The following is a 69,336-nucleotide window of genomic DNA, read 5'->3' as shown; positions in this document are numbered from 1 at the left end:
ACCAGGTGGAGCAGGGCTCCTTATCTCTTCCATGACCCATCCCTCACAACTCCTCCAACACAAGGAGTTATACTTTATGGGACATGACCCACCCAAGGAGAAAAGCCAAGGATTTCCTACCTAAATAAAATCTGAAATTTGAAACATCAGAGCAACCTTCCCCACTAAATTCCCAGAAGAAGACCAGGCGTATCATCGTCACCACTAGCTGTTAAAGAAGTAACTACACCCTTCTCCAAAATCATTGCTTCAAAAAAACCACATCTGTCACTCCAAGAAAACTACAGGTACCATTATTCAGACTGTAACCAACACCCTTGAGCAACAGGGTTACAGGTTGCATTCTGACCTTGCCAGTGTTTTGGTCTTTATATTACTATACTTTTATTTTCATTTTCCCAGTGAAAAACTGCGGGATCTCTTTGTGTTCTCGGACGGTTCTTAGGGACAAACTCCAGAACCCAGTATAAGCTGATGGTTACAGTAACAATTTATTACACACACAGAGAGGGTGTGGGTATTGTGAAATCCTACCGAGGGCTGCCTGCTGCAGCCCAAAATAGGACAGGAATTGGGAATGGGATATTGGGATAGAAAAAGGATAATATAATGAAGAGAGGGAGGAAGAAAGAAATGAAAATCAGAGGGTAAGCGTGAGGAGGAGAGAAAGGAGGGTGAGGGGTTACGAGAGAGAGAGGGGGAGTGAGGAGCGAGGAAAGAGAAGGGAGTGAGAGCAAGAGAGGAAGAGTAAGAGAAGTAAGAAAGGTAAGAGAAGAGAGAGGAGAGAAAAGAGAGCGATTTCCCATTTACAACACTTTAAATTTCTTCCTACTATGAATATTTAAATTCCCACTAACCAATCTAGTACAAAATACAAATTTTGTAGCATTTACATACAGCCTATAGGAGTTTTCGTATTACCATAGTGTGTTGTACTTTAACCTTTAACAAGGACTTTGACCCGTTTGTAGCAGGAGTCATTGTTTCATCAAGGAGGGGATTACCTAGCAGGCCACTCCATTGTCTTCTAGTTACTGAGTAACTAAAGCTTGGTGTCTCGAAAGTGGCTATCATTTCAACATCATTTTCAGAATTTATGCTTTCATATTTGTGGGGTTTCACCATTTCATTCTCCCCAACATCTCCCCCGTTTTGTTCAACAACTAATACATTAGAAATTGCTTTGGTTATCATCTGTCGTGTACAATGTAGTATGCAGGGTACAAACACTATAACTACAATTATTACTATTAGAATAAACAAACCTATTTTACAGAGTTCCTTTAGCCAAGAGGTAAGTTTCCAATCATCAAACAAACTGTCTAACCAGGTAGGGGTATTTGTAGTGATTTGGTCAGCCAAATTTTTTAGATTTTGCAACTGTTTATGAATAGAAACAGAATGGTCCGATAAATTCATGCAACACAATCCCTGAAAATCCTCACAGCCATGTCCATGAGCTAGTAAAAGGAAATCTAGAGCAGCTCTGTTTTGTAAAGTGGCCTGTTTAACTGCTTCTTCATCTGTCAGTAAATCACTGATTGCAATTGAAGTGGCATTAACTTCTTTGCTGAGCCAACATCCCAATTTGTTTAATTGTTTCAGGGCAACTGAAGAACTTAGCTGAAGTAAATAGATGCTTGTGATAATTGATAGTCCAGATTTCCATGGATGAAAGTCACTATCACAGTTGCTTTCATAGTGATATCCTGTGGAGGATCTAATTTTTCTATTTTTCTTTTTGACCACCTCTTTAACACTGGGTGCAATTATTGTGAGCTGTCCTAGGGCACAAGGGCCACCCTCTATATATGCGGGTAAGCCCTGCCAGGCTCTGTGTCCACAAATGAGCCAAATCCCTTTGGGAAATCGTATTGGAAGTTTGCTTAATTGACTTGCATGCGGCTCAGAGTATTTGAGAAGTTTAGTTGGATTACACCAAAAAGTCACATTGCTATAAGCTGTGTGATATGGGGTAACATTTAAATGAGGACTGTCTCCTTCCATGAGATCAAAGATGTAACAGCTGTCCATAGTTACTGAACCTAAGATTTCCAGTTCTTGGAGATCAGATTTGTCAACTTTAGAATTCTCAACGTGAGTTTGATATTTTTGGCTGGGATCTGAAAGAGCATGAGGATCATGGTATGGCCAGTACCTCTCAAGAGTAACATTATCAAAACCTTTTGGGAAAGGTACTCCAACTAAACAGGTTGAAAAGGGTTTTTCAGGACTTGTGTTAGATAGGCAAATGGTATCAGAGCCTGCAGATTTGGCTAAATTAACCCAAATATTTGTCTTTGGTTGACTTTACAGGTAAAGCTTGACTACAAAAACTAAAAAAAGAGAAAAATATCATGCATTCACACAATCGATACAGCTCCTTTATTTTCCTGAGCTGTTTCTGACAGGTCGCTTTCTCCTGATGATTCTGCACAGTTCAGATTTGGGTGCTTGCTTCCTGGCTGCTTCTCGCAGGATCACTGGCTGCTGTGGGGGTTTCAGGAGGCTTCGATGCACAGTGGGGCTTCACATTCTTTGCTGGCACCCACTTGAGTCCTGCATCTGTGGAAACACACACAAAACCCTTTCCCCATGTTATGAGGTTGTATGGTCCCTCTATTCGTCCTGTTTCTAAGTTTTTAACCAAAACTGGGGGTGCTCCTTCAGTTTTGCTTTTCTGTTATTTAAAAAGTGTCTATAAATAGGAGGATCTGGCTCGTCTGCTGAGCTGTTCAAAAAATTATAGACATACAATGCTTTATTTAGCCTCCTTTGAGGTGAGGCCTGAGGATCTCCCCCTTTCTGTTGATCTAAAATGCATTTTAGAGTTTGATGTGCTCTTTCTATTATTCCCTGACCTGTGGGGGAGTGGGGTATGCCAAATGTATGGCGAATACTCCAATTATTTAGAAATGCAGCTAATTCTTGTGAGGTATAGGAAGGTCCATTATCTGTCTTAACTTCTTGGGGAATACCTAGGTAAGAGAAGGCTTGTGAGAAATGGTGGCAAACATGCTTAGCTGTTTCCCCTGTATGTACAGAAGCAAAAACTGCGTTAGAAAATGTATCAACAGACACATGGATGTTTTTAAGCTTCCCAAAAGAGGGATACTTGGTAATATCTGTTTGCCACTTCTACAGAATTTCCAGCCCTCTTGGGTTGGTGGCTCCAGTAGCAGGGAGCGGCAGAACTAGCTGGCAGTCAGGGCAAGCTCGTACAATATTTTGTGCTTGCTCTAAGGTAATGTGAAAATCTCATTTAATTGCCTGTGCATTTTGGTGAAAAAATGCATGGCTTAATTTGGCTTGTTCAATAGTGTTGGGCAGAGTTGCAGCAAGAACAGAGGTAGAATTTTCAATGTTTGCTGTATCTTCCTCATCAGAGACAGCTGATGCCAATGCATCTGCTCGAGCATTTCCCTCTGCCATAAATCCTGGGAGGCCTGAATGGGCCCTTATGTGGGAAATAAAATAAGGATTAGTTCTGTGAGATAGGGTTTGGTAAAGACAGGTAAGCCAAAGACATAACTTGTTAACATCCTTTAAAACTGATCCCTCAATTCTCTTGACAATATTAGCAACATATGCTGAGTCAGTTATCAAGTTGAGAGGTTCTGGAAAGAGCTGAAAAGCCCTTACAACTGCTGCTAATTCTACAATCTGAGGAGAACCTTCAACCTTTTGAACATCTTGTTCCCAAGCTTTTGTTTCCATATTTTGCCATGTAACTACTGAATTGTGCGTTTGCCCTGATCTATCAGTAAATACAGAAATTGCTTCTAAAGGTTCTTCACTGATCAGAGGTTTTTCTTTGTAGCATAATTTAGCTTTGATCATTTTGTGTGCTGGATAATGAATGGAGCAAATGCCTGGAAAATCAAGCAAGGCATACAGCAAGTCTTCTGATTTTTGCATTGCCCATTCAAAATAAGTTTTCTTCATGGGCAAATAGATAATTGCAAATTCACAACCTGCTATTGAAACAAGCCTTGCTCTACCTTTGATGATGATCTGAGACATCATTTGTAAAGGTGTGAGGATTGTCTTTGGTGACCTGTAAGAAATGAAAACCCATTCAATCATTAACAAGGGATCTTTTTGAGAGGGGTCCCATTGAAAGATGAGATCACACAGTCTCAGCTCTTGTCCTAAAATTGCAAGGAAAAAAGGGTTTATCTGGCATACAGCGATGCGCCTGCCTGGTTCGCAGGGCTTCTGTTTGAGCTGCCAGTGCAGCGGTTTGTGATATCTGTGCATTAAGAACTCTTTCAAGCTGTTCTGCGAGGATTTTTCCCAATTCATTTGCTTGGATAGAAGCCACGTGCTGCAGACTTCCGATTTTATTGCAGGCATTTATCATTTCGGGCACTGTTGGTTTGTCCTTCGCAATGGCTTTGATGGCCCTTTTACATTCTGCATTGGCATTATTTTCACTTATATCTCTTATCATTATCGGGTGAGCGATGTTATCAGCACACTACCTTTCAGAAGCCTGGATTACCCTGTCCACAAATGTGGTGAAAGGTTCTGCTGGGTCTTGGGTAATCAGGTTGTAGGACTTTTCAATGACTCCTGCAGGCTGAACCTGCAGAAATGCCTTGCGTGCCATTTTCTTAATATCATCTAAGGCTGCTCTGGGAAGATTCACCTGATCTTCATTTTTGTCATCGGGATGGTCACCAGATAACTTAGATATGGTCAGAGCACGCAGCTCTACATCCGTACTATCTCTGTAAGTTGCTAATATTTCTGTGAGCATCCTTTTCCACTTCAATTCCCATAGGAGATACTGTGAGTCAGTAAGCGTGACCATCGCGAGGTTTTTACAATCATTCGGTGTAAGTGTATGTCCATCCAATGTACTTTTTAGCACCTGTTTGAAATAGGGTGATGCGATGCCATTATCCCTTAATGCTGTCCTTAATTCCTTAATCTCATGAGACGGAATGGGAGACCACCTCCTGGGACCACCGGGTTGGGGATTAAAGATGACAGGTAGTGCCATCACATTAAGGCATTCATCTTTACAAATGTCCCGTCTAATTTTTTGCCAGTCCGTCAATGCAGAAGCATCATAATATTTTTGTGGTTTTAAATTTGGGGGGGTTTGAGGATGCAGCGTCGCAGTTTGAAGCTGAGATGTCTTTTGCACGATAGGCAAAGTATTTGCAGGTGTAAAATAGTTCCTTGTTTGTTCCATTATTAACGGGGGCGCTGTGGCGTCACCTCCCCCTCTGTCCTGTAGAAATGCGTCTGAACTGGGTGGATTCGGCGGTAGGTGCGGTGGTACTGCTGGAGGCTCTCGGTGTACCGGGATGCTGACTGCGGAGCCGTCATTGAAACGCTGGGATATGCGCCACATTTAGGTCCGGCGTAGGGAAAGCTGCAGAGGGATACGTTTGAGGACAGGCACTGGGACCCAGGAGCGGCGTGGAGAGCGCAGGCAGCGCTGGCGAGCTCCGTGCATGTGCTGCGGTGTGTCCGGAGCGGCGGAGCTCATCATGGCGGGCGGCTGCATGGCGGGCTGCGGGCGGCCGGCTCCGGCGAGTTGTAGGGAGGGTGGAGCAGTGCTGGCATAGGCGGGCAGTGGAGCTGTGTTCGGGGGACCAGCAGCGGGAGTCGAGAGCGGGGCGGACTGCTCTGGACCGAGAGGGGCCGGGAAGGGCAGAGATGCGCTGGCGGGCACGGACTGCGGCGCTGTCTGCGAGAGAGCCGTGTCCGCAGCGGGAGACAGAGACGGGGCTGCAGCGGGGGCCGGATCAGAGACTCATCGGGTGGCGTGGGAGCTGCACACGCAGTCATGGCCAGGGCCATATGCGGTACAGGCGCCCCGGCGGATCCGGCGGCGGTGACCGGGGGCTGCGCCGCCGCTAGCGACACGGAATAGCCGCCGAGCAGCGGCGGCTCGGCTCCGGCCACGCTCCGGACGGGACGGTGCGAGCGGCGGCTCCACGGCCAGCGCGGCTGCGGGGCCATGGCCAAGCGGAAACGCTTTGCCGCAGGCGAGCTCCGGCGGCTGGTTCACTGTCCGACAGGCTCCCCCCGGTGTGGGAAAGGGGACCGTCCCCGGGGGCGCCTGCACGGAGTGAAACGGCGTGGTCTGGCTGGCCGGGGCTGGGGATTGCAGCAGGGGTGTGTTTATCAAAGCCGTGGACACAGCAGAGTGCTGGGCATGTAACGCGCCGGGCACAATGGGCTCCACGTGCGTAATGGCGGCGGCGCCTGGCGGTGGGGGGGGGCAGGGGAAGCCATGGGCAGGGGGGAGGAGGGCAGGGGCGGCGCGGCGGCAGCAGCAAGCAGCGCGGTCGCGGCGGGGGCAGGGGCGGGCAGGCACGCAGGGGCGGGGTCGATACGCGGCCACACGGGGGCTGGGAGCCGGGACAGGAACGGCTGCGGGCACCGAGGGGGCGAGGCTGGGACGCGGCAGGCAGAAATGTAAGGACAGCGTCCAAGGCGGCGGGATCGGGGGGATGAGGGGGGGAAGCCAGCGGCAGGGCAAGCGGAAGGGGCACCGTCCATAGAGAAACGTCCCACAGCGAAGAGGGTGAAGTAACTGGCCCTTTAACACGTTGGGCGCCAAACTGTGGGACCGGGGGGTTTCTGGATGGTCGCGGGACAGACTCAGGAGCTTATTATTTGCTGTTCTTCAGGGTTGTATTTTATTATAGGGCGTGGGTATAAGAGATAGTTTAGAGAAAAGTTAGAGATTAGAGGTAACGAGCAATGAGGAGGAGAGGAGGAGCGGGGAGAGAAGAGAGGAAGAAGAAGAGGCAGAAGCAGAGAGAAGAGAGGAGAAGTAGGAGGATTTTCCATTTGCAGTACAATAAATATTATTCCATAATGAATATTCTAAATTCAAATAACCAATCTAATACAATATACTAATTTCCTAATATTTTCATGCAACCTAGAGGAACAACTAAATTACCATGTTTTATTGCTTTACCCTTATCTTGAGATCTTTCCTGCAAGGCTTGAGAGAGGATATCTGGTGCTTCTTTGGCATGTGTGGTATTTGGTTATATCGAAACAAAGGAAGAGGTCTCAAACCTTAACTATTTTCAGCATCTATGTCAAATACTGCAAACATCTCTATATCATCTATTGTTTCAGAACTGCTTGCTAGGCATTCCTAAGTCTTTGCTCTTCCTTCACCAACAGACTCCCAGTGTCCCCAGTGTCCCCAGTGTCACAGCAGGCTCTCATAGGTGTCACTGGTGTCCTTTAGTTGCCCGTGGGGTCCTGGCAGCTCTGTGTGGGTCACCCACCCCGGCGGTGCCACCAGTGACAGCCCCCAATGACAGCCAGGAGCAGGTACAGGAGGGTCCTGCCGACATTCACAGCCACTGCTGGGGACACAGAGGGACACAACAGGGTCACCCTGAACCCCGGGAGTCCTGAACACTCCAGTGATTCCGTGTGACCTCACCTGTGAGTCCAGTGGTTCCCTGTGGTGTCACCTCCAGGGCCAGCTCTGGGCTGAGTGCCCGGAACACGCGGTGCCCGTCCTGTCCCAGCTGGTTGGTGCCCGAATGTCCCACACTGACGGTCCCAAGCTCCAGGAGGGTACCCTGGGCCACCTCGTGCCCATTGTGCAGCCAGGTGAAGGTGACAGGGGCTGAGCCCACCTGCACCGAGCAGCGCAGGGTCACGGGGTCACCTGGGCACACCTGGAGTGCCGGGGGACTGGAGGTGATGGTGGCATTGGCCACGGGCACTGCAGGGACACAGACAGGGCTGAGGTCATTGGGAGGTGCTGGCATCCACTAGGGAGAAGGGGCTGGAGTGGGGGATAAGGTTGGGATGGGTGGGAAGGGGATGCTGTGGGTGGAGTCACTCGTAGCCCGAGGGTCCCTCTCACCCCAGATGGTGACATTCAGGGGGACACTGTCAGCCACGGTGTCAACAGGCATAAAAGGTCCTATTTTGGTGCCACAGCTCCAAGCGAGGGGTGGTGCCCAGTCTTGTCCCTTAGCCCTCCTGGTGCCAGGAGAAGGACAGAAGGGGACTTGTCCCCACGGCCACCGTTCAACTCAGCACCAGGTGGTCCCCTAGTGCTACCTGTCCTCGGGGGGGGGGCTGCAGTGACAGGGACACATGCCTGAGAGCGAGACCCCTGTGGAGTGACACAGGCGGGACTGGGGACATGGGAGGAGTGGGGGACACCAGGGAGCAGTGAGGGAATCAGGGAGGGGGAGGATCAGAGAGGACTGGGGGGATCCCAGTGAGGAAGAAGACGGTGGGGATGCTTGGAATGAGTGGAAGTGACCCCAGGAACAGATGGCATATTCAGAGAGGGTACACCAGGAAAGGGTTGAAGGGAAGATTTTGGGTGCCCTGACAGGGATGGTGACCTATTGACAATGCAGGGACCTCAGATTAGCACAGTTGCACTCAGGAAGGGACTGAGGGGACCTGGTAAGGGATGCAGACACGAGGAGAGGCGATGCAGGGACCCAGGGAGAGAGCTGGGAAGGCAGGGCGGCACACAGAGGATTGAGCAGGGATGGGAGAGCTGGGGGTGCTGTGGGGGCTCCCCGTGCCCATCCCTGCACTCACTGCGCACCGTGACGCCGAGCCGGGCGCTGCTCTTCCGCACGGCCCCCCCTCGGAGCGCACCTCGCAGCTGTAATTCCCCGAGTGGGAGACCCCCACGGCGGGCACCAGGAGCTGCGGGGACCCCTGCGGGCCCCCCACCAACTGCCCGTCCCGGTAGAAGCGGTACAGGAGGGGGGCTGGGGGCCGCAGGGGGCTGGGGGTGCTGAGGCAGCTGAGATTGAGGGGGGACCCCTCGGGGAGCCCAGGGGGACCCTCCAGCACTGGCACAGCGAAGAACTCTGGGAAGGAATGTGGGTTAGGACTGTGACACTGAGTCCACTGAGAAGTGGATTTGGGGGTGTCAGGATATTGGGGTTCCAGCCATGGGGGTGCTCACCGTGCACTGTCACTGTCACCGGTGCTGTGACATTCCTGAGGCCACCCAGCCCCTGCAGCGGTAGCGGCCACTGTTGTACAGCTGCAGGGGGGTCAGGGAGAGCTTTGTGGCCCCTGAGGGACCCCACGAATTCCTTCTCGTCCTTATAAAATCGCACCCTGGTGACAGGGCTGTCCTGCCAGCCATGGCATCGCAGTGTCACCGTGTCCTCCTCCAGCAGTGCCCGTGCTGGCACCTGCAGCACCAGCAGCTCTGTGGGACAGGTGGGTCCTGTCACACTGAGGAGCCCGAGACAGGTCCAAAGTGGGTGCCCATGGCACTGGGGACATCTGGCAGGAGTGTCCACTGTGCAGGAGGGTCCCAGGGACACCAGGAGCAGCCCTGTGACACAGCTGTCCTCACAGGGATCCCACCACACTGGGATGCACAGGGATCTCCCTGTGTGCAGGGGACAGGCTCTGACCACACGAGGGCTGTGAGGCCACCCAGACCTATCAGCCAACCACCCTGAGCATTTCACATTCCCCCTCACCATTTGACACCATCACGGGGGGGCTGTGTCCACTGCCGGGTCTGACACATGTGTAGCTGCCACTCTCAGTGACAGTGAAGTTGTTGGGTCCCTCCTGCCCCCGGAGCCGCCCGTCCTTGTACCAGGAGGTGTCACCGGTGGTCCCTGAGCCCTGGCAGGTCAGTGTCACCCAGTCCCACAGCACCACCGGCGTCCAGGGGGGGCTCCACTAGGAGCTGAGTGCTTTGGGCACCTGCGGGTGACAGGGGACACCAGCCTGCCAGGGCCACCATGGGGCTGGAGACAGCAGGGCAGGGACGTGGCATCCCCTGAGGACTCACCAGCGAGGCCGAGGGTCTGGGCTGGGAGAAGGGACAGGGCTGGGTGGGGGTGGCACCGTGGGGACAGTGGCACCCAGGATCAGGGTGGGGCTGTCCTCAAAATGTCCCTTTGAGGACACCCTTCTTGTAGTAAAGTGCTTGGTCCCCAACAGGTCTGCAGAGGCTACCAGGGTAGAGCTCTGTTTCACACATCTGGGTGGCACGGGTGCCTCTGGAATGGGGTCAGTGTGGCCATCTCAGGCTGGCACAGGTCACACTCACCAGCCCTGTGGGCACCCCCCATGGTGCAAACCCTCTGTCCCTTTCCCCAGAGCTGCCCCAGGTCCATGCAACCAAACCCCACATCCCTGTCCCCGAATCCCTGTCCCCCATCCCTGTCTCCACATCTCTCTCCACATTCCAGTTCCATTGTTCCTGTTCCTAGGGTCACCCCAAAACCCTGGTCCGAACTGGGAGGGGATAGGTGAAGGGAAGGGCAAGAACTGTGAGGGGAAATGGGCGGGACTAAAGGGCCTCTTAGTCCAAAGATGGCCTGGTTAGGACTAAAATCACCCAAAAGCCCCTCAAATACAGCCTAAATCCACCAGGTTTGGCGTAAAATCAGCCAAAGAGACATCAACTCCATACAAATGGAGTCCAAAATCATCCAAATTGGCATAACATTGTCCAAAAGGGGTGTAAAATCAAGCCAAAAACTGCCCAGTTAGGTAGGAAATCACCCAAATGGGCCTAAAAATCTTTGGGACCAAGACTGAGACCAACACCAGAACTGGAACCAGCACAAGGAATGACACAGAAATCAGGATGGAGACAGAGACTGTGGGGAAGGAATCCCCAAATGCAAGTTATTCCCTACAAGGTGTCTATCCAGCAGTTGCTGCTGTTGATGTGTGCCTGCCCAGTTGACTATAATTGATGTTTGTTTGGCTCTTTATTGTTAATGTTTTATGCCTTTGCAAATTGTTAATGCTCCCAGCTGTTTGTCCTTTCCCCTGTCCCAGGATCTACTCTTGGATCCATGCCCACCTCCACTGCCCCCTCCAAAATGGCGTGACAGCAAGTGCTCATGGGATAGCTTTCAGTGCTAAAAACCCCTAAAAACAATGAGGCACTATAACATCTGAATCTAAAAAATGGCACTCCCAGGTTGAGAAAACCGTGAAGAAGCTGAAATCACCCACCTGAGCTTTTTCCCCTTGTCGCCATAGCGTGAACAGCACTCGGCCAGCATGACACCAAATGTCTGCCCAGGGACTCTCCCAAGGATGGGAGCCCCGGCTCTGCTGCACAACAAAGCTAAACTCATCCTTCTCCTCCTCTGCATTGTCCATGGAAGCAGCAGTGCTGTGCGTGATGCCTCAGGCCCCACCCTTAGCTGATTTTGAATCAAGGCCTTGAAAAAGGAGCTGGTCTCCTGGCCCACTCATTACAGAGACCAAGACTGGGAACAGAACTGACACCACAACTGAGACCAGCACTGCACCAGCATTAGAACTGAGACTGGGACACAGATTGAGACTGAAACCAGCCCCAGAATTTGCACTGGGACCAAGATTGAGACCAGCACTGACACTGGGACGGGCACCAGGAGAGATCCAGGGCTGCTCTGGGACTGGGACCGGCACCAGAACTCTGGAACTGAGACTGAGAGTGGCACCGGAACCAGCACAAAGACTGGCACCGGTACAAAAACCCAAACTGGCACTGCTCCCACACCAGAATCAAGACTGGGTGCACTCTGGGAAAAACACCAGCACCAGTACCAGTGCTGCAACTGGGACCGCTCTAAACCGAGACCAAGACCGTCATTGAGTCCAAGACTGAAAACAGAACCAGCACTGAGACCGAGACTGGCACCGCTGTTGGACCCAGACTGAGACCAGCACTGTGGAAGCTGAGACAGAGTGCTGTGGATTTAATTGGCATTTGCAGTTTGATAACCAGGATGCCTTGGCAAGAACAAACAGAGCTTTAATGATTACAAGAAGACTGGATCAAGACTGGTGACAGGAAAGAAGATTGAACTAAATAAGGAGAAATGTAATGTTTGTCTGGGTGATGTTTAACCCAATAAATGTATTAAACAATTACTGCCTTCCTAAAAATGGTGCATAAGCAAATGTAGCTCACAATAAATTTGGATTCTGATCATGAGTCAGTAGTCCCTGTCACTGAATCATTGAAAAAATCCCCTGGGACCAGCACCAAGAAAAGGGATCGATACCAAGACTGGGACCAGAACCAACAGCGGAACTGAGAGTGGCACCTCTTCAAGACGGGCACTGAGACTCGGACTGAAACTGAAACTGTCCCCAGAACTGGCACTGGGACCAAGACTGAGACCATGACAGACACTGGAACTGGCACTGGGAACACTCCAGGACTGCTCTGGGACTGGGACCAGCACCGGTACAGGGAGACCTCTGGAATTAAGACTGAGAGCGGAACCGGCAGCAGAACTGAGACTGGCACGCTCCAGGACTGGGCCTGAGGCTGAGATTAGCACTGGGAGCACACTGGGATCAACACTGGCACTGGCACCACCACTGGGACTGAAACCATTCCAAAACCAAGACTGAGACTGAAACTAGAAACAGCACTGGCACCGAGACTGGCACCAGCATATGACTAAGACTGAGACCAAGGCCAGGGAGGCTATGGGATCGAAATTCAAACCAGGACAGGAATCAGAACCAGGACCGCTCCAAGACTGCTCCAAACGGAGACTGAGACAGGGATCAGGACAGAGACCGACACCGGGAGCGCTTCGGTACCTCTGCATTCACTGTGGTGAGTTTTGGCTGTGCCCCCACACGGGACTGGGCAGGACTGGGAGGGACCCCTGGGTGGGGCGGGACCGCCTTGGTTTCCATAGTTCTGGAGCAGCATCCCGGTCCATATGGTCCCAGTTTGTACAATCCCAGTCCTTGTGACCCCAGTTTGTTCAATCCCAGTCCATGTGATCCCAGTTTATACAATTCCAGTCTGCATGGCCCTGATCCATCTGGTCCCAGTTTGTGCAGTCCCAGCCTGGGAGATCCCAGTCCACGTGATCCCAGCCCCCATGATCCCAGTCCGCATGGTCCTGCATGGCTCACACTGCCAGGGTCTGCAATTCCAGTTCCCAGCCCAGGAAAAGATGTTCCTGCCTTTAAAGGCAAAGCTCTTCAGAAGGGGCCAAAAGCCAAGTGCAGCAAGACATTACAGGGACATTTCACTGCCAGCCTTCAGAATGTCACCCATGGCTGTAGCAGCTCCTGCACTGGGAATTAAATCAGGGCAGGGTCTTTGGTGGGAGCTGCCCTGGGTCAAGGGAGACCCTGAGAGAGAAACAGAGCAGGCAGAGAGAGGCAGGAGAGAAAGGAGGACATAAACACAATCAGCTGAGAATGTGCCACTGAAAAAAGAACTGGAAGTGACTGAAAGAATTTGACAGAAATCATGAATTGTTGAAGTTTTATTTGCTATCAAATACATCCTCCCCAGCCAGCCCCACACAATCCCAATCCCACCAGTCCAAATTTGGATCCCACTTCACCCAGTCTCCTTCCAACCACTTCTCACCCTGGTGGCTCTGGAATCCAGTAAGGTTCATGTGGCATTGAGTTGTTTTTAGGAGACAACAAAGCACTTTGAAGTTGGATTCATCCTTTTGAGTCAAAATTGAGGTGTTTTTACATGGATTTGGTAGGTTTTGATGTGACAGATCAATTCCTCTTGGCTTTTGGAGCACAAAGAGGTGGAGAAGAGAGAAAAACAAAGGCCAAAACAAAAGGATAACCAGGCAAGTGTCTTCCCAACACAGATCCCAGGGAATGTGGGTCACCAGGGCTGTGCGCAATGTGGGTCCTGCTGTGGGGGATGGAGTTGGAGCAGCACACGAAACTCTTCCTGCACTTGGCGCACTCGCAGGGCTTCCCTTACCGGTGCCTCTGTTGGTGTCTGGTCAAGCCTGAGGTTTGGGAGAAGCTCTTCCCACACTCATCACACATGTAGGGCCTCTCCCCAGTGTGGATGCGCCGGTGGCGGATGAGGTTGGAGTTTTGCCTGAAGCCCTTCCCACACTCAGGACACTCGTAGGGCCTCTCCTCCGTGTGTGTCTGGTAGTGCTCGAGGAGCCTGGAACTGGTGGCAAACCCCTTCCCACACTTAGAACACTCGTAGGGCCTCTCCCCTGTGTGAATAATTTGGTGATGGATTAGGCTGGAACGATGCCTGAAGCCCTTCCCACAGTCCACACACTTGTATGGCCTCTCCCCAGTGTGGGTTCTCTGGTGGCGGATCAGGTTGGAGCTCCGTCTGAAGCTCATCCCACACTCCTCACACTCATGAGGCTTTTCCCCGGTATGGATGCGCTGGTGGTTGGTGAGGGTGTAGTTTTCCCTGAAACCCTTCCCGCAGTCAGGGCAGCGGAAGGGCCTCTCATCTGTGTGCGTGCATTGGTGCTTGAGGAGATGGCTGCTGGTCTGAAACCTCTTCCCACACTCCCCACACACATAAGGCCTCTCCCCAGTGTGGATCCTCTGGTGGCGGATCAGGCTGGACCTCCATCTCAAGCATATCCCACACTCCGAGCACTTGTGGGGCTTCTCCTCATCACGAAGCTGCTCACGGACTACCAGGTCAGAGCTCTGGCTCCATCTCCGGCCGCCTGCCCGGCCTAGGCTGGGTCTTTCCTCCTCACATCCCCGTGGTCCGCGTTTGCAGCCCCTCCTGGTGCAGGATCTCCACAGCTTTTCCTCCCCATTGGATTCCTGCACCGTGGAGCCGCTGCATACGGCCTCTTCCACGAGGTCCTGCTGTGGTGATTTGTTCTCCCTGGTCTCCGTGCTCAGCTCCTTGTCTGGGTGAGGAAGGACAAGGAGAGGATGGGATTTGTCTCCGTGCCAGAGGGAAGGGGAAGGAGATTCCCCCCAACGCGTCCCCGGCAGGACGGCGTCGACAGCAGGGTGTCCTGCAGCTGGGGCCGTGCTGGGCTGAGAAATGGAGCAGGATAGAGGGGGAAAAGGGCACTGACTTCCACCTCACCTGCCTGCGGCTCCTGGGCCATCTTCCTCTTCCTTGCAGCCTCCTCCTCCTCCATCAGGCCAAGGCAATGGGAAATCCTGGTTTGGGGAAAAACAAGGGATGAGCGCGTTTTGTTGGGGGTACCTCCTGCCCAAGTGTCCATCTCTAGATGTCCCCAAGCATCTGGGGTCCATCAAAACCTCCCAAAAACCAACATTCAGCCCTGAAAATGCCTCCCAGGAGTTCCTGGGAATGGTCCCTCCCCTTTGGTGTTCAAGGACTCCCCCCGTCCCAGCTTCTGGGGATGACGCTTGTATTGGGGATCCCCCATCTATTTGGTGCCTGCCCTCCCCAGGCTGCTGGGAGCCCCAGCAATCCAAAAAGCTCCCCCCTCTTCCCTCTTCCCCTTTAGGGATGCTGGGGGATTTTGGGGTCCCAGGGTTTCTTCTCCCCTTATTCTCTGTTTTGGGGTGCAGGGGGTCCAAGGATTTCTCTCTGCCGCTCTCCAGGCTGTTGAGGGTCCCTCCAATGGCGGCGCTCCCCCCTCTCCGGGCTCCCCACTTTGGGGTCCTGGGGGACACAGGGCTCTGCTCCTCCAGGCTGCCTCTGCCAGCAGCCGCCACCGGGACCCCCCAGTGTCCCCCCAAGGGGCATTTTCTGCTCAGCTTTGCAGTTCTTAATTCTCCAAACATCCCTTCAAAAAATCACAACTCTGGGACTCCCTGGGATATCTGGGCTGAGCTCCCCCTCCCCAGTCCCCTGGGGGTCGATGGTCCCATGGATGGGGGACCTGTGAATTCAGGGAGGACTCAACCTCGTTCCTCTTTCTATTCTTGATCCTCCTTTGTTTTTTCTCTTCCATCCCTCCTTCTCTTCCCTGACTCCCCATCCCTCCCCTACTTCCATCCCTTCTCGCTCTCCTCCTTCATCCCTCCTCCTCCTCCCACAGCAGCAGCAACACCCTCGGTGCCCTGTTCCCGATCCCTCGCAGCCCGCGGGAGGAGCGGGGATGGAGCCGGGACAGGTCGGGATGGGCAGCGCGGGGCTCTCGGCTGCTGCCACCCGCTGCAGCCGGGGGAACCTGGCCGGGGAAAGGGAGAGGGAAACTGGGAAAACTGGGGGACTGCAGATCCAAACTGGGGCTTGCTGGGAGCCCCGGGGGGCGACTTCCAGCCCTTGGGGATCCTCTCAGGAGATCTGGGAACACAGAGAGGGGTGCGGGGTCCCAGAAGTGGCATCACTGGGAGGGACTGGGCTGTGCTGGGGTAACTGTAACCTTACTGGGGACACTGGGAGTGACTGGGAATGCATGAGAGCATGTTCAGGGCCACTGGGATCTACTGGAAGTGCGTGTGACCTTACTGGAGTGACTGGAACCTGCCCGGGAAAAACCAGGACCATGACGGGGAGAACTGCGGCCATGCTGAGGGACACTGGGATTTAGTGGGAGCTACTACTCTGTACTGGGGGAACTGTATGACTGGGACCATGCTGGCAGGGATTGGGATCATCTATGGAGTGACTGGGACTATGCTAGGGGCAATCGGGAGGAACTGGGAGCAACTGGAACCATGCTCAGAAATACTGGATCATACTGGGTCATACTGGCAGCAACTGGGACTGCACTGAGGGTGACTGGGAGAGGCTGTGAGCAACTGGGATCAGTCTGGAAGCAGCTGAGGACAACTACGAAGGACTGGGAACATGCTCATGGAAACTGGGATACACTGGGAGCAACTGAAACCACGGCAAGGGGAAATGGGAGCAACTGGAACCACACTGGGTGATAATGGGAGCAGCTGTGCCCATGTCACAGTCATACTGGGATCCTACTGGGAACTAGCTGGAATCATACTGGGAGTGACTGGAATAGTACTGGAAATACCTGAGAATGACTGGGATCATAATGCAATCAGACTAGGAATGATGGAGAAGGGCTGGTCACAACTGGAACCATACTGGGATTGACTGGGAGTCACCCTGGGCATGACTGGAATAATACTGGGAGGATCTGGGAGTGACTGGGGTCATATTGGACATGACTGGAACCATACTGAGGGTGACCACAGGTCCTACTGGGATCATCCTGGGAGTCATTGGAATTACAGTGAGTGGGAATGGAACCTGGCTGGGGGTTAATTGGAGCTACTGGGCCCATGATGGGAGGAAAATGTGGACACATTGGGATCAACTGGGATCAACTGGAACCATGCTGAGGGGACTGAGGCCAGAACAGGGAACATACTGGGAGTAACTAGGAATATAGGGACACTGACAGAAACTGGCTGGAGACAGCTGGAAGTAACTGGGAAAGTCTGAGATCATTCTGAGCTAACAGGAACCTTACTGGGGCAACAGGGATATAATGAGAGTGTCTGTAACCATACTGGGGGGACTGGAACCAGGCTGGGGACAACTGGGAGATAGTGGGACAATGCTGAGAGTGACTGGGGCTCTTCTAGGGATCATCCTGATAGGAACTGGGAACAACTGGAATGATGCTGGCAGCAACTGGGATAATCCTGGAATCACAGAGAGAGCATCTGGGTCCATGCTGGGTGAGACTGGGATCACACTAAGGGTGACTGGAATCATACTTGGATGGACTGGGAGTGGCTGTGAACAACTGGAATCATGCTGAAAGCAACTGGGAAGAAGTGACAGTGACTGGCAGCATGCTGGAGGTGACTGGGATATACTGGGAGAGACAGGGAGTCACAGAGATTATACTGGAGGCTACTGGGGTCATGCTGGCATTGACAGGGGCAAACTGGGATCACACTGGAGGCCACTGCTATCATACTGGGAGTGACTGGGACTATATTGGGGGCAACTGGGAGAGAACACACTGGATGAAAATGGGAGGAACTGGGAGCAACTGGGGAAGTTACATCATACTAGGGAATGACTAGGAGTGACTAGGCACAGCTTTGGAGTTCTGCATTCTCCAAACATTCCCCTCCCCATCCGAAAAAAAAAAAACCCAAAACAATGCTGAGAGGCGCTGGGACTATTGCAGGGACAACTGGGATAAAACTGAGGGAAGTAAACCATGCTGAGGTAAGTGGGAGTGCCTGGGAATGACTATGAGATTGTTCAGGGCAACAGGGATATACTGGGAGTGTCTGAGACCATAGGGGTGGTCACTGGGACGTAACTGGGAGAGACTGGGATCATGCTGGGGGTAAAACTGGGACCATGCGGGTGTAACTGGGGGCAAGTGTGAGTGACTGAGGCCCTGCTGGCAGAGACTGGACTCATACTGGGATAGTACTGGGAGTGACTGAGACTGTGCTAGGGGCAGCTGGGAGAACTGGGAACATACTGGGCCAAAGTGGTGTTGGAAAACGTATCCATTGAAAAATTTTTCTACAAGTTTGATGAAGGGGTTTTGTTTGCCTTTTCCCTAAGAAACTGTTAATTTTCTTTCCAGGGCATTGCTGCACCAGGTGGGGTCAGATGAACTCAACACATCAACACACTGGGAGCAGCTGGAATGCTCAAGGGCCATCAGCGGCCACTGAGGAACATCCACCCCAGACTCTGCCTCTGGCACAGCTGCAGACATCTCCTTTGAAAAGACTGATAAAATCAGGGAATGAAGACCTTGAGATCAAAGAACACTGACCCAATTCATTTCTAGGACTGTATAAAAGAATAAAAAATTTACTAAAAACGGAGTGTCATGGAATGATTCTCTCTGCACACACAGGTTATGTGTGGATGATTTCTGTGCTACATCCTGGCCACAACATCCTGCTTAGGTAATAAAGTAATGCCTTGACTTTCTAAATTCCATCTTTTTGAATGTAGTTTTTTGGTTTTCCTCTCAATTTTGGTTACCTTGGGAGCAACACAGACTGTGCTGGGGGCAAATTCCATTATAACAGGGAATGGCCAGGCTCATGCTGGGAGTGCTGAGGAAACTGGAAGCACATGCGGGGAGCAACTGGACTCATGCTGGGAGCACCCACTGGTGGCACTGGGAGCCCAGAACCCCTTTCCCGGCCGTGCTGCCCCTCCGGCCCCAGCACCCCCCGCCGGGGTCCCGGCAATGCCAGGGGTCCGCCCCTGTCAGGCTCCCCGCTTTGGGGTTCTGGGGCTCTCCTCTCTCTGGGGTCCCGCTCAGGGAAGCCGTGGCTCTCCCGGGGCTCCCCAAAACCTCTGTCCCCCTGCCGATCCTGCGCAGTCCCCATGTGGCCCTGGCAGAGCTCGCAGGGCCCAGGAAGCCCAACCCCCACCACAGGGGGACCCACATCCCTCACCCCCTCAGGGCTCTGCCCACACCCACCGGGGACCCCTGATGTCTCCCCGAGGGGCATCTGCGCCTCTGCAGCCCGGCAAGATGAAACATCCCCCCCAAAAATCCCCAAACCCAGGGACCCCCCCGGGATATTTGGGGCGAGCTCCCCCTCCCCGGGCACCTGCGGGATGGGGGGTGATGGTTGAATCGCTCCTTGTCTCCTTCTGCTTCTGCTGCTGCTCCACCTCTTCCTGCTTCCCTGTTCCAAACCCCGAACTGGGAGGGGATGGGTCAAGGGAAGGGTGGGAACTGTGAGGGGAAAGGGACGAGGTCAAAGTGTTGCACAGTCTGTAAAGTGTCTAATATCACTAACAATCCTCCAAAATGCAGTCTAAATCCACCAGGTTTGGCCTAACATCAGCCAAATGGACCTCAAATCCACTAAAAGGGGGTCTCATATCTTCCAAATTGGCCTAACATTGTCCATCAGGTGCCTAAAAACCAGCCTAAAGCTGCCCAGTTTAGTATAAAATCACCCAAACGCTCCTAAAATTTTTGGGCCAGGGATGGAGACGGGCACCAGAACCAAGTATGTGACCAAAATCAGAATGGAGACCGAGACCAAGACTGGGAACAGAACCGGCACCGGAACTGAGACCAGAACCGCTCCAGAACTGGAACTGAGACTGGGACAGAGACCAAGACCAAGATCAAAACCAGCCCCAGAACTGGTGACCCCAAATTTGTGGTCAAAACTCCCAATTCCCAAACATTGGGGTTTGAAATATTTGGGGTGTCCAACCCCTCTGATCCCTAAATTTGGAGTTAAAACCTCCCGATCCCCAAAGTCTGGGATCAAAACCCCCCCAAAACCCAAACCCCGGGGTGTCAATTCCCCAAATCTCAAATTTTAGGATCACCCACCCCCCCCCCCCCAATTCCCAAACTCTGGGATTAAATTCCCCAAATCTCCATAATTTGGTGTTAACTCCCCCAAATCCCACATTTTAGGATCCCCCTGCCCCCAGACTCCCACCTTTAGGATCAACCCCCACCCCCAAACTCCAAATCCTGAGGTGTAAAAGCACTTTTGACCCCAAATTTTAGGATCAAACCCCCTCAGACTCCAAACCTTGAGGTGTCAAATCCCCCCAATTCCCAAACTCTGGGGTTTGAAATATTTGGGGTGTCCAACCCCCCCAATCCCCAAATTCTGGGTCAAACCCCCGATCCCAAACTCTGGGGTGTCAAACCCCCCCAAACTTTAAGACCAAACCTCTCCCATTCCCAAACTTTGGGGTCAAACCCACCTGACCCTAAACTCCCCCTCCAAAACCACTCCATCCCTGGGGGGCACAGCAGGGTTCATTTGGGCTTGATTTGGGGTTCATTTGGGGTTTATTTGGGATTAATTTGGGGTGGGGGCAGCTCCAGGTGCAATATCTGCAGAGACCCTGGGTACAATGCTGGGAAAAACCCCAAAAACCCCTGGGGAAGTCAATAAAAGGGGTTTGGGGTGGAGATTTGGAAAAGGAGATTTTGGCGTGAAAGTAGAAGATATTGGGATGCACAAAGAAAGATTTGGGATGGAAAAAGGAGATTTGGGGATGGAAAAGGGGGCTTAGGGTGAGGATTGAGGATTTGAGGTCAGGATTTCGGTGGCAAAATGAGATTTAGGGTTCAAAAAGAGGATTTTGGGGTGGGAAAAGATATTTGGGATGCACAAAAGATTTGGGGTGGGAAAAGGAGAATTTGAGGTGGGAAAAGGAGAATTTGAGGTCTAAAAAGGACTTTTAGGATGGACAAAGAAGATTTTGAGGTTGGAAAAAGGAGGATTTGGGATTAAAAAAAAGATTAAGGATTATAAAAAGGAGGATTTGGTCCGAGCTGAATTTACCTGGGGGAGTGGGAGCAGGTGGGAGGTTTGGGGCAGGGTCAGGACCATTTTTGGGTCAGTTTTCTGGGATTTTTGCTGTTTGGGGCTGGTTTTGAGTGACTTTTGAATATTTGGGGCAGCTTTGAGGCATTTTGGGGTGGTTTGGATGGATTTTAGGGAGTTTCTATGGGATTTGGGGGTGTTTCTACTTGATTTGGGGGCAGCCTGAAGGGATTTGGGGTGTTTTGGGGCAGTTTTGGGGTATTGAGGGGCGGTTTTGAGGCGTTTCTCTGGGATTTTGGGGTATTCCAGGCCCATTCTTTTCGGGTTTGGGGGTGTTTCAGGTGGGTTTGGGTCACTTTTTGGTGAAGGAGATCTTCATGGCATTGCTCTGGGATTTTGGGGTGTTTTGGGGTACTCAGGGGCAGTTTTGAGGCATCTTAGGAATTTTGGTGCCTTGCTCTGAAATTTGGGGTGTTTTGGGGCAGTTTTGCCAAAGCCTCCCCAAACACACCTCAGACCCCTCAATTCCCCTCAGACCCCCCCAATTTCCCCCATGTCCCCCCGGCCCCACCTCAGATACCCCATTTATCCCCAAAGCTTCCCCAGACCCCTCAGATCTCCTCAGAGACCCCCAAAACACCTAATTTCCCCCCGGCGCCACCCCGGACCCCTCAATTCCACACAGAGAATCCATTCCAGACCCACCTCAGACCACTCAATTCCCTTCAGATCCCCCCAAATCCCTCCAAAGCCTCCCCAAAAGCACCTCAGACCCCTCAATTCCCCTCAGATCCCTCCCCTCAAACCCCCCCATTTCCCCCGACCCACCTCAGACCCCTCAATTCCCCTCAACCCCCCCCCAACTTCCCCAAATCCATTCCAGACCCACTTCAGACCTCTCAATTTCCCTCAATTCCCCTGAGACCCCTCAATTCCTCTCAGACCCCCACAAATCCCCACAAATCCATTCCAGACCCACCTCAGACCCCTCAATTCCCCTCAGATTCTCCCTCAAATCGCCCCATTTCCCCTCAGACCTACCTCAGCTCCCTCCTCAGCCTCTCGCCCCACACGCTGTTCCCGCCGAGCGCGCGGGCCCCTCCCAGCCAATAGCGGCGCGCCTCTCCCCGAACCAACCAATCAGCGCGCGGCTCCCCTCAGCAACACCCGCCTCCCCCGCGCCGCTGCAGCCAATCAGAGGCCAGGAGGGAGTGGCGCCCTCCGACCCCGGCGCCGCCACGGAGCAGGGCCCCTTCCCCCACGCCCCCCGGGAATCCCCCCGGGGATTCCCCCGGGAATCCCCCCGGGAGCCTCCCCGGGCTCGGGCGGGCGCTGAGGGAGGCGCGGCAGAGAGCGGGGCAGGCGCTGGGAGAGGCCGAGGGGCTGCGGGAGCTGCTGGGGCGGCGCAGGGACAGGTGGGGGAGGGGCGGGGTCGGGGGGAGGGGTGGGGGTGGGGTGCTAAAGGTGGTGTTGGGGGGGTTTGGGGAGGGGTCCTGGGGGGGTCTGGGGAGTTCTGTAGGGTTTTGAGGGGAGTTCGGGGGGATTTTGGGGAGGGGTCTTACGGGGCTCTGGGAGGCATTTGGGGAGGGGGTCTTGGGGGGGTCTGGAGGTCCTAAGAGGGGTCAGGAGGTTTTGGGGGGGTGTCCGAGGGGGTCCTAAGGGGGGCTGGAGGGTTTGGGGGGTTTTGGGGAGGGCTCCTGGGGGATTTGGGGAAGTCTGTGGGGGGGGGTTTGGGGGATTTTGGTGAGGTCTGGGGCATTTGGGGAGGCGGCCTGGGGGGTTTGGGGGGAGTCTGGGGATCCTAAAAGGGGTCTGGGAGAGGCCTGGGGAGTTTTGGGGGGATCTGAGGGGCCTCTGGGAGGCACTTGGGGGTCTTGGGAGGGGTCAGGGGAGCCCTGGAGGTTTTTGAGAGGGGTCTGGGAGATCCTAAAATGGGGTCTTGGGGGGGGTCTGGGGGGGTTCTGGATTGGGTTTTGGGGGACTGGGGGTCGTAAAATGGGGTCTGAGGGGGGTCTTGGGGGGTTTGGGGGGTTTGGGGAGGGGTCCTAAGGGAGGGCTGGAGAGTTTGGGGGGGTTTTGGGGAGGGGTCCTGGGGGGGGAGTTGGGGGAATCTGGGGGGGGGGGGCGTTTGGGGGAGTTTGGTGGGGTCTGGGGCATTTGGGGAGGGGTCCTGCAGGGGTCTGAGGAGGATCTGGGGGGCTTTTTGGGGGGCGGGGGGTCGTGGGGGGGTCTGGGGGATTTTGGGAGGGGTCTTGAGGGGTTCTCGGCTGGTTTTTGGGAGGGATCTGTGGGGGTTTGGGGGAGGGGTCCTAGGGGGTTTTGGGGGGCTTGGGGGAGTCTGGGAGTCCTGAAAGGGGTTTGGGGAGTCTGGGGGTTTTGAGAGGGGTCCTGAGTCGTCCCGGGGCGGTTTTGGGAGGGATCTGGGGGGGCTTTGGGGAGGGGTCTTGGGAGGGGGCCCAGGGTGGGATCCCTGGGGAGATTTTGGGGAGGGGTCTTGGGAGTCCTTGGTGGTTTTTGGGAGGGGTCCGGGGGGGGGGTTTGGGGAGGGTCCTAAGGGGGATCCTGGGGAGTTTGGGGGATCTGGGGGCCCTAAAAAAGGTTTGGGAGGTTTGGGGAGGGGTCTGGGAAGGATTGTGGGGAAGTTCTGGGGAGGGGTCTTGGGGGGGACACTTGGGGAAGTCCCCAAGTTGGGGGGGTCCTTGAGGGGTTTTTGGGAGGGATTGGGGGGTGGGGGGTCTTTAGGGGCCCCAGGGTTGATTTGGGAGGGTCCCAGGGTTGATTTGGGATTCCTGGGGGGATTTTGGGGTTCTTGCGGGGGATCCCATGGTGGATTTGAGGGTCTTGGGGGGATCCCAGGGGAGGTTTGGGGGTTCTGGGGGGGAGGGTCCCAGGGGAAGTTTGGGGATCCTGGGGCCGCCCTGGGGTTGATTTGGGGGTCCTGAGAGGGGGTTTGGGGTTTCTTTAGGGATCCCGGGGCAGATTTGGGGGTCCTTGGGGGATTTTGAGGTTCTTGGGGGGGGGGGGGGTCCCAGGGTTGATTTGAGAGTCCTAGGGGGATCCCAGGGGAGATTTGGGGGTCCCAGGGTTGACTTGGGGGTTCTGAGGATGGGTCCTGGAAGAGACTTGGGGATCCCCGGAGGGATTTTGGGGGTCACAGGGTTGATTTTGGGGTCCTGGAAGAGATTTTGTGGTCCCTGGGTTGATTTGGTGTTCCTGGGGGGGGTCCCAGGGTTGACTGGGGGTCCTGGGGGGGTCCCAGCCCCACCCTGACGGGGCTCTGGGGGGGTTTTGTGGGGAGGGGGATCCCCCCTCAGTTTGGGGGAATCTCTTATGGTGCCCCCTCCCCAAAAAGGCTTGAGGGTCCCTGGAAGTGGCTCCTGTTCTACCGGCCCGTGCCCCCCCCGATCCAGGATGGGCCCCAGTGAGTCTGGGGGCTTCGGGGAGGGGGGTGTGAGGGGGTTTTAGAGGGGTTTGGAGGGGTTTTTGGGAGCTCTGGGGGGTTCTGGAGGGGTTTTGGGGAGCTCTGGGGGGTTTTAGGAGAGTCTGGGGGGGCTCTGGAGAAACCCTAAATCCCCCAAAACTTCCTGAAATCCCCTAAATCCTCCCCAAATCCTCCGAAATCTCCCCCAAAATTCTCCCAAATCTCCCCAAATTCCCTCCCAAACCCCCAAAGATCTCCCAAAATCCCTCAAAATGCCCTGAAAATTCCAAAATCCCCCCTAAATCCCCCCAAATCCTCCCAAAATCCCCCAAATCTTCCCGAATTTCCCCAAAATCTCCCCATAATTCCCCTGAAATCCCCAACCCCCCCCCGCGAAATCCCCCCAAATCCACCAAATCCCCCTGAAATCTCCTACAATTCCCCCAACCCCCTCAAACCCCTGAAATGTCCCCAAAACAGCCGTAAACCCCTCCCTCAAACCACCCCAAAAATCTCCCCAAAATTGCCCCCAAACCCCCCAAATCTTCCCTAAAATTCATCCAAGAACTCCCCAAATCCCTCCCAAATCCCCCAAAATCCCCTGGAAATCCCAAAATCTCTTATAAATTACCCCCCAAATCCCCCCAAATTCCTTCAGAATCCCCCTGGAATCTCCTAAAATCCCCCCCAAACCCCCACAAAATCCCCCAAATCCCACAACGAATTCCCTGAAATCCTCCAAACCCCCCCATTCCCTCAAAATCCCCCCTGAAACGCCCCAAAATTCCCCCTGAAATCCCCCAAAATCCCCTTAAATTCCCCAAAATCACCCAAACTCTCCCCAAAATTGCCCCAAATAACCCAAAATCCTCCAAAAATCTCCCAAAATTCCCTAAAGTCTCCCCAGAGTCCCACCAAAATCCCCCCCATCCCCCAGGGGTAGGCTGGTGGCCCTGGCCATGGCTCTGCTGGACACGGCACAGGCCAGGGGCTGCAGCCACCACGGGGACTCTCTGGGGGGTTTGGGCATTTTGGGGGAGTTTTGGGATGTCTGGGGTATTTTAGGAGGGTTGGGGGGATTTAGGAAAATTTTTAAGGGATGTTGAGGGGTTTTCAGGGGAAATTGGGGATTTTGAGGTGTCCTGGGGGGGGATGTGGGGAGAATTTGGGGGAATTCTGGGGAGGACTTGGGGTGTCTGGGAGGGGAGGGGGGTCTGGGGGGGTTTTTGGAAAAATTGTGGGAATTTTGAGGAGATTTTGGGGAGAATTTGGGAATCTTGAGTGAAATTTGTGGGGGGTTTGAGGGGATTTTAGGGTTTTTTGGGGATTTTTGGGGGTTTAGGAAAATTTTGGGGGATTTTGAGGGGATTTTGTGGGTCACTTTGGGGGATTTGGGGAAACTTGGGGGATTTTAGGCTGTCTAGGGGGATTTTGGGCAGGTTTTGCGGGGAATTTGGGTGATTTTGGGGGGATTTTTGGGTGTCTGGGGGGATTTAGGAAGTTTTGGGGAGGATCTGGGGGGTCCTGGGGGGATTTTGGGGTCACTAGGGGTGTCTGAGGTGGTTTTGGGTGGATTTTGGGGGTTACTGAGAAATCCTGGGGGGCATTGGGAGGATTTGGGGGGAATTTTGGGGGGGCCCAGGGGGATTTTGGGGCTCTGGGTGTCACTGGGGGGATTCAAGGGGTGTTGAGGTCAATTTTGGGGTCACTTTTGGGGTATTTTGGGGGTTTTTGGGGTCCTGGGCTCACTGTGGAGTCCTGGTGATCCCAATGTCTCAGGGGATTTTCAGGGTGAGTTTGGGGGTTCTTAGGGTGATTGTGGGGTGTTTAGGGTAGTTTGGGGGTATTTTTGGGGTCACTTTTGGGGTTTTTTCCCCCCAGCTGCCCACACTGACCCAGGAGCTTCACTGGGGTCACTGTGGGGTCACTGGGGTCACTGGAGTCATTGGGGTCATCTGGAGTGTGGGGTGTGCACAGAGCCCTGCTGGGCCTGTATCCTTTGGGGTCACTGGGGTCACTGGGATCATTTGGGGTCATTTGGGGTGTGGGCAGAGCCCTACTGGTCCCATATCCTTTAGGGTCATTGAGGTCACTGGGGTCATTTAGGGTCATTGGGGTCATTTGGGGTGTAGTCAGAGCTGTGCTGATCCCGTATCCTTTGGGGTCACTGGGGTCATTTGGGGTTATTGGGGTCATTTGGTGTTTGGGGTCTGGGGAGAGCCCTGCTCATCCTGTATCCTTATTGGGGCTATTGGGAGTTACTGGGGTCATTGGGGTCAGGGTTTGGGGTTTGGGGAGAGCCCTGCTTGTCTCATATCCTTCAGTGGGGTTGTTTGGGATTTGGGGTTCTTTGGGGTCTGGTGAGGCCCCTGCTGGTCCCGTATCCTTGCTGGGGTCAGGGTTTGGGGTTATTTTGGATTTGGGGAGAGCCCTGCTTCTCCTTTATCCTTATTTGGGGTCAGGGTTTGGGGTCATTTGGGGTTTGGGGTTTGATACCCTACTGGTCTCATATCCTTTGGGGTTATTTGGGGACAGGTTTTGGGGTTTGGGGTTATTTGGGGTTTGGGGAGACCCTCGTTGGTCCTGTATCCTTTATTAGGGCTTGGGGTTATCTGGGGCTTGGGGTTATTTGGGGTTTGGGGTTATTTGGAATTTGGGGTTTAGGGGAGGCCCCTACTGGTCCTGTATCCTTTGGGGTTTGGAGTTTGGGTTTGGGATTTTGGGGTCTGAGGTCTCCATTTGGGGTCAGGGGTCTCCATTTGGGGTCTGGGGTCTCTGTTTGAGCTCTGGGGTCTCCATTTGGGGTTTTGGGGTCAGGGGTCAGGATTTGGGGGTTTGGATCTCCATATGGGGTCAGGGGTCTCCATTTGGGATTTGAGGTTTCCATTTAGGGTCTGGGCTCTCCATTTGGGGTCAGGGGTCAGAATTTGGGGTCAGGCATCAGGGTTTGGGGTTTTGGGTCTGAGGTCTTTGCCCTTGACCCCACAGCTGTGATGAGGACAGCAACCATGGCCCATGCTGCCCCTGGGGCCACAAGGCTCACTGGGCCCTGATCAATGGTGAGAGAGGGGCCAAAATATCCCAAAATACCCCAAAATATCCCCCAAAACCCCAAACCTGCCTGAGCCCAAAATCCCCTAAAATCCCTGCCCAAAAAAACCCCCAAAATACTCCCCAAGGCTTACTGACCCCGATCAATGGTGAGAGAGGGCCCAAAATACCCCAAAAATACTCCAAATTACCCCCCAAAATGCCCCAAAATATCCCAAAATACCCTAAACCTACCTGAGCCCAAAATTCCCCCCCCCCCGCAAAAAAAAACCCACCAAAAAAAAAACCACCATGAAAAACCCCCCAAATCCCCCAAGGCTCACTGGGCTCTGATCAACAGTGAGAGAGGGGCCAAAATATTCCCCCAAAAAACCCTGCCTGAGCCCAAAATCCCCCAAAATCCCCTTTCCAAGAAAACCTCAAAATACCCCCCAAGGCTCACTGACCCCTGATCAATGGTGAGAGATGGCTCAAAATACCCCAAAAATATCCCCCAAAATACCCCCCCAAAATACCCCAAACCTGCCTGAGTCCCCAATCCCCCAAAATTGCCCCCACCCCCCCCCCCCCGAAAATAAAAAAAACCACAAAAAATTCCCCCAAAAACCCCACAAGGCTCACTGGGCCCTGATCAACGGTGAGAGAGGGGCCAAAATATCACAAAATACCCCAAAAATATCTCAAAACACCCCCAAAACCCTCAGAACTTCCTGTGCCCCAAATCCCCCAAAATCCCCTTTCTAAAAAAAACAAAAAAAAAAATGCCAAAAACCCCACAAGGCTCACTGGGCCCTGATCAACAGTGAGGGGGCCTCAAATATCACAAAATATCCCCAAACCACCCCAAAAACACCCCAAAAATACCCTAAAACCCCCAAACCTCCCTGAGTCCCCAATCCCCCCCAACCCCTGAAAATATCTCCCAAAATCTCTCAAAACCTCCTAAAAACCCCAAAATCCCCCAAAACCCCCCAATCACCCCCAAACCCGCCTGAGCCCCAAAATCACCCCAAAACCCCCTGATCATCCCAAACCTTCCAAAATCACCCCAAAACCTCCCAAGATATTCCAAAAGTGCCGCAAAGCACTCCAAAAACCCCAAATGTCCCTAAACCCAAAATAACCCCAAAACCTCCCCAAAATCTCCCAAAACCCCCCAAATCACCACCAAAACTCAAATCTTACCCAAAACACCCCAAATATTCCCCAAATATCCCCAAAATTTCCCGAATGCCCCCAAAATCCCCCAAACCCAGAGTCACCAGGATCTGACCAACAGTGATGGGGGGGGGTCCCCAAAATTCTCCAAATCCCCCCAAAATCTCAAAAAAATCCCCCATGGATGCCCCAGAACACCCAATTTATGGGAGCCTGAAGAGATTTTGGGAGGATTTTGGGGAAATCTGGGGGGATTTGGGTTTTGGGGAGCTGGAAATGTTTTAGGGAATTTTGGGGTGTTTGGGGGTGTTTGAGGGAGCTGGAAATAATTTGGGGGGATTTTGGGAGGTCTGAACATTTTTTGGGGGAAGTATTGGGGCAATCTGGGGAGCTGGAAATGTTTGGGGGGATTTGGGGGCGTTCAGAGCGGTGTTGGAAATGATTTTTCTGGGAGGGTATTTGGGGGAATATTTGGGAATTTTGGGGCGAAATCAGGGGAGATTTGGGGGGCTTGGAAATGTTTTGGGATGTTTGGGGGATCGAAGAATTTTTTTGGGAAGGATTTGGAGGCGATTTGGGGTTTTGGGGAGCTGGAGATGTTCCGGGGGAAATTAGGGTGGTTTTGGGGGGCTGGAGCTGTTTTGTGGGGTTTTTTGGAGGGGCTGGCACTGTTCCGGGTGGGTTTGGGGGGTCCCCACGAGTCGGGGGTCCCCGAGCCCCCCGAACCCTAAATTGCCCCCAGGGCTGCTCCTGGCTGTGCACCCCCAGCAGCTGCAGGGACGCCAATTCCAGTGGGACCCCGAGATCTCCAACGTGTTCCATGCCCATTTTGGGGAGGGGTCTCTGCCTGAGGGGGGGCTCAGGGGGACTCAGGTGGTGCCAAGGTGGGGGCTCAGTTCGATTTCTTCTCGTTGGGGACCTACTCTTAGTTTTACCAGGGGCTCTGATCTTTCATGTGTCCCTGGCAAATAGAGCCCCCGACCCCCCCTAATCACATCTCTTCATCTGCTACTCTTTTCCTACATTCTCTCTTCACATGTCCCTTTTTTCCACAATAGAAACACGTCACTCCACCTCTGGTGTCCACATCACAACACCAGGACCGCTCTGGGTTAAAAAGTTACACAAAAAGTTACACAAAGGCCACAACAGACAAAATTTTAACCAAGCTCTGCAGTACCTCACTGACTCCAAAAATTGCCGCAACTCTTTGTCAGTCTGGGGCAAAAATCCCCTGCACTCCTTCTGGGCCAACACACTGGAACCCCCCAGTCAGAAGGTGTCCTAAATATCTGACACTCTACTCAACCACCCCCTCCTGCTCTTCCAGTAACAGCAAAATATCTACATATTGCAACAGCTGAACTCCTGAGGGTGGAGTAAACTCTTTTTTTTTTGCAAAGCTTGCCTAAACAAACTCCATATATCTCTGTGGCTGCTTATACTTCTGGATGTATTTCAGCATAAACTCCTGTTACTTTTCACAACACTAATTTGCATTTCCATTTTAGTAATCAAATTTTTTTTAGTAAATTACAGTCACAATGAGGAGCAATCAGAAACTCATGCTTTTCAAACCCCTCTCACACATTTAGCAAACTTCAATGGCTTTCCCTGTATTACTTGTATTCTCCAGCAAAACTCACAAAATCTTTAAAACAGAACCCTAATCTTTTCACTTACAATCTGCATTTCTCATATATTCCTATATTCTTGTTCTCCTTTTTATCACACACTGTATACCAGAGTCAGTTTGTGTCCTGTCACAGTGCAAACACAGCTCCTCCCCACTGGTGCTCCCAGCGAGCACGGCCCGCAGCAGCACAGGCAGCTGGGCACCCCAAACCTTACGGGGCCGGGGCATCCCGCAGCCCCATGGGGCCAGCGGCCACTGCTGCCCCTGCCTGGGGTGGCGGGGTCAGGCACAGCCCCGTGCTGAGCCCCGGCTGCCCCACAGCCCCCAGCCCGTGCCCCCAGTCTCGCACATCCGTGCCCGGCCCTGCTGCCCATTGCCTCACTCGTGTCTCTTTTAAGCCTCATCTTCTCGCCAGACGTATACTTTCTGTGCTTCCCTCAACAATTCCTCCAACCCCCAAGTCTGCCAGTCCTCTAGCTTTTCCAAATTTTTTCTAATGTCCAGCTGCGATTTTTCTAGAAACTGAAATTTCGGCATTGCCTCTGACTGAAAAAACTCTTTTAAATTGCTGGGGGGGGGGTTGTAGTCTTGTCTTCTGGTGGTCGCAGCGGGGGAGAGGCTCCGGCTTCTTTTCTTTGTTATTCCTCTTAGCCTAGGGGAAAATCCTTAAAAACTGGTTAAGCAGATGCTGGTTTCAGCAGAAGTTATGCATACCATGCTCAGTGATTTGAAACTATGTGGTCAAAATCTACACCTGTCTCACCTCCTGCTGAAATTCATTATTCTTTACTAGGAGTTTTAATGAACAAAGTGCTTATACTGTATCACACTGAGCAAGGCCTGGGCTGGTTGGAGGCAGCAGAAAGGCCAAGGGCTGAGCCCAGGCCTGGCCCAGCAGGGCCTGTCCCTCACGGGTGGCTTGGGGCTGTTCCTGGGACAGTGGGATGGGAGGGACAGCAGGGATAAATGGCATCACCCTGTGTGACACTCCAGGTGCTCATGGAACCAAGGGCCAGTGTGACACTGCAGGGCCCCATGGAAACAGAGGCCATTGTGAGCCTGCAGGGCTGTAATTAACACCCAGAACACTCAAATTCTAGGGGTAATCAAAGGTTCCTCTTCTCACCTTTTCTTTGGGGAAGGACTTGGTGTCATAATGTATAAAATTCATGCAGCACTGGCCATCAGGATAGCTGCATGCTTTAGGGGAGACTCAAACCCACTGCGCCTCTTATAGGTGTCCTCATAAATTCCCAATGTGCAGAATCCTTTAATTCCATAGTTTTAGTGGGAATCTGGGAAGGAAGCAGGAGGATTCTAAATTTCCAACACCCTGAATGCTGCAAATCCAAGGCTTTTGTGGAAATTTAAGAGCACATGGAGGAATCGAAAATTCTGGAAAGTTGCTATTGTATGGGAATTTGGAAGGGAGCTGGAGGACTCAAAATTCCCAATGCCCAGAATGCTGAAATTCCATGGTTTTAGTGGGAATTTGGAAGGGGAACTGAAGGATTCTAAATTCTCAACACCCAAAATGTCATTATTCTGTGGCAGTTTATTGGGAATTTGGGAGAGGAATTGGAGGCTGCTAAATTCCCGGTGCCCAGAATGCTGCAATTCCATGGTTTTGGTGGGAATTTGGGAGGAGAGCTGGAGGATTCTAAATTCCCAGCATCTGAAATGTGGTTATTCCATGGGAATTTAGGAGGGAAACGGGAGGATGCTACATTCCCAATGCCCAGAATGCTGTAATTCCATAGTTCTAGTGGGAATCTAAGAGGGAAGGAGAAGGATTCCAAATTATCAATGCCTGGAATCTTTTTATTGTGTGGGAATTGCTAAGGGGAACTGGAGGGTTCAAAATTCCCAATGCTGAAAATGCCATTATTCCATGGGAATTTGGGAGGGGAAGTCTGCTATTCTAAATTCCTGACACCTGGAATGCTGCTATTCTGTGGGAAGAAACTGGACTTCTGAACAGCAAACCAATGTGATTTTGCAGAAGCCGATTTATTGTTTACAATTGACCCCAATTATACATTTCTAGAACCATCACCCACGTGGGAACACACTTTAGAATTGGTAATTTTAGGATATTAATCCACCCCTTCAACCCCCCAAAAGTCTGTCATTGGTGATCTTCACAATCTTTGCCACCCCCTGCTATCTTCAATCTTCTAATCTTGGTATTCGATGTTTTCAATGTCTTCTCTCCCTATTTAGCACAGTTGATGTTCCAGCGTCCTTGGGGGGTTTCAAACAAGTTATGGAAAAACTCCCAAAACCTTTCTCATGCTGTGCAGCTGTTGTAAACACTGATCTAAACTAAGAAATACACAGACAGTGAGTGTGTGAAAGGGACATGAGAACTAACAGCAAAATGAGCAGCAATAACTGACCAGCAAAACACAGCAGCTCAATATGGTTTATTGGCTGGTGCACACACAAGGCCCAGATTTGTACAGACATGTCCAGAAGGGTCCAAATCGCGTTCAGCACTGCAACAGCCAGGGGGGGTCTCAGGGTCTCTGGAGGAGAATTCTGAGTTCATAAAGGAAATTTCTGGGAAATTTGGGCTCTTCCCAGGGAATTCTTGGAGTCCCTCTAAGGAATTTTGTGGTTTCTATAGAAAATTTTTGGGAATGGTCCTTAAAGGGAATTTGGGGGTCTCATGGGAATTTTGTGGTTCTCATAAGGAAATTATGAGGTGATTGAAGGGAATTTCGCTGTGTTTGTAGGGAATTTCAGGGCCTATATTGAAAATTTTGAGAGTTATGGGGTCTACACCAAGAAGTTTATTTTATTAACTTTGTGTCCGAACATGGGAATTTTACCATTTCTGTTGGAATTTTTTGCAATGTTATGGTCCTCAAATGGAATTTTGGAGGATCCCATAGAGAATTTTTGGGATTTTTGGGGTCTCTATAAACAAACTTGGATACAAACATGGGAGGTTTAGTTACTCCAGAAGAAATTTCTAGCATGTCATAAGGGAATATTTGGCAATTCAGGGTCCAAATGTGAGAATTTGCGGGGAGGGTGAGGGATTTTGGGTGATGAAATTAGGAACAGCTGGCATGAAGCCTCTGAGGCCCAGGGCTTTGATTTTAGGGTGATTTTGGCTCCCTTGGGGGTGTTTCAGGCCAGTTTAGGTGTGTTTAGTTCCATTTGGGTGCTTGTAGGAAAAAACAGACACTTTCAGGGTTGATTAAAGGACTTTCAGGGAGATTAAAGGGTGATTTTGGGCCAGTTGTGTGGGTTTTTAATCAGTTTGGAAAATTTTAGACCCCTTGGGTAGATTTTAAGCACATTTGGTTGATTTTATGCCAAGCCATGTGAGGATACAGGGTGGATTTATGGACCTTTGTCTGTTCCTAAGCTAAACCTGATCAATTCTCGGATGAATTTTAGGCCCCTTTGGATAATGTCAGGGCCATTTGGATGATTCTAGACCCCTTTGTGTAAACGTGTGCATTTGAGGTCCTTTATTGGTGATTTTAGACCAACCGGAACCAATTAAAACCGTGCAGCGCATTGGCCCCGCCCCTTTTCCCTCACAGTTCCTGCCCTTCCCTTGACCCCGCCCCCTTCTCACAGTTCCCGCCCTTCCCTTGACCCATTCCCTCCTAGTTCGGGGTTCGAAACGGGGGAGGAGGAGGATGGAGGGAGGAAGAGGCTCAGCGGCAGCAGAAGCAGGAGGAGACAAGGAGCGATTCGAGCGCGAGCCCGGAGCTGCCTGAACTCGCAGCCCCCCCAGGACCATCACCCCCCATCCCGCAGGTGCCCGGGGAGGGGGATCTCGCGACAAATATCCCGGGGGGCTCCCTGGGTTTGGGGATTTTTGGGGAGGATGTTTGGATCGTGCAGGGCTGTAGAGGGGCATATGGCCCTCAGGGGGACATCGGGGGGTCCCCGGGAGGTGTTTTTGGGGGTCCCGGTGGGTGCGGCAGAGCCCCGGCAGGGGCGGGGGGATGCGGGTCTCCCTGCAATGGGGGTTGTTCTTCCCGGGCCCTGCGGGTTCTGCCGGGCCTGTGGGGAGCATGTGGGAGCGGCGGGATCGACAGGGGGACAGCGGTTTGGGGAGCCCTGGGAGAACCGCGGCTTCCCTGAGCGGGAGCACAGACACAGGAGAGCCCCAAAAGGGCAAAGCGGGGAGCCCGAGAGGGGGAACCCCTGGCATTGCCGGGACCCCGGAGGGGGGTGCTGGGGCTGGAGGGGCGGCACGGCCGGGAAAGGGATTCGGGGCTCCTGGTGCTGCCAGTGGCTGCTCCCAGCATGAGCCCAGTCACTCCCAGGCATTCCATGTTATGATGGAATTTGCCCCAAGCATGGTTCCAGTTGCTCCCAGTTCCTCCCACTTTGGTCCAGTGTGTTCCCCATTCTCCCAGCTGCCGCAAGCAGAGTCCCAGTCACTGCCGGTTTGATCCAGTATGAGTCCAGTATGATGCCAGTCTCAGCACACAGGTCCCCACTCACACTTGCCCCCAGTTGCCCCAGCATGGTCCCAGTTTCCCTCCAGTACATTCCCAGTCACTCTCAGTTATGTCCCAGTCACCACCTCAGACACTCCCAGTATATCCCAGTTGTCTTGGACAATCTTGTAGTCATTCCCAAGCACTCCCAGTTACCTCAGCGTGGTTCGCTTGCCCCCAGTTTTATCACCGTTGCCCTACAATACTCCCAGTGCTTCTCAGCATTTTTTTGGGTGAGGAGGAGAATGCAGAACTCCAAAGCTGATCCAAATCAATCCCATTCATTCCCTATATGATGCAGCTTTCCCAAGGATGTACCCAGTTGCTCTCCAGTTCCTCCCATTTTTATCCAGTGCATTCCCAGTTCTCCCAGTTGCCCCCAGTATAGTCCCAGTCTCTCCCAGTATCAGGCCAGTGGGCCCCAGTGTGATCCCAGTTGCTCCCTGTCAATGCCAGCATGACCCCAGTAGCCTCTAGTATAATCCCTGTGACTCCCTGTCTCTCCCAGTACATTCCAGTCACCCCCAGCATGCTGCCAGTCACTTTCCCTTCTTCCCAGTTGCTTTCCACATGATTCCAGTTGTTCACAGCCACTCCCAGTCCATCCCAGTATGAGTCCAGTCACCCTCAGTGTGATCCCAGTCTCACCCAGCATGGACCCAGCTGCTCTCACTGTGATCCCAGGATGATCCCAGTTGCTGCCAGAATAGTTCCAGTTGTTCCCAGTTCCTATCAGGATGATCCCTAGAATAGCCCCAGTCTCTCTCAGCATTGTCCCACTATCTCCCGGTTGTCCCCAGCCTGGTTCCAGCTAGTTCCAGTAGGATCCCAATATGACTCTGACATGGACACAGCTGCTCCCATTATCATCCCGTGTGGTTCCAGTTGTTCCCATTTCCCTTCAATGTGGTTTCAGTCACTCCCAGTGTATCCCAGTTGCCACCAGCATGTCCCCAGTCACCCCCAGTTGTCCCCAGCTGATTCCAGACTGATCCCAGTTGCTCACAGGCTCTCCCAGTCACTCTCACAGCAGTTCCAGCTGTTGCCAGTATGATCCCAGTATTTCTGTGCATGGTTCCATTTCCTCCCAGTTCCTCACAGTGTGATCCCAGTGTCCCTCGTTTGCCTCTTGCATAGTCCCAGTCATTTTTACCACCATTTCTGATGTTTTGCACCTTTTCTTTTGCAACCATTTTCTCCCCGCTATTTCCCACCACTTTTTCTCTTATGGTTCTCTGTCCCCTCATGTTTTTCACCTTTTGTCCCCTTCTATTGTACACTCATATACAGTTTTTCCTTGCCCGGAGTGGAGGTCCTTGTCTTCTCTTGTCGTTCAGCATATTCATGTAGTTTTCTTTCACCGCCTTGAGCTGGATAAAACCATATCCTGGGAGATGATGAATTTTGATGAAGGCAAATTCATGTTTACAGGAAGGTGGAATTGAGATGTAACTTGCAGATTTTGGTTTACTGGAAACGGGCACTCAGATGTATTTTTCTTGATGGCTCTGATTACCTTAATTGTGGATGCTTATCGGGCTCTTATCTTTTGGGTGTTCCCTGGACAGAGCCATCTCCACCGTGGCTACGTCTATTATCTTGCTAACTCGAGCTCTTCAGTTTTTGCTGGCAGTTACAGTGTTGAGATTAAGCAATTCCTGTTCCTCCCTTTGCAGCTTATTCTACATTAATTCAACTTTACACAAATTACATTATATTATATATTACACCAGTAAGGTCACAGGCACTCCCAGTATATCCCAGTGGCCCTGAACATGCTCCCAGTCATTTCCTGTGTCCCCAGGAAGGTTCCAGTTCCCCCAGTACAGCCCAGTCCCTCCCAGTGGTGCCACTCCTGGGATCCCCCACCCCTCTCTGTGTTCCCAGATCTCCTGAGAGGAGCCCCAAGTGCTGGAAGTCGCCCCCCGGGTTCCCAGCAAGCCCCAGTTTGGATCTGCAGATTCCCAGTTTCCCTCTCCCTTTCCCCGGCCGGGTTCCCCCCGGCTGCAGCGGGTGGGAGCAGCCGAGACCCCCGCGCTGCCCATCCCGACCTGTCCCGGCTCCATCCCCGCTCCTGTGAGGGATCGGGAACGGGGCACCGAGGGTGTTGCTGCTGCTGGGGAGGAGGAGGAGGGATGAAGGAGGAGAGCGAGAAGGGATGGAAGTAGGAGAGGGATGAGGGGAGTCAGGAAGGAGGAGGAGGGATGGAAGAGGAAAGACAAGGAGGGTCAGGAATAGGGAAAGGAGGAACGAGGTCAAGCGCTCCCTGAATTCACAGGTCCATGGTACCATTGCCCCCGCAGGTGACCGGGGAGGGGGAGCTCAGCCCAGATATCCCAGTGGGTCCCTGGGTTGGGTTTTTTTGAAGGGATGTTTGGAGAATGCAGAACTCCAGAGCAGAGTAGAAAATGCCCCGTGGGGGGACACTGGGGGGTCCCGGTGGCGGCTGCTGGCAGAGGCAGCCTGGAGGAGCAGAGCCCTGTCTCCCCCAGGACTCCAAAGTGGGGAGCCCAGAGAGGGGGGAGCACTGCCATTGGAGGGACCCTCAACAGCCTGGAGAGGGCCAGGGGGACTCCTTTGACCCCCTGCACCACAAAGCAGAGAATAAGTGGAGAAGGGACCCCGGTACTCCAAAATCCCCCTGGATCCCTAAATGGGGAGAAGGAAGAGGGGGGAGCTTTTCAGATTGCTGGGACTCCCAGAAGCCTGGGGAGGGTGGGCACCGGGTAGATGGGGGACCCCCAATACAAGCGTGACCCCCAGCAGCTGGGACAGGGGGAATCCCCAAACACCAAAGAGGAGGGACGATTCTCAGGAACTCTTGGGAGGCATTTTCAGGGCTGAGTGTTGGTGTTTGGGAGGTTTTGATGGACACCAGCAGCCCGGGGATTTCTAGAGATGGACTTGGGCAGGAGGAACTGTTGCCTTTAGTAGCTGGAACAAGGATCACACAGAGTTAGGCGCCACCAGCTCCAGCTCTGATTCCTATGGTTTTTTTATATAAAGTACTGAAAGTTGGCTCCCTCTTTTTACCCTTTAAGACTAATATATGCTCCTTCTCCTTATCTCTGTCCTGCTCGCTTGATAATACCAGAAAGAGCCGGGCATATCCTAATTCTTCAAAAACTCTATCTCCGCGTATTTGAGATATTAAACTTAATACTAATTTCTGATCTAAACTTCCAAACCTAGGCCATGTTTCTCTATTATCTAATTCATATGCTGGCCACATTTTTTCAGAGAGTCTAATCAGTCTAGGTTTGAGAGCATAGACTCCTCCTCAACTAGATTTGCCCAGTTTTTCAGTATTAATCCCAAAGGGCTATCTCTTGGAATGCTTCCGCTATCACGTTCAGAAGAGGATGTGCACCCCATTCTGATACCCTAAAATATACAGCAAAGCACAAACAGTTGGCATTCAAACCCACGACCCTCTGAGCCACAGCACAGACACTAATGAACTGCAGCACCCTTTGGCTTCAAGCCAAGAGCTCTGCAATTCAAACCTGCTCTTTATGAAGGTGGTCCTTCACACAGATAAAGAGCACAAGTGTTGTGCTGAGGTTCTCCAAAACAAATTCACACTTTACAAGATCACAAATTACAAATCCTGAGATTCTCCAAAACAAATTCACACTTTCCAAAATTACAAATTACAAATCCTCTTAGCACTTAACCCAGATGCTAAACAAACAGAATGCCCTTTTATTCCATCACTCACATGTCTCTGTTCCCAGGGTTCTTGGCTCTGATATCTCTGGACCTGCGTTGGGCCTTTCCAGAACTGTCAGCCTCAGTCCAGGGATTTTCCAGATGCCTCCTCTCCTGGCTGGCTCGCCAAAAACTGTTGCCTTTAGGAGCTGGAACAGAGATCTCACAGAGTTAGGGGAAATAAAATGGATATTTATTGAAAGCCCTGCAAAGGCCACACCCTGGCAGCACAGTGCCACAGCGTGGCCCCTGCCCTGCCTGAGTGGCTCCAAGATGGAAGTATCAGAGGGCTTGGTCACATGATTTCACGTTTTTATAGACTTCAGCCCATTTACATACAGCAGTTCACCATCCAATTAATAGTCTCAAATTGTAAGGTGTCCTCCTCCTCTTCTCCTGGCTGGCCTGCCCTCCTCTTCTCACATTGTTTATACTTTTGGCCTGGAGTCTGAAGAAACTGTCCTTGAGTCCATAGCTGTTATCGGACTATTTCGCCTTCATCACCCTAAAGCATAACAGAAAGCACACCCAAGCAGAACAGAAAACTTGGATCTTAAGGCATCACTCCCATGCTGGTGCTGCAGGCGGGAAGTGCAAATCTGCAGGGCTGGAGAGCCCCTGAGCCCAGGGTGAGGGGTCCCCCCGTGCTGAGCTGTGCTGGGGCTGTTCCTGTGCTCAGGGACACTTGGGATGGGCCATGGCACTTGGCCACCAGTGGAGCTTCTGTGCACTCCTCAGGCAGGACCTGATGTCCTGGTTGGATGTTGGTAACAGCAAAGTGCGAAGGCAGGCTCTGTGCCAGCCCAGCTTCCTGTGGGAGAGATTTCACATGAGCCAGGATTGTGGCCACAGACTGTTTGAAATATACATCCCTTATCTCCAACCCCCGCTAGGTGGAGAATTTGCAGGGTAAGGAATTCCAAACAGCAATTCCGAGGGTGATAATTGAATATCTGCCCTGGGTCTGGCTCTTATTCTTGCCAATGGCAAAAGCCATACCCATGGCATCTTGGTTTCTATCACCACCTTCTGAATGAGTTTGTTTATTTCCACATTCATTCTTTCTATCTGACCTGAGCTCTGAGGGTGCCAGGGCTTGTGTTGGTCCCATTGTATTCCTAAAGCAGACATCACCCCCTGAAGGATCTTTGCTGTAAAATTAGTTCCCCATCTGAGTCTGTTTCTTCCACAATCCCTTATCTTGGAGTTACTTGTTTTAGAAATACCTTAATAAGTGATCAGTGATTGCTGAAGAAGTAAGAATTGCTTTTGCCACCCTGTTAGCTGCCATGCTGTCACCAGCAGATATTTGATCCTTCCTGCTCAGGGCATTTCAGTGCCAGGCTCTTCCAAGTACACACACAGCTGGTTGAGCTGACCATGTGGGCAGAAACCTGTGTTTGGTCTGATTCCCTTTGCTTAATCAGAGCCTGTCTTGCAACTCTTTTCCCTTCTCCTGCCCTTGCAGACCCATCCATTAACACATTTTGTCCCTCAGGCCAGGGAATGTCTCATCAATCTCTCCTGTCCTGGCTCTGGAGCTCTGTCACTTGAATGCAGTCATGGGTTTGTTCCCAGCCCCTGTGCAGGCTGTTCAAACAGGAGGCTGGTTAAACCCTTCCCCTGTCCTCAATTCTAAATCCTCCTGTGCCACTGAACAAGTTTCATTCTGTAATAACTGAGCACTGCTCATCCATGTTGAGTCTCTTTTGATTATGAAAGCTTTAACTTGGTTCCAGACTTGGGCAACAGCAGATCCTCCTGCCTTCATTTTTTGGGCCTCAGGTCCCATTAAAGCTGTGGCTACATAATTCTGCGGGCAGTGAGGCCACTCTGAACAGTGAATTAAATGTTTTAGCACAAGGATTCCTTTCTCATGGCACTGTTTAACATCCACAAACACTTCAAATTTTTTTTTCTGAGTCTGGAAAAGCCATGACTAGAGAATCGAACGTTTTGGTTTTATTTCATTTTCTGAAGTTTTGCTGTGTCCATAGCACAACGTTGAGTCTATGTGGGTTTAATAAGTCATGCAGTGTTCTGGCTAAAACAGAGAGTCCTCAATCCAGTTCAAGCTATTGCCTGTTAATCCTCAGAATTGTCCCAGCTCCATTTTAGTGCTGGATAATGTTACTTCTGAGATTTCCTGGTCCTCCTCTGGGTCAATACACCACAAAATCCAGACAAAATATGTCCCTAATATTTAACATTTTTCCCTACCATTTGCACTTTTTTTCCAAATAGTCGAAGATACTTTTTAGCCTGAACATTCAGCCATTTCACAGAGTCTTATTCTACCGCTTCTTGTCCTCCTGATTGGAGCAAGTCATCCACATCCTGCATTAACCCAGTCCCTGGGGAGGGGTAAATTCTTGTGGCATTTTCTGCAAGGCTTGCCCAAATAAGGCTGGTGCTTCCATGTGTCCCTGCTGAAGGACCATCCATGTCTTTACCATTTTTCCTTCTTTACCATTTTCTCTTGTTCCCACTCAACGGCAAAGTACAGTTTACTATCCTGTGTGAGTGGGCATCACCAGAAAGCAGTTTTACATCAAGTACTGAATGGTGCCAGTGTGAGGAGGGAACCTGGTTCAAGATGGTGTAAGGATCTGAGACTGTGGCGTGCCTGGGTTTAATAATCTCATTTATTGTTTTTAGGTCCTGCACCATTCTATCAATTCCATCTGATTTCTTGACTGGCACGATAGGAGCATTATAGGGAGAGATCCCTGACTCCAAAACCTCTGCTTTTAGGAGACACTTAATAAAAGGCTGTGAGCCCTTCCTTCCCTCCCTTGGAATAGGATATTGCTTTTAGATACCACTTGTCCTGTTTGCATCAAAGTACTTTGGAGAGGCTCCATATCTCGTTTTCCACATTTTCCAGGAGCTGTTCAGTATATGCCTTGCCAGATATTTGACACAAAGGCACAACAGAACTAGCCCCTATATCACATTTTACAAAATTAATTTGCATTCCCAAATTATGCATTAAATGCCTTCCCTGTAAATTACCATCACAACTAGGAGCAAATAAAAATTCCTGCAGTTCAAACCTGTCCTCTGCAGTGGCCCCCTTGGGCCCTGGGGTTCATCCCTTAGGGGCTGTAGAAACTCTGCCATGGCCTTTGCCTTCACCTTGACCTTTTCCCAATCCCTTCTTGCATTCACCTGCTGTGCCTTTCTGACCAACTGCTCCAGGGGCATCTTCTGCCCCTCCTCCAGCCCCCTCAGTGCTTGGGGGTGCTCATCCTCTGTCAGCTGCTGAGCTTTCTGCAAAATCATTTGTTTCTGCAATTTACCCAAACATAATGCTTAAAATATAATTTCGATCCTTCCACGTCGAATTTGCATGTCCCAGCTGTTCCTTCCTCCCGGTCCTTGTGCTCCCCTGCCCTCCCCAGCCCGTGTCCCAGGGCTGGTCCCTGTCCTGCCGCAGTGTCCAAACGCGGCTCCCCCGGCGGGCAGGGCCGGCAGATCCGCGGGGCCGGGCAGCGGCCGGGGCGTCCCGCAGCCTCCTGGAGTTCCTGCAGCCTCCTGGGGTCCCGCAGCCTCCTGGGGGCCGGGGGCCACTGCCGGCCCTGCCCGGGGGGTGCTGGGCTCAGGCAGCGCCTGGCGCTGAGCCTCGGCTGCCCCACAGCCCCGGCCCAGCCCCGCAGCTCCCGGTGCCGCCCCTCTGCGCCCGCTCCTGCTGCTGCCAGCACAGAGGCAACCTCCCTCAACATGCTCCCAAGGGACCCTTTAGAGGGGTTTTGGGATCATTATCCTTTGTGCTGGGAGCTGCAGCTCCAAGCATTCCCCACCTGGACCCCACCTGCACACCCCCCCCCCCCCCCGGCCCCCGCGCCCCCCGCGAGGGGAATTTGGGTTGGTGGGAGGGGGCAGCACCAAGGCCGGGCCCCCCTGCACTGTCGGGGCGGGAGCGGCTGCAGTGGGGACCGAGTGCGGGCGGGAGCGGCCGAGAGCCCAGCGCTGCCCCAGCCCGAGCTGCCCCAGCTCCATCCCTGCCCTGCGCTGGGATGCTGTGGGTCTGGGGGGAAGAGGGAGCTGGCACTGGGTGCTGGGCCTGGGGGCAGCAGGAGAAGGGAGGAGAAGCAGGGCTGAAGAACAAAATGATCAAACGATGCATGTGGGAGGAGGTGGGGTTGTGCAGGAGAAGAAGGAATAGTAAGAGAAAGAGGATTGAGGAAAAGTGGGAACACAGGCTGAGGAGGAGCAGAAACAGAAAGCAGCAGAAAGTTCCACCTCTCCCTGTATGTGCAGCCATTCCCTAGCCCCAGAAGCCTTGTCCCCCCACATGCAGCAGGTAACAGGAGAGAGGGATCCATGATTTTCACATGGGTGAATCTCGGTGTTTTTGTGCTTTATTGGTCTTAGTGTAAATGCTTTGGGTTTTTATGAAGCCAGATTTCTCTTTTTTTAAACTATGGAGAAAACTCTTGTTTCCCTATAACATATCAAAATGTTATGAATTGAATATGACTGTTCTAACTGTAAATATAAACAAAAGCATTAATATTAAAGTAAACAAATGTAAAAATTGCTGTTACCCGCTAAGTTTAAATAATAAAATAATCCCTTTCGGTTTCCCCAAAAAAAAGAAAAAGAAAAAAACTTATGCTCTCAAAAAAAAGTAAACTTTTGTTTAAAAATATAACCTTAAAGTGTGCCTAATAAATTAATGCAGTCCACCAAAAAAAGTTATGAGATTAACTGTTAGTCTAAAAAAAGGATTTTTACATAGTAATCAGATTTCCATTCTCCTGGGAACAACAAAACCACAGGAAAACTATTTCTTGTGAAGAAATCTTCATAGACTGAAAAAAAAAGTCTCTTTCTAGTAAATTAGTAAAAAAACTATTTTAAAGATGGTAAACAAACTGAATTGGTTTTTGGATGTTTTCAGTATTAATAAAAAAGCATGTGGAGGAAAACAAGTATTCTCAAGCTTTATCTAATTTATTTAAATTATTTTTTCTTATACTTTTTAGTGATAGAATTTCTCTTTTTACCATTTAAAGTTAAACCTTGTTTTTGCCTTCTTGCTAATCCTGTCTCACAACAGAAAAAGTTTAGATTAATAAACTAAATCCAACCTCAGCTATTCCATTATTTACATTTCCTATTCCCCAAGGGTGTCTTCCACAGGCAAATGCTTATTAACTGGGGTAAAGACCAAGATTTTGGCGACAGTGAGGTAGAAACATCTCCAAAAAAGGTTCTTCCCTCCCAGCTGAGCATGCAGATCCTCCGCTTGCACAGACACATGTTGCAGTGTGCTTCTGGTTAATGGTGTGTTCTGTTATTGCCCAAGTTAATGGTTTAGTCCAAAATTATACCCTCCCACCCTCCTTGTCCATCTGTCCTGAATTATCCGTCAATGCTGTTTTGTGCCAACCCCCTGCTTGCAATTCCCCTTTGGAAATCCCCTAAAACTGGACGTCTCATCAGTCCATGGTGACCCAGTTTTCCCCCTACCTCCCTCATTGGACAATGCCTTTGTGAGCCCCTACCCTTTATCCCTCCTCAGCATTTCTTCAATTTGTACCTTCCCCTTGAACCTCCCCCATATTTATGTTGTTGCAGCTTCACCATTTTAGTCTTTTGCCCCACAGATTCCCCAGAGAAAGGAATCCTTTTTATCCTATGCAAAAGACCTTCCCCTCCTCCTTGTCCCCCTCAAATGCAATCTGAGAGCCAAAAGGCCATGGAGCAATGGCTCGAGCCACGTCTAAGGCCTCCTGTTCCCCGAGTGTGACCCACTCTAGGCATGGGGCCCTAGTGGCAAAGTGAGTGCAGCACTGGCTGTTGTGACAGTGCCCTGCCTCTGGTCTCACTTGGGTTTCTGACTGGGTCTGAGGCAGGGGCTGCCATTCCTCACTTGTGGGGAGACCAGAGCCCCCAGACCCTCACCCAGCGTGCAGGCACTGCCTGGCAGCGCTCCGTCCACTGGCACGGTCACGCTCTGAGTCTCGGCCACTGCGCCACTGCTGCTGCTGCTGCTGCTTCATTTGCTTTTAGCACACCCAGAGCTCACTGTTAGGCCACGATGGCCTCCAGTTCTGCCCTCTTCCCATCCCTGTGTGGGGATGGAGCCCTGCTGTGCTTTCAGGAAGCTCTTTGTGAACACTTCCAGCATTGCAAGCTCCTTTGTCCTATATGGATGCTTGCCAGGGAATCCCTCAAGGCGGGGCTCAGAGCATAGTCAAGCTGTCTCTTCTAAAACCCAGGCTCCTTGTCCCCTTCAGCATGCTCAGCACGACTTTTAACCCCACAGTGTTGTGCATGGGACCTGCACGACAGGGATCTTTGCAGCCTGAGCTGCCCTTGTTCCTCTCTGTCCGTTCAGAGAGAACGGCAGCAGGGCCCTGCGTGTCCCAGGGCTCATGTTTGGTGCCGCTCAGGCTCCACAGAGATGTGGGTAAAGTGAAAAAAAAAAACTTTATGAAGGGAAGGCGAAGCGAAGGGGTGAGCTGGGAGGCAAAACGGGATAGGCAGGGCCTGAGGAATGGAGGGAGGTAGCTGCCAACAGGGAGGGAGTCGGCAGGAGCTCCTGGAGCTTGCCACAGGCTCAGCTGTGAGCAGCAAGAGCTGTGCCTGGAGCTGCAGCTGGTCCCGTGTGCTCTGCAGCTGGTTCCATCTTCAACAGGCAGGTCGCCGAAGGACAGTGGTTCTTCTGATCCAGCAGACCAAGTTCGGCAGATCTTCTGTTGAACTGCAGCTGGATAACCTGCCTCATAAAGCAGGGGCTCTTGTCCTCCTTCAGGGCTTGAAGGGCTGCGAGAGAGAGAAGCAGAACCACAGTCAGAGGCTGGACTGTGGGAATCCAAGGAAACCTTCCTGCCATGGCCACGAAGGAGCAGGAGACTAGGGCACGGGCCAGAAGGTGCTGGCCACGGATCCCCCCGTATCCCTGAGAGCTCTCCGTGCTCGGCCCGCACCGCCCCTCGTCCGCACCGCGCAGAGCCCTCTGCAGCCGGGCAGCGATTGTAGCTCCGTGCCCGGCATTTGCAGCTGCCCCCGGCGGCCCCGCTGCCACGAGGGCGGCTGCCCTCACTCACCCTCGCTGAGCACCTGCAGCTCCTCATCGTGTCCCCTCAGGAGCGTTCCGGCGAGCCCTGGCAACACAGAGCCCGTGTCGGCCCCAGCGGCACAGCTGCCCCCCAGGGGCGCTGCCAGCCCTGCGGCCACACGGCCTCGTCCCCCGGGCAGGGCTCAGCCCGGGCCCCTGGCGCATCGTGCCGCCCCAGGGCACGGCTGCGGGAGGGCGGCGGCAGCGCCGAGGGCAGGCGGGGCTGCACCGCGCCGGGCCCGGCTCCCGCTGCCGGGGCAGCAGCCGGGCCGGAGGCGGGGAGGGACGGCGGGCTGGCAGCTCACCGATGAGCCTGAGGGCCGCCTGTCGCAGGCGCGGCTGCGGGCTCTGCAGGCACGGCAGGGCCCAGCGCAGGTGCTCGGCCGCTCGGCTCTCGTCCTGTAGCAGCTGCGGAGAGCGCCAGGAGGGAAAGCTCGGCGCGGGCTCTGCCCCTCGGCCGGGCGCTCCCTGCGCCCAGCCCCGGCCTCCCCGGCCCGCACAGCCCCGAGGGGCAGCCGGGCCGGGACTCCGTGGGCACCCGGCTCGGGGCCGGAGGAGCCCGGCCGAGAGCCCACGCGGCCCAGCAAAGGGAGCAGCCCCTGTGTAGGGCGCAGGCTGCGGCTGCCCTGGCTGCGGCGCTGGGCAGGGCCACAGCTGCCGGCCCCGCACGCTGAGCTCCGGGGGCAGGGGACTTCTCCAGCCTGCGGCTGGGGCTTCCAGGCTGGCCTTACCAGGCACTTGGCGACCTTCATGCGCCACGGCTGGCTCAGCAGCTCCTCCAGATCCCTCCTCCCCAGGAAGCGTGCTGCACGAAGCAGGGTTTCGCCAGAGGCCTGGAGAGCAGTAGAGAGCCGGAGGTGGCACCAGAGCCCGGGGCATAGGACCCACGTCCCTGTGCCAAGGCCAGGGCGAGGCTGGAGCACACGAGGCACCAGGGGAAGAGGCAGCCAAGCCCCTGCCGGAGATGCAGCAGCACGACACAAAACCTCACCTTCGCCACGCACCGGTTCTCGTTATGCCAGTGCAAGAAGAGGGGAAGCAGGCTCTGGCTCACAGTTCTGGTGAGAGCTTTTTTCCCCTCTTCCACTACCAGCTCCATAACTTTGCTGAAGACCTGGATGGAGAGCAGCTGCACGTGGCTGTTGTCCTGGAGGAAAGGAGAAGAGCTCAGCACCAACTAGTCCAGGCCCAGTGGGGCAAAGGCCCAAAACTGCCCAGGGCACAAAGTTTCCAGGCAGTGTCCAGTGCCTGTGGGCTCAGAACCTTACATTGTCAAAGTGTGGGAGGAGTGGCTCAGCCAGCTTCTGGGCAGTGGCGCTGGGTATCTTAAGGTCCTTCTCCTGGAGCATGTGGGCGAGCACAGAGAGGGTCATCCACACCATCTCTCCATCTGGATCACCCAGCTGCTCCACCAGGTGTTGGTAGACGCCGCGTATTCCTCCGCTCTGTGTGCAACACAAGGCTGTGCTGTGAAGCCCTGGAGGGCTGCAGCACCAACAGGGCCCTGACCCTGCAACCCCACGCAGCTGCCTCAGGGCCCAGAGGCCAGAGGCCTGTGCCAAGGCACTGGGGCAGCTGAAGCAGGAGGCAGAGAGCTGGGAGCAGCTGCCTCAGCTGCCGAATTCCAGGCAAGCCCAAGGGGCTGCGTTGCCCAGCCCCCTGCTGCCAGCACGGCTTCAGCCACTGCCCCCTTCTCACCAGCGAGGGCTCCTTGCTGAGCACCACGAGGCCTCTGAGCTCCAGGCGCAGCCTGTCCCTGCTCTCGCTCGGCAGGTACCTGGACATGACTGACAGGGCACTGTGCCCCTGTTTGCTCAAGTCCAGGCACTGCAGGACCTGAAAGGCACAGGGCAGTGACAGGGACCCGGCCGCTGGGAGTGCAGAACTGCCCAGGGCCGGGCCCAGGCGGCAGCACCGGGCGCGCACCGTGCCAGGCGGCTGCGGCTCCCAGAGCCAGAGAGCTGGGAGGCAGCTCAGCCAGGCAGCGCTGGCCCTCAGGCTCACCTCCACAAAGAACGCCAGGGCCGGCAGATCCCAGCGCGGCTGCCCCCCGATGAGCAGGCTGAGCAGGTGCCTGGCAATGCTGCAACACAAGGGGCTCGAGCCACGGCGCATCTCCCTGGCAGGGGGAGAAAGGCACCAAAGTCCTGAGCCGGGCGGGCAAACCTCTCCCAGGACTGACTCACACAGGTGTGGGACCTTTGCCCAGCACCCTGTGAGGGGACGTGGGCCCTTTGGGAGGCGGCTGCTCCTGGGAGCCCTCCTCTCCCAGCCTTTTCCAGGCTGTTCGGCCGTCCCTCGGTGCCAAGGCCCTCTGGCCACGACCACGGGGAGCGTGTGGGGCACTCCGGGCACAGGGCACCAATGCTGGCAGCGGGAAGAAGGGAGACTCACCTGGCCAGCAGCCCCACTGCATAGTGCTGGGTCTCAGCACAGAGCAGGGTGTCCCAGACCCGCCTGCGCTCCAGAGCCACCAGCTTCTTATCACAGCCCAGCAGGCAGAGCAGAGCCTTCATGGTCTGCACTGCAAACCTGTGGCCAGAGCAAAGGCCAGGTCACGCTGGGAGCAGTGACCCTGGCCACAAGGGCATGGGAAGGACAGGGTGACTGGGACCTGTTGGGCTTGCTGGGAAGGCGGTGTTCCTCCCGGCACGCTGTCCAGAAGTTCTCAACCTCCTGTGGCATCTGCTCTGTGGTGCTGAAGATTTGGAAGAGCAGAGCCACGAAGACACGGGCAGAATAAGAGACCATTGTGTGGTGCCACTCAGGCATGTGGACAGTCACCCCGAGCACCAGAGTTGCCTGCAAAAGACAGAGCAGCCCGAGGCAGTGCTCAGTGCCGAGGTGTCCGTGTGGCAGGGCCCAAGGGGAGACGCAGGGGGAGCACCCGGCCTGCTGCCCCTGAGCCTGTCCCTAGCCCAGCCTTCAGCCCAGTGCCCGAGGCTGGGAGCTGCAGGGCACTGGGCAGAGCATGGAGAGCTGCTGGAGAGGGGAACTGGAGGGCAAGCAAAGGCCAGTGTCAGAAACTCACTGCCAGTGCAAAGACGGCCTCGTTGTCCTCTTTGATGAAGAACATGCTGTACACTGGCCTGTCTTCCATCACGAAGAGCAGCTCTGGAAGCACCTTCTGCACTGCTGGTCCCGATGAGCCGATGGTTTTCCACATCAAGGCAGCAGCTCTGTGGGACCAGAGCTGTGCATCAGTACCAAGCCCCATGCAGCTGAGTGGGGCCGGGTGACAGAGCCCCCATGCCCTGAGGGGCAGGGAGGGAGCATGGCAGAAGGATCAGCAAACAGGGTGGCTCAAGGGGCCCAGAGCTCTCTGAGTGTCTGGCAGACCCCACTGGACAGGCTGTGCAGGGCAATGGCCCTACAGGCCAGTGAAGCCTGAGCTCTCAGGGCACCTGTGCCGCATACCTGTCACACAATGGGGCACAGCGCAGGAGGCTCATCACCACATTAGCTGGGTGTTCTTCAGCCAGCCTCAGAAGGTCATTTTGCAGCCCAGCATCCACAGTTCCACAGGACACAAGTCTCTGGTGAATGTTCCTCACCGTGTCTGGCACCTGGAGGGGGAACAGGAAAGATTTGGAGTGCTGTCCATGGGAGCCTCTGGCTCCGCTCACTCACCAGATCGCCCCAGGGCCGGATGCGCTTGACGGCCACCTGCGAGCCAAGGGGCAGCAGCGGGCTGAGCTCGCCGCCTGGCACGCCGCGCTCCAACCTCCCCTTCATCGTCTTCTTCTTCCTCCTCCTCCTCCTCCCTCCTTCTCCCTCCTCCTCCGCCCCTGCCACTCACCGTGGTGCCGTCCGCGAGCCGGGTGACCGGGAAGATGCTGCCAAAGCCTCCGCTGTCCAGCAGCGAATCCATCCGGAACCGTTCCTGCAACGCCTCCTGCGACTCCCCTGCGGGCGACACGCGGCTGTCAGCGCTCGGCCCGGGGCCAGACACGGCCCCCGAGCGCCCCCTGAGCGTCCTGGGTTGGGCATTCCCACCCGCCCCGAGCCCCTGCGGAGCTCGGGCTGAAGGAGCCACAGCGGGGGAGGTGGGAGCGGCCGCACCACGTGTGCCCTCCGTGGGGCCCGGGAGGAGCCAGGGATGGGGCTGGGACTCGGGATGGGGCTGGGGCTGGGGCTGGGACAAGCGATGCCAAAGAGAAGTGATGCCCAGCCAACAGCGCCACAGCCAGGACAGCGAGAGCCGGGCAGAGGTGACACTGGGGGGGGATGGGCGGGGCCGGGGCCGGGGCCGATGACGGGGCAGGGGCAGCCCCGCCCGGGGCCGGGGGCAGGCTCGGAACATGGCCCGGAACGGGAAGAGGGGAGAGGGTAAGAGAGGGAGAGGGTCGGGGAAAGCGACTCCGAGGAAGAGAAGGAAGAAGAGATCCAAAGGATATGTAGACTCGCTGCTGCCGCTGGCGCCGCCGCTGCCGCCGCTGCTGCTGCTGCTGCTGCTGCCGCTGTTGCTGTTGCAACTGAACCCCCAGGGCCGTTTCTCCGCGTGTTCGCTTGTCCGCATGTCCGTTCCACGCTCGCCCCACTCGCCCCATGGCCGAGCCCCGCGCGCCCCGGGGGCAGCCCCTGAAACTGTCCCAGCACGAGCCGGGGCCGGGCCGGGGGCTCCCCGCAGAGCTGGGGCCGGGCCGGGGGCTCCCCGCAGAGCTGGGGCCGCGCCAGGGGCTCCCCGCAGAGCCGGGGCCGGGCCGGGGGCCGGGGCACCGGCCAGAGGCCACGGCACCACACCGGGAGCCTGAGGCCGAAGGAGAGATTAGTTAACTTGATCCACTGTGAATTGAGAAAGCGAAATAACTTTTGATTGGTTTCCCGAGCTGTCCATCACTAAATCAGCTCTCTGATTGGTCCCCGCAGCTCACAGGGGAGGCCCCCAGATGCGGGACAGCCCCTCCCACTCCCCGGCCTCACGTTGCTTCCCTCAGGCTAAATCCGCCCCTCCCCCAGCACGCGAAACCCACACAAAGACAAAAACAAACAAAAAAATTCTTATCTCCGGGGACTTGTAGCTCAGCCAAGAGCACACACTAACTCAGAAAAGACTTCCCTAAATGCATCAACATGTTGAGTATTCATTGACAATTCCCAATGTGCTCTCCCGGGGGTCCCTGCGGGGGTTCCACCCGGGGGGGGCTCGGACGGGGCTTGGCCCAGACCCCCCCCGGAACCCTCCCCAAAAAACCACCCTGGACCCCCCCCAAAAAACCGACTGGGACCAGGTCAGTGACTGGGGAAGGGTGCCGGCTCTTTTTGGAGGGTCCCGGTGTTTGGGGGGGTCTCTATTTTTTTGGGGGGGGTCCCGGTGTTTGGGGGGGTCTCGGTATTTTTTTTGGGGGGGGGTCCCGATATTTGGGGGGGGTCCCGATTTTGGGGATTCTCGGTATTGGGGGGGGGAGTCCCAGGATTGGGGATCCCGATATTTGGGGGGGGTCCCGCTATTTTTGGGGGGGGAGTCCCGGTATTTGGGGCGGGTGTCGATATTTGGGGGGCGGTCCCGGTATTTGGGGAATCGCGACTGTTTTGGGGGTCCCGGTATTTGGGGGACTCCCAATATTTGGGGTGTCCTGGTATTTTTTGGGGGGTCCCAGTGTTTGGGAGGGGAGGGTCTCTATTTTTTTGGGGGGGTTCCCGATATTTGAGGGGGTTTTGGTATTTGGGGAACTCCCAATATTTGGGGGGTCACGGTGTTTTTTTGGGAGGGGTCCCGATATTCCGGGGGGGGGGGCGATATTTGGGGGTCCCGGCTTTTTTGGGGGGGTCCTGGAGTTTGGGGGGTCCCAATATTTGGAGGGGGGTCCTGATATTTGGGGGGTCCCGGTAATTTTTGGGGGGGGTCTCGGCTCTTTTTCAGGGTTCCCAGTATTGGGGGGAGCCCTGATATTTGGGGGGGGGGGGTCGGTCCTGTTATTTTTGGGTTCTCGTATTTTTGGGGGGTTCCCTCAATTTTTGGGATTCGTTTTTGGGGGGTTCGTTATTTTGGGTGTTTTTAGGGTTTCCCATATTTTTCGGGGGGGTTCTCGCTATTTTTGTGGGGGGGTCTCTATATTTTTGGGGTTCCCAGGGTTTATTTTGGGGTCCCTGTGCTGCTTTTGGCGTTCCCTGTATTTTTTGGGGTTCTCTCTGGTTTTGGGGTTCTCTGTATTTTCGGGTACCCTGTGCTGCTTTTGGGGTCCCCGGTGCAGTTTTGGGGGCCCCTGTGCTGATTTTTGGGATCCCTGTGCTGATTTTGAGGTCTCTGTTTTTGGGGTCCCCCCGCTGATTTTTGGGGTTTTCTCTGGTTTTGGGGTCCCTGTGTTTATTTTGGGGTCCCCGTGCTGATTTTTGAGGTCTCTGTTTTTGGGGTTCTATTTTTGGGGTCTCTCTGCATTTGGGGGTTCTCTGTGATTTTGGGCTTTCCAGTGTCTGATTTTGGGGTCTCTGTTTTTGGGGTCTGTGGTTTTGGGGTCTCTGTTTTTGGGGCCCCGTTTTTTTTTTTGGAGTCTCTTTTTTTGGGGTCTGTGTTTTTGGGGTCTCTGGTTTTGGGGTTCTCTTTTTTTGGGGGGGTTCTCTTTGTTTTTGGGGTCCCTGTGCTGATTTTGGGGTCCCTGTGTTTATTTCGGGGTCTCTATTTTTGGAGTGTCTCTGTATTTGGGGGTTCTCTGTATTTTTGGGGTTCTCTCTGTTTTGGGTTTCCCGTGTTTATTTTGGGGTCTCCCCAGGCCGGGGGGCGGGGCCGGCAGCGCCGGTGCCCGTGAGCCGGATGGGCCGGGCAGCGGCCATGGGAGGGACTGGGGGAACTGGGAATGGGAACTGGGGAGACTGGGAGGGACTGGGAGGGACTGGGAATGGGAAATGAGGGAATTGGGAGGGACTGGGGGAACTGAGGGGACTGGGAGGGACTGGAAGGGACTACGGGGGACTGGGAATGGAAATGGGGGAACTGGGGGGGACTGGGGGAGACTGGGAGGGACTGGGGGGGACTGGGAATGGGAAATGAGGGAATTGGGAGGGAGTGGGGGAACTGGGGGGGACTGGGGGAGACTGGGAGGGACTGGGGGGGACTGGGAATGGAAATGGGGGCACTGGGATTTTGGGGTCCCCCATTGGTGTCCCCCACCTGCCCAGTTTGGAATGGGGTCTGGGGTCTCTGGAATTTGGTCTGGGGGCTCTGTTTGGAATTGGGTCTGGGGTCTCTGGAATTGGGTCTGGGGTCTCTGGAATTGGGTCTGGGGTCTCTGGTGTCAGTTTTGGCTCCCCCAGGGCTGGCGCTGGAATTGGGTCTGGGGGCTTTGGCCGGAGTCACTCGGATGCGGCTGTGGGGGCAGGAGCAGCGCCAGGGTGAGTGTGAGACCCCAGACCCAAAATCCCCCTGAGACCCCAGGCCCAATTGGGGACCCCCAAAATCCCCCTGAGACCCCAAACCCAATTGGGGATCCCCAAATCCCCTCCAAATCCTCACCCCCCCCACCAATTTTGGGTCCTCCCCTCCCCAGTTTGGGGTCTCTCCCCTCCCCAGTTTCGGGGTCCCCCCCCCAATTTGGGGTCTGTCTCCCCAATTTAGGGTCTCCCCCCTCCCCAATTTTGGGGTCCCTCCACCCCCAATTTGTGTTTCCCCCTCCCCAATCTGTTTCCCCCTCCCCAATTTGTGTCTCTCCTCCCCAATCTGTCTCCCTCTCCCCAATTTAGGGTCTCCCCTTCCCAATCTGTCTCCCCCTCCTCAATCTGTCTCCCTCTCCCCATTTTCAGGATCCCCCTCCCCAGTTTTGTCTCCCCCTCCCCAGTTTGTCCCCAGGCTCCCCCCTGCTGTCAGCAGCCGCTGCCGAGCGTTTGGTGCCGCGCTGAGCCGGGCCAGGGGGGCGGCGCTGAAACTGGGACAGCTGCTGAGCATGGCAGGTGGGACCCCAAAACACCCCAAAATCACCCCAAAATAAACCCAAAAATATCCCAAAATAACCCAAAAACCATCCCAAAAATATCACAGAAATATCCCATAAACGTCACAAAAATATCACACAAATATCACAGAAATATCATACAAATACCACAGAAATATCCCAAACTGGGACAGCTGCTGAGCATGGCAGGTGGGACCCCAAAAACACCCTAAAAGCATCCCAAAAAAACCCAAAAACCTTCCCCAAATCACCTCAAAAATATCCCATAAACACCCAAAAAATATCCCAAAAATATCACAGAAATATCAAAAAATATGACAGAAATATCCCAAACTGGGACAGCTGCTGAGCATGGCAGGAGGGACCCAAAACACCCCAAAACACCCCAAAAACATCCCAAAATAACCCAAACCCACCCCAAAATATCCCAGAAATATCCCGTAAACATCACAAAAATATCACAGAAATATCCCAAAAATATCACAGAAATATCCCAAACTGGGACAGCTGCTGAGCATGGCAGGTGGGACCCCAAAAACACCCAAATCACCCCCAAAACACCCCAAAATAACCCAAAAACCATCCCAAAATCACCCCAAAAATATCCCAAAAATATCCCAAAAACACTCAAAAAAATCCAAAAAGCATCCCAAAATCACCCCTAAATATCCCATAAACAACCCAAAAAACATCCCATAAACAACCCAAAATCACCACAAAAATATCCCATAAACACCCCAATAAATTTCTCAAAATCACCCTACAAACACCCCAAAACATCCCAAATTTATACCAAAACCACCCCAAAAATATCCCAAAACAATCCCACAATCACCCCAAAACCACCCCAAAAATATCCCAGAAACACCCCAAAATCACCACAAAAACACCCCCAAAATATCCCAAAATACACCAAGAACATCCCATAACCCCATAAACCACCAAATCCCACAAACTCCATAACCCCAGAATCCTGTAACCCCATAACCCCACAATCCCATAACCCCACAATTCCATAACAGCACAATCCCACAATCCCATAATCCCATAACCCCACAGTCCCACAATCCCACAGTCCCACAATCCCATAACCCCACAGTCCCACAATCCCACAATCCCATAACCCTACAATCCCACAATCCCATAATCCCACAATTCCATAACCCCACAATTCCATAACCCCACAGTCCCACAATCCCATAAAACCATATCTCCACAATCCCATAACCCCACAGTCCCACAATCCCATAACTCCACAATCCCACAATCCCATAACCCCACAATCCCACAACCCCACAATTCCACAATCCCACAATCCCATAATCCCATAACCCCACAATTGCACAATCCCACAATCCCATAACCCCACAATCCCAGAATCCCACAATTCCACAATCCCATAATCCCATAATCCCATAACCCCACAATCCCACAATCCCATAACCACACAGTCCCACAATCCCATAACCCCACAATCCCACAATCCCATAACCACACAATCCCACAATCCCATAACCCCACAGTCCCACAATCCCACAATCCCACAATCCCATAACCCCACAGTCCTGCACAGACTCGTCGGTTCTGACCCCACAGCTGCAGCAGATCCTGGTGCGGCTCCGGCAGAGCGCAGAGCCCATGCCGGGCTGGCAGACCCGGGTAGGGGATTGGGGTTTATAGGATTTTATTGGGGTTTATAGGGTTTTTATAGGATTTATTGGGTTTATAGGGGTTTGTTGGGGTTTGTTGGGGTTTGGCTCCGGCAGAGCGCAGAGCCCATGCCGGGCTGGCAGACCCGGGTAGGGGACTGGGGTTTTTATCGTGTGCCAGAATTTGGGACCAGCTCCTGGAATTCCAGGATTCTATGGGGCTTTTATAGGATTCTATAGGATGTAATGTGATTTTATGATAATTTATTGGATTTTCACCGGGTTTTTTTTTAATTTCCATAATTTGGGGAATTTTTGGGATCCCCAGGCTGTGCTGGAGCAGAAGCTGGGCCGGGATTTGGGACCAGCTCCAGGAATTCCAGGATTCTATGGGATTTTTATAGTTTTTAATGTGATTTTTTGATATTTTATAGTATTTTATAGCTTTTGATGTGACTTTATGTTACCTTTTGGGATTTTCACCTGGCTTTTTTTGGAATTCTGGGATATTTTGATAATTGTGGGAATTTTTGGGATCCCCTGGCTGTGCTGGAGCAGGAATTGGGTCAGGATTTGGGACCAGCTCCAGAAATTCCCGGATTCTATGGGATTTTTATAGGATTTTTATGGATTTTAATGTGATTTAATGATAATTTATTGGATTTTCACTGGGTGTTTTTTTGAATTTCGGTAATTTTGAATATTTTTGGGATCCCCCAGGCTGTGCTGGAGGAGGATCTGGGCCCGGGCTGGCGGGAGCAGCTCCTGGAATTCCAGGATTTCCCGGGGCAGGTTCACCGGGCGCGGCTCTGCGACGGCCGCCAGGGGGCGCTAAAGGTGCAGGTGGGAATGGAAGAAATAGAAATAAAAATGAAATAGAAAATAAAAATAAAAGTGAGAACAAAAATGAGAATAGGGATAATAGTGACGGGGATGGGGGGATTTGGGGAGGGAAATGGAGAATTGGTGGGGGGAATGGGAATTTTGGGGGAAAAATGGGAATTTTGGGGGGAAAAATGGGAATTTTTGGGAAAAAAAGCCTCAGGAATTTGGGGGAACTTTGAGGGGAAAATGAGGGGAAAATGGAAATTTTGGTAAAAAAACAGGAAATTGGGAGAATGTGGGGGGGAAGTGGGAATTTTGGGGGAAAATGGGAATTTGGAGGGAAAAAAATGGGAATTTTGGAAAAAACCTCAGGAATTTGGGAAATTGGAATTTTAGGGAATTTTTGGGGAAAATGGGAATTATGGGGGAAAATGGGAATTTTGGGGAAAAAACACAGGAATTTGGGAAATTGGGGGAATTTGGGGGAAAATGGGAATTTGGAGGGTAAAATTGGGATTTTGGGAGGGGAAAACGGACATTTGGGGGGAGAATGGGAGTTTTGAGTGGAAAAATGGGAATTTAGGAAAAAAAACCCCAGGAATTCAGCAAATTGGGGGAATTTGGGGGGGGCAGGGAAATTGGGGGAAAATGGAATTTTGGAAAAAAAAAACCCAGAAAAATGGGAAATTAGGGGAATTTGGGGGGAAAAATGGGAGGAAAATGGGAATTTTGGGGGGAGAATGGAGATTTGGGGGGAGAGAAAGGGGAATTTTGGAGGGAAAATGATAATTTGGAGGGGAAAATGGAGGGGGGAAATGGGAATTTTTGGGAAAAAAACCCCAGTAAATGGGGGGAATTTGGGGGAAGAATGGAGATTTTGGGGGGGAAATCGAGATTTTGAGGGGGAGAAATGGAAATTTGGGGGGAAAATGGGAATTTTGAAAAAAAAAAACACCCAGAATTTTGGAAATTGAGGGAATTTGGTAAATTGGGGGAAATGGGGGGGAAAAAACGGGGGGAAAAATGGGAATTTTTTGGGGGAAACTGGGGTGAAAATGGGAATTTTGGAAAAAAAAACCCAGGAAATTGGGAATTTGGAGGGAATTTGGGGGGGAAATGGGACTTTTTGGGGAAAATGGGGATTTGGGGCGAATTTGGGAAAAATGGAATAGGAATTTTGGGGAAAACAGGAATTGGGGGATTTTGTGGGGATTTGGATGGAAATTTTGGGATTTGGGATGGGAGTTTGGGGACTGGGACAGAATTTTGGGTATTTGTGCTGGGATTTTTTGGAATTGGGGCAGAATTTTGGGAATTCAGGCTGGGAGTTTGCTATTTGATTTGGAATTTTGGGAATTGTTCCAGAATTTTGGGGTCTGTGTGGTAATTTTGGGAATTTGTGCTGGAATTTTTAGGAATTTTTGCTGGGATTTTTTGAGGATTGGGTTGGAATTTTGGGAATTCAGACTGGGATTTTGGAATTGTTGCAGAATTTTGGGGGTCTATGGTGTAATTTCGGGGTCTATGGGGTAATTTAGGGGTCTGTGGGGTAATTTTGGGGTCTGGGGTGTGATTTTGGAGTTTGGAGTGTGATTTTGGGGTGATTTTGGGTCCCCCCAGTACCCAGGCGTCGCTCGCAGCATCGGCAGCGACATCGAGAATCTGCTGACCCTGCTGAGCCTCAGCCCGGGGCTGCCAAAAGGTGACAAAAACATCCCAAACCACCCCAAAACGGCCAAAATCACCCCAAAAACAGCAAAACCAGCCAAAACCCAGCCAAAACTACCCCCAAAACAGCCAAAAATCACCCCAAAATGACCCTGCTGAGCTTCACCCCGGGGCTGCCAAAAGGTGACAAAAACACTCAAAAACGGCCAAAATCACCCCAAAATGACCAAAAACACCCCAAACCAGCCAAAACCACCCCAAATACCTCAAAATCAGCCCAAAACCACCCCAAAAACTGCCAAAACCAGCCCAAACCAGCCCAAAAACAACTAAAACAGCCAAAATCACCTGAAGTCACCCAAAATATATTTTTTTAATAAATTTTCCCTCAATTCCTGTTTTATAATTTTTAATAATTTCCCCAATTCCCAATTTATAATTTTTTATAAATTTTCCCCAATTCCCAGTTTATATTTTTTATCGTTTCTCCAATTTATAATATTTATAGTATTTATGATATTTTATAATATTTTATCATTTTCCCCAATTCCCAATTTACAATATTTTACAATTTCCCCATTTTTATATTTTTTTCAATTTTCCCATTCTTATAATTTTTTAAATTTTCCCATTTTTATAATTTTAAAATTTTTCCCATTTTCATAATTTATTTACAATTTTTTTATTTTTACCATTTTTTACAATTTTCCCATTTTTAGCATTTGTTACAATTTTCCCATTTTTATAATTTTTTTACAATTTTCCCATTTTTATAAATTTTTTTCAACTTTCCCATTTTTGCCATTTTTTATAATTTTCCCATTTTTATCATTTTTACAATTTCCCATTTTCCCATTTTTTAAAATTTTCCCATTTTTATCATTTTTACCATTTTCCCTTTTTTGTCATTTTTTGCAATTTTCCCATTTTTATCATTTTTGTAATTTCAGTATTTTTATCATTTTTACAATTTTCCCATTTTTATCATTTTTTACCATTTTCCCATTTTTATAATTTTTTACAATTTTTCCATTTTTACAATTTTTTTCAATTTTCCCGATTTTGTCATTTTTCAGATCTCTTCCCCATTTGGTTATTTTTATCCATTTTTACAATTTCCCCCATTCCCAGTTTTTTCCCCATTTCCAGAGCTGTTCCCCATTTGGTTATTTTTATCCATTTTTCCAATTTCCCCCATTCCCGGTTTTTGCCGATTTCCAGGGTTGTTCCCCATTCGGTTATTTTTATCCATTTTTACAATTTCCCCAATTCCCGGTTTTCCCCATTTCCAGGGCTGTTCACGGTCGAGCTCGAGCGCGGCTCCAGGCGGGAGGCGGCGAGCGCGCGGCGCTTCCGGTGCAAGACCCGGATAGGGGATTTTGGGGGGTTTTGAGATTTTGGCATTTTTTTTGGGGAGGATTAGGGAATTTTATGGGATTTTTTGGGGGATTTTTGGGGGAGGTTTGGGGGGATTTATGGGATTTTTGGGGGGATTTTTGGGTGGTTTTCGGATTTTTTGGGGGGGGGTTGGGGATTTTTGAGGGTTTTGCGGGATTTTGGGGGATTTTTTGGGGGCATTTTTAGGGGGAGGTTTGGGGGATTTTGGGGGATTTTTGGGAATTTTTTGGGGATTTTGGTGTTTTTTGGGGGAAGGATTGGGTGTTTTAGAAGGATTTAGGGGATTTTTGGGAGAGGTTTGGGGATTTTGGGGGATTTTGGGGGTTTTTTTAGGGGATTTTTTTTTATTTTTGGGGGATGTTTGGGGATTTTTTGAGGATTTTTGGGGATTTTTGGGGGAGGTTTGGGGGAGGTTTGGAGGTTTTAGGGGGATTTTGGGGGATTTTGGGGATTTTGGGGGGATTTTTTATCGGGAGGTTTGGGGGTTTGAGAAGGATTTAGGGGATTTGGAGGGATTTTGGGAGATTTTTGAGGATTTTTATGGGATTTTTGGGGGAGGTTTGAGGGGGTTTATGGGATTTTGGGGGGATTTTTGGGGACTTTGGGGGGATTTTTGTAGATTTTTGGGTGATTTTTTTGGGATTTTTGGGGGATTTTGGGGGGATTTTTTGGGATTTTGGGGGGATTTTTTGGGATTTATTTTTTATTTTTGGGAATTTTGGAGGTTTTCAGGGAAATTTGGGGGTTCAGGGATGAATTTTGACGTTTTTCCGGGGGTTTTGGAGTAAATTTGGGGTTTTTTTGGTGATCTCGGATTTTGGGGTGCCCCAGGTCCCTTTTGGAGGTCACCCCTTTTTCCGGGTGTGGTTTTTGGGTGGATTTTCGCCATTTCTGAGTCATTTTTGCCGTTGTGGGGTCATTTTTGGGTGGATTTTCCCCGGGTTTTTTGGGATTTTGGGTTAATTTTGGGGTTTTTTTGGTGATCTCGGATTTCGGGGTGCCCCAGGTCCCTTTTGGGGGTCACCCCTTTGTCCGGGTGCTGCACGCTGCCCCAGGAGCGGCGCGACCAGGTGGGGGAGGGGCACCCCAAAATTTAGGGGGTAGGGGGGACCCCAAAATATGGGTGGGATCTGAAATATGGGGGAGGGGGAACCCCAAAATTGGGGGGGGACGGACCCCAGAATGGGGAGGGGGACCCTAAAATATGGGGGGGGATCCAAAATTGGGGGGGGACCAAAATATGGGGGAGAGGGGACCCCAAAATATGGGGGGAGGGAACCAAAATTGGGGGGGGATGGACCCCAAAATGGGGGGCGACCCCAAAATGGGTGGGCGACCCCAAAACTGGGGAGGGAGGAGACCCAAAATTGGGAGGGGGACCCTAAAATATGGGGGGGATCGAAATATGGGTGAGAGGGACCCAAAATATGGGGGGGGGAACCAAAATTGGGGGGGGACCCCAGATATGGGGAGGATCTGAAATATGGGAGTGACCCCAAAATTGGGGAGGGGGACCCCAAAATACGAGTGGGGGGACCCCAAAATTTGGGAGCGAGACCCCAAAATTTCGGGGGGGGATCGAAATACGGGGGAGAGGGAACCAAAATATGCGAGGAGACCCAAAATAGGAGGGGACCGAAATATGGGGGAGGGGGACCCCAAAATGTGTGTGGGGGGCACCCCAAAATTGCGAGGGGGAAACCTAAAATATGAGTGGGATCGAAATATGGGGGACGGGTGTTATAAATGAACGCAATGGGCCATAAAGGATCGAATCAAAGTTAAAAAGATTTATTAGTTACAGAAGGCAAAAGCAAAATCCACAGTGCTGGGCGACAGAGGAGCTCCAGCTCCGAAACTGCCGCGCCCCCCCTCAGCTCGCTCCTTTTAAGTTGTTCAGTTTCTGGGGTTTCATGCCCCTCCTCTAGCAGTTCCGCACACGCTTCTTCAGTATCTAAGGGGTCTTCTTCTGCCTTCTGGTGGTCGAGGGAAGAAGGTGAGTAGTCTTCCTCACCCTTGTTTTACTGACCCTCACTAACACTTAAGGCGATAGATGATTAACGCAAGCAAAGTGAAAATAACTATCAGCATCTTGGCAAGCAAACAATTAGAGACATCTTGGCTCACTCTGAAGGTCTTTCAGACAAGCAAAGCAAAATAATTAACAGCATCCTTGCAAGTAAAGCAAAATAGCAAAATGATATCCCAGCCTCCAAGTCCTTGCAAATCCTCTCAAGGTCTATCTGGTGAACAAAAGGTTTTCATCACAGCAGGAGAGGCCTGCGTGTCCCAGGACTCCGGATTTGAGCTGCTTCAGCTCCACAGAGATGGAGGCAAAGTGAAGAAGCCAAACCGTTTATTAATGGAAGGCAAAGCAAATGGATGAGGTGGCAGGGAAAAAAGGGGATGGGCAGAGTCTGAGGACTGGAGGGAGAGAGCTATTTACAGGCAGGGAGAGGGTTGAAGCCGTGCGAGCTTCCCACAGGCTCAGCTGTGCCAATCATCAGCTGTGCCTGGAGCTCCAGTGACATTTTGATATGGTGTCCTCTTCAGTGTCTCCTTGTGCTATTATTGCAATGCTGGTTCACTGGATTCTGAAGAGGAAGCTAATTCTGTTTCTCTCACAGCCCGTAAACAGGGTTGAATATGAAGTTACAATGTGATGAGCTGGTATTTTTCCTTTGGGCATGAAGAGCTGTAACAGAGAGCAAGAGAATCACAGTCAAGGCCCACATCTGCAGGAATCCAAGGAGACCCAGGAGACCTTCCTGCAAAGGGCATCCCACTCAGGTCCTGCAATGGCCAAGAGGATCACCCGCTAGGTGCTGACCAAAAGTCCTTGCCACGATCCAGAAATCTCTCTGTGCTCCGTCCCTGCCACCGTCCATCCGCACAGGGAGTGAAGCCCTCTGCAGCCGGGGCAGGGATTGCAGCTGCCTGCCCAGGGATTGCAGCTCCTCCTACCAGCCCCTGCTGCCAGCCTGCTGCCCTCACTCACCTTCATTGAGCACCTGGAACTCTTCCTGCTGCCCTCTCATGAGTATCCTGGCGAACCCTGGGAACACAGAGCCCGTCACGGCTCTGCCCGGCGGCACAGCTCCCTGCCCGTGGCGCTGCCAGCCCTGCGGCCACTCGCCCTGTGGCCCAGCAGGGCTCAGCCCGGGCCCTTGCCCAAGGGCACGGCTGCGGGAGGGCGGCAGCAGCCCCGAGGGCAGCCGGGGCTCCGCGGCGCCGGGCCCGGATGGCAGAAGGTGCCGGGGCAGCAGCCGGGGCTGGGGCCGAGCTGCGCCGGGGCGAGGAGGGGAGGGAGCCCGGGCTCACCAATAAACCTGATGGCTGCCGCTCGCAGGGGTTCCTGAGGGCTCTGCAGGTACGGCAGGGCCTGGCACAGGTGCTCGGCCGCTCGGCTCCTGTCCTCTGCCAGCTGCGGAGAGCGACGGGAGGGAAGGGTCAGGGCGGGCTCTGCCCCTTTGCCCGGCTGCTGCCCGGGGAGCCGCGGTGCCGTGCTCAGGGGCTCTCCCGGCTGAGGCTGCGCCTTCCAGGCTGTCCTTACCAGGCACATGGCGAACTTCCACATCTTCTCCTTCTTAATCAGGTGCTTGTGCTTCTTCTTCTTTAGGAACCTGGCCACACAAATCAGCAGCTTGCGAGAGGCCTGGAGAGCAGCAGAGATGCGGAGATGGAATCACAGCCCAAAGAAAAGGACTTGCGTTCCTGTGGCAAGGGCACGAGCAGAAGGCTGGAGCCTGGCAGAGGCCAGGGCAGGAGACATCCAAGCCAGCACCCAGGGCTTAAGCGCCATCACACAGAACCTCACCTCTGCAATGCGTTCATTCTCATCGTGACAATGAAAGAAGAGTGGAACCAGGCTCTGTCTCACAATCCTCTTCAAGGGCTTTTTTCCTTTGTCCACTACCAAGTCTATCACTTTAAGGAAGAGGTTCAGGGAGAGCAGCTGCATATGGATGTCGTCCTGAAAAAAAGGAAAATATCTCAGCACCAACTTCCCAAGGCCCACCTGGGTGAGGGCCTGAAAATCCACAAAACTTCTGGGCAGCACCCAACCTGTGGCTGTGAACACAGAGCCTTACCTTTTCAAAGATTGGCAGGAGTGCCTCAGCCAGCTTTGGGGCGGTGCTGCTGGATATCAGGATGTGCTCATTCTCAAGTATATTGGTGAGCACAGAGAGTGTCATGCGTGCACCATATCCACGTGCATCACCCAGCAGCTCCACAAAGCATGGAGACAGACTGCACATTTTTATGGCCTGTGTAGGAGACAAGGCTGTGCTGTGAACCAACACGGCCCTGGCACGACAACTCTACCCTGCTGCCACAGATCCCAGAGGCCAAAGGCCTGTCCCAAAGAACTCAGGAAAGTGAGGCAGGAGAGCTGGGAGTGTCTGCCTCAGCTCCTGAAGCCCAGCCAGCCCAAGGGGCTGCTTTCCCCAGTGCAGTTTCAGCCATTGCCCCCTTCTCACCATCGAGGGATCCTTGCTGAGCACCACAAGGCCTCTGAGTGCCAGGCCCTGCCTCTCCCTGCACTTGCTCTGCACGTTTCTGGACATGATTTCAAGGATGCTGTCACCATGTTTACTCAAGTCCAGGCAATAGACGATCTGAAAGGCACAGGGCAGTGACAGAGGACCTGGCAAGCAGGAGCCTGGAACTGCACAGGGCTGGGCCCAGACAGCAGCACAGGGCATGGGCACTGTCCCAGGCAGTTGTGGCTGCAAGAGGACAAAGAGCTGGGAGGCAGCTCAGCAAGGCAGCACTGGCCATCAGGCTCACCTCCACAAAGAATGCCAGCAAAGGCAGATCCCAGCGGAGCTCCTCCCTACTCAGCCACTTGAGTAGGTGTAATTCAATGAGGAAACACAAGGGAATAAAGATACGGCGCATCTCCCTGGTGGGGAGAAAAGGCACCAAGACATTGAGGTGGGCAGGCAAACCTCTCTCAGGACTGACTCACAGAGATCCAGTCTTTGCCCAGCATCCCTGGAGGTGATGTGGTCACTATGGGAGACTACCCCTTCAGGGCACCTCCTCTCCCAGCCTTTTCCACTCTGCTTGGCTGTCCCTTGGTGACAAGGCCCCCTGGCCCATGACCACAGGGACTGTGTGGGGCACCCCAGGAACAGAGCACAAATGTTGGGGGCAGAGGGGAAATGGGGGGTCTTACCTGGCCAGCAGACCCGTGGCATAGTGCTGGGTGTCAGCACAGAGCAGCATGTCCCAGCCACACTTGCGCTCCATGGCCATCACCTCATTGTCACACCGTAGTTGGTAGAGCAGAGCCTTCATGGCCTGCACTGCAAACCTGTGTGCAGAGCAAAGTCTGGGTCACACTGGGAGCACTGGTGCTGGCCAGAAGGCCATGGGAAGGACAGGAGGACTGGAACCTGTTGGGCTTGCTGGCAAGGCGGTGCTGCTCCTGGCACGCTCTCCAGAAGTTCTGGACTTCCTCTGGCATCTGCTGCTGTGTGCTGATGACAACGTGGAAGAGAAGAGCCACAAAGAGGTGGGAGGAATAAAGGATCATTGCCTTGTGGCACTGAGGCACAATCAGCCAGACGACCAGAGTTGCCTGCAAAAGAAGCAGCCCAAGACAGTGCTCAGTGCCGAGGTGTCTGTGGGGCAGGGCCCGAGGGGAGATGCAGGGGGAGCAGCAGGCCTGGTGCCCCCTGAGTCTGTCCCTAGCCCACATTTCAGCCCAGTGCCTGAGGCACGGAGAGGATGGAGAAGTGCTGGAGAGGTGACGGGGCAGCAAGCAGAGGCCAGTTCCAGAAACTCACAGCCAGGGCAAAAACGTCTTTGTTGTCCCCATCAGAGGTGCACGTGCTGTGCACAGGCCAATCCTCCATCACACAGAGCAGAGTTGGCAGCACCTTCTCCACTGTTGGTTCTGACGAGCCTATGGCTCTCCACATGCTTGCAGCAGCTCTGTGGGATCAGAGCTCTGTGTCAGGGGGAGGTCTCAGTCACAGTACCATAGCCTGTAGAGCCATGGGGCCCAGGTGACAGAGCCCCGGGGCCCTGAGGGGCAGGGAGGGAAACAGAGCTCAGGAAGCAGAAGGGCCTGAGGGTCCTGGAGCTCTCCGCCTGTCTGGCAGAGCCCATTGGACAGGCTGTACAGGGTGGTGGCCCTAAAGGCTGGTGAGCCCTGAGCTCTCACGTGGGCCCCGTACCTGTCACATGTTGGGGCACAGCGCAGGAGGGTCAGCACCACGTCAGCAGGGTGTTCTTCAGCCAGCCTCCGAATGTCAGTGCGCAGCCTGGCATCCACAGTGACGTGGGACTCGAGACTCTGGTGAATGCTTTTCACCATGGCTGGCACCTGGAGGGAGTGGGGAAGACTTGGAGCGCTGTCCATGGGAGCAACTCCCCAGCTTCCTCCAAGAAGTGCTTCTGTTCCTGCCACACTGTGCTGGCCTCGAGGACTTAGGCGTCCTCGTGACCTAGTGAGCACACAGTCGTGGGAGACCTCCCGTGCAGGCTCCAGGCTGGTTACCTGCTGCTGAAAGGAGACACCACTCATGTCAGAAAAATCCATAGTGGGAGTATGGATCACAGTGGGATTGGTGTCAGCATGTGCAATGGCCTGAGTCTCCCCATTGTTGGTGTTTGTGATGGCCACATCCTCAGTCATGGACATGAGAAGAGCCGTTGCCCATGTTTCAGTCATTGAGGTGTCAGAGTCGACTGAGTGCTCAGGCAAATCCGGGCTGACATCAGGCTCTTCCTGGAGCTCAGTCAGCCTGGAGTCAGGCTCGGCTGTGCTGTGTGTGGCTGGGGTGCTGGTCTTTCTGCGCCGAATGCGTAGGAGCCTTTGGAACATCTGCAGGAGAACAAAGGACAGGCAAGAGAGGCAAGTTCCATGCAATGCTTCAAGGGCTGTGCTGGGCTGAGCAGTGACAGCAGGGCCAGCCCAGGTGGGGATGGCTGCAGGTACCTTCAGTGTTCTGCGGAATCGTCCACGGGCAGGGTCCGGCCCTTGTGACCGGTCCACGGCTGCATCTGGCAAAGAGCAAGCACAGCCAGAGCTGAGGGGCTGTGGGAGAGGCCGGAGAACAGAGCCCAGCCCTGCGCTCCCCAGAATGGGACAGCCTGGGGATGCCCCAGGGGATGGAGCACGGCCGCTGCGGGGTGTCTGCCCAGCCCCTCTTCTGTCCTGTGCTTGGGCATGTCCACAGGGGATGGGATGGGATGGGATGGGATGGGATGGGATGGGATGGGATGGGATGGGATGGGATGGGATGGGATGGGATGGGATGGGATGGGGACAAGCTGCCAGCAGCCATCAGTCCTGTGGCCCAGCTATGCCACTCACCATCTTGTATTGGCTGAAACGGGTCCATATCTCCAGGCTGTTGTGCTGGGGAAAGTTCAGGGTTTTTCTTTTGTTTCCTTTTGAAAACATTGAACAGGCTGAGAACTCTGCCTGCCATGGCAGAATCTGGCCCTGAGGGCACCTAGTAGAGAGATGCCTCAGGAAAGCTGAGAGGCAACAAGTCATGCAGTTGTGCCTTGAAGACACCCACGACAGAGAAGCCTCAGGAAAGCTGCAGGACAGCAAGTTCTGCACTCTGCTCCTGAGGGCTCCTGCCACAAGGACAGGAGACTCCTCGTAAACGATTCAGGTCACCAAATCCCGCGACTGCACCTGCCACGAGTGCACCTGCAAAAGAAAATCCTCAGGAAAGCCACAGGACACCAAGTCCCACAGTCTTGCCACGAGGTCACCTGCAGGAATAAGGCCTCGGAAGTGCTCCGGGTCAGGCAGGAGCGAGTGTGCTGTGCGGGGGCTCCTCACAGCACTGCTCCGGCGCGTCCTGTCCCGGCGCGGGCTCCGAGCACTGTGGCGTCGACCAGTCGCCGCCGGCTCCTGAGTCAGCACACGTCACAAAGGATCCTTGGACACCATTCCGTGACACGGTGACCATGCTGCACCGTGTCACAAAGGGCCCTTGCACACACTGCCACTGGCCCTGGGGCCACCCTCAGCCCACCCAAAGTGACCCAGGTTGGAAGGAATCCCTTGGCCCAAGTGTCTAAGACAGCATCACAGGAATGTTAGGAATTGCTCAAACCATCAGTGAACACTGTCCTGCTCTGTGGGCTCAAGGCATTTAAGAATCCTCAATCCAGGAAACCTTTCCTTCCCAATTGCTCAACTCAAGTAGTTTCAAAAAGTTGCTAACTTCCCAAATTAATTGTCATAGTCTGAGAATGTGTTAGATTTAGAAGTTTGCATCCCATCTCAAAGCAGCAGTGTTTGCCTTAATGTCATCCACTGAGAGTCATTTTAAAAAATAGCACTACACAGAGGCAAAAAAAAGGCCATTCTTTGGTTTGCAAATGGTTTTCAATGAAGAGATGATAATATCCTAATTTTATGAAGGAATAAAAGCTCGCAAGAAATGCAAGTCCACTCAGTGTTACACAAATAGTCCAAACAAATGAGTCGGTAACAAAATGGCAAATCCTCCTCTTGCTACAGGTATCTAAATGGCTTATAAATTACAGCTCTCCCCTCTTCTTCCCTGGGGAAGAATCAGGACCACAAATAGAAAAAATCACAGCTATTCCTTCTGCCCTCCATAACCAAAGCTATGCCAAACCACAGATGCTGCCTTTAAATTGACTCAAATTCCAGCCTAGGCTTCTCACCTTCCACACAACTCCTCCCCCAAGATGCCCACCAACACCAACCCCCCCCAGACAGTAACACAGAAGCCTCAGCAGCCCGCCAGGACCCCCATCCCTCCGCAGAACTTTCCCAGCCTCCAGCACAGCCCCTGGTTCCCTGCAGGAGCCGTAAGATGGCAATCAGGAGGATCTGCTCCAAGCTCAGGCTGCCAGGACTATGGTTCCTGGATCATCCTTCCCACCAACCCTTCCTGTGCTCGGCTCTCACATTCGCACATTGCATTGGGAGTGGCCTGGCAAGCTCTTTCTCCAGCTCCCTCTTTACTCTTGGGAAAGGTAGGACATTCCACAGGAGAGCAACTGGTGCCACAAAAAGTGGGTGGCATCAGGCAGCTCTGGAGGGAACCCTCAGGATTGCTGTATCCTGAGGGAACACTGTTTGCCTTGACCTGTAAGCAGCTGGAAATGCTTAAAATCAACTGCCTCAGCTTCCAGGACCTCTCTTGGCCAGCATCCTGATGTGCATGCAGGACTGCTGCGAGGGACTGCTGGGACCCAGTGGGACAGGAGCAGTGGTCTCGTGTCCATATAGCACCTCCTGACAGAGCTGGGCTCATCCCCAAACCAGACAAACGATCTGGTGACAGCAGAGAGGAGCAAGGAGCACTGGGCTGGCTCCTCGCAGGGTGTCTCAGCTGGGCTTGCTCCACAACACGCCCCCGTTTGAAGGGCTGCTAATGCCCAGCTGCCAGAAATGCCTTGTTCTCTTCAAGGCCCACAGGAAAAGCCAGTGAGCAGGATACCTTGGGGTATATGTGGGCATGTGAATCCAGAGCAATCTTGGAGTTTGCTAATTGTACACTGCTCATACTGTATTAAAAATAAGAGATTTTAGTATTGTTCTGTAATGTGCATTATGACTTTGGCATTTCTCAAGTGTTCATTTTGGCAGTAGTACTGGTTTTAAATTTTTTTTTGGTATTTGAATTGCCACATAGAACTGAGAGGAGTAAACAACCCCAACTATTTTAAACTACAGTTATGATTTGTTTTTTAAATTTGGATTAAAATCAGTTTAAACCTTCTTTGTGCCAACACCGGAATAGTAAGTAAGAAAAGAATTACCATTTTAAAAAACAGTGACTGTGAAGAATCAGCAAATGAATTGTTTTGATTAATTGGTACAACCTTGAGCTGATGGGGCTTCATATTAAAATTTATTCCTTACTTTAGGGAAGATATTTTTCCTTAATAGGTGTTTTTGTGACTGTAATAGTGGTTATGCTTTAGAAAATCATCAGTTTTGTTGTCTTTTATGCTCTCTCTAAAATGCCTGCATAATTTGGCATTAATCCACCTGGATTTTTTTCTTATTTTCTTGCTCTGTAAGGAAAGATGGAGCAACTGGAATGGTGATAAACATAGGAGAGACTATGTGAGCTGGGAGCTGGAGCAAGACAGGCAGAGCCTGTGAGATTGATGAATTCTCAGGGACTTCACTGGTGATAAAAGGTTTGGAGGAGTGGCTGATTCCCTGAGGGCTGTGCAGACCTTCAGAGGGTCCTGGACTGGTGGGAGAGATGGGCAGAGAGGAACCTTTGGAAATCCCACAAAGGCAAATGCAGATCCTGCACCTGAGGAGGAACAAGACCAGCACCAGCAGAGGCTGGGGCAACCTTTGGGAATCAGCTCTGTGGAGAAGGGCTGGGGTGCTGAGACAGGAGTATATATGAGTACATGGGGTGGAATTTCAGAAATCAAGTGTCCTGTCTGAGACTGAAGGCTTTGGAGAGCTGCAAAAACACCAGAACAGTTGCAGCT

At 52.8% G+C, this 69,336-nt stretch overlaps 3 protein-coding genes and 1 long non-coding RNA gene across 6 annotated transcripts; 1 reads left to right on the top strand and 3 right to left on the bottom strand.

Annotated features, from left to right (window-relative positions):
• Positions 1-7,659: 7,659 nt before the first annotated feature.
• Positions 7,660-9,507, bottom strand: LOC306815998 (Fc receptor-like A; the record flags this gene model as incomplete). The annotated part of the gene is made up of 4 exons (XM_079332505.1): positions 9,471-9,507; positions 8,939-9,190; positions 8,570-8,840; positions 7,660-7,720 (listed from the first exon to the last, which is right to left on the bottom strand). Exons 1-4 carry the CDS (start codon positions 9,481-9,483, stop codon positions 7,660-7,662), a joined length of 597 nt encoding a protein of 198 aa, XP_079188631.1. The 5' UTR covers positions 9,484-9,507.
• Positions 9,508-13,440: 3,933 nt separating this feature from the next.
• LOC306815995 (uncharacterized protein) lies at positions 13,441-22,095 on the bottom strand. 3 transcript variants are annotated; one of them, XM_079332500.1, is made up of 3 exons: positions 21,961-22,095; positions 14,819-14,895; positions 13,441-14,633 (listed from the first exon to the last, which is right to left on the bottom strand). In XM_079332500.1, exons 2-3 carry the CDS (start codon positions 14,871-14,873, stop codon positions 13,711-13,713), a joined length of 978 nt encoding a protein of 325 aa, XP_079188626.1. In that variant the 5' UTR covers positions 14,874-14,895; positions 21,961-22,095; the 3' UTR covers positions 13,441-13,710. The 3 variants fall into 3 exon arrangements, with proteins under 3 accessions (XP_079188626.1, XP_079188627.1, XP_079188625.1); XM_079332501.1 differs by lacking the exon at positions 21,961-22,095 and having other exon boundaries at positions 13,441-14,095; positions 14,264-14,633; positions 14,819-14,947; XM_079332499.1 differs by lacking the exon at positions 21,961-22,095 and having other exon boundaries at positions 14,819-14,947.
• A 25,787-nt stretch (positions 22,096-47,882) lies between these two features.
• On the bottom strand, positions 47,883-65,227 carry LOC306816000 (uncharacterized protein). Its single transcript, XM_079332506.1, has 3 exons — positions 65,055-65,227; positions 48,472-48,619; positions 47,883-47,972 (listed from the first exon to the last, which is right to left on the bottom strand). Exons 1-3 carry the CDS (start codon positions 65,192-65,194, stop codon positions 47,925-47,927), a joined length of 336 nt encoding a protein of 111 aa, XP_079188632.1. The 5' UTR covers positions 65,195-65,227; the 3' UTR covers positions 47,883-47,924.
• LOC306816001 lies at positions 53,227-55,729 on the top strand. Its single transcript, XR_013777548.1, has 3 exons — positions 53,227-53,324; positions 54,900-54,985; positions 55,696-55,729. It is a non-coding gene; the product is annotated as an uncharacterized lncRNA (long non-coding RNA).
• Positions 65,228-69,336: the final 4,109 nt, after the last annotated feature.

This window comes from Erithacus rubecula (genome assembly GCF_903797595.1).
Source record: "Erithacus rubecula genome assembly, contig: scaffold_327_arrow_ctg1, whole genome shotgun sequence".
Classification (NCBI taxonomy): domain Eukaryota; kingdom Metazoa; phylum Chordata; class Aves; order Passeriformes; family Muscicapidae; genus Erithacus; species Erithacus rubecula.
Note: the sequence above shows the minus strand (reverse complement) of the source record. Positions and strands in the feature narration are given on the sequence as shown.

Excerpts from the sequence above, each read along its gene's own strand:
- LOC306816000 (XM_079332506.1), bottom strand. The coding sequence starts at position 65,194 with ATGGTGAAAAGCATTCACCAGAGTCTCGAGTCCCACGTCACTGTGGAT. Across the intron at positions 48,620-65,054 it reads TGTGCCCCAACATGTGACAG|AGCTGCTGCCTTGATGTGGA; the intron begins GTACGGGGCCCA and ends CTGGTCCCACAG. Across the intron at positions 47,973-48,471 it reads AGGCCGTCTTTGCACTGGCA|GTTTGCAGTGCAGACCATGA; the intron begins GTGAGTTTCTGA and ends CTCTGGCCACAG.
- LOC306815995 (XM_079332500.1), bottom strand. The coding sequence starts at position 14,873 with ATGGAGGAGGAGGAGGCTGCAAGGAAGAGGAAGATGGCCCAGGAGCCG. Across the intron at positions 14,634-14,818 it reads GGCCCAGGAGCCGCAGGCAG|ACAAGGAGCTGAGCACGGAG; the intron begins GTGAGGTGGAAG and ends TTCCTCACCCAG.